Here is a 69,599-nt window from a genome sequence, read left to right on the forward strand (position 1 = left end):
AAATCTAGTTTAAGTAATTTGAAGTCCTTAATATATCACTATCAATTTTAATTTATTTTTATTGAATTTTATTAAACTTTTAAATTTTATTCTATTAAATTTATTAATTGTATATATTAAAATATCACAAATTGATATTAAAAGATACTATTATTAGTATAATTTTTTTTATTAATATTGCTATTAATTTGTTATATTATAAGATTAAACTTGAATAAAAAATATAATTTTCACAATGATTTTTTTTAAATTTGGTTAACCATTTTATTGGCGCCCTAGTTTCACCTCAAATTGAAAAAGGATAAGGTGTAAAAACACTCCTAACTCTTATAGTCAAGACCAATTTCATCTCTAATGTTTAAAATATTACAATTTTACCCTTAACGTTAGCAGCTAAGAACAATTTTACTCATAACGTTGTTAACTTAAGTCAATTTCAGACATTATTATAAAACACATGTCTTTTGTTCCTTATTCTGCACCCATTGTATTTCAGTTGGTTTTAAAAAAGATTTCATATTTTTTTATAATTTAATATTAGAATTGGAGATACAAATATTTGATTTTTTTCCCAACTCATATAAAAGACTATATTTTTTAATTTTTTTATAAAAAAATTCACGTCTAATCATATATTTGTGATCTGTTACAACGCACGTGTGAAGTGTAGATGAGAAAATTAATAATCGAGAAAATGTTTTGATGGATTATTTCTCAAATGGTATTGCTATATACCGCACCCAAAATTGCTATCACCGCCCCCATTGGACAATTTTGCCCTTGCCATAAAAATTTTGTCAAAATTGAGAAAAAAAAATTTGAGAGAAAATTTAAAATTTAGCCTAAACGGATGCGGCATACCACCCGACCCATGGTCGGAACGGATGCGGCATCCATTCCCGCCATGGGTTGGGCGGTATGCCGCATCCGTTCCCGCCATGGGTCGGACGGTATGTGGCATCCGTTCCCGCCATGGTGGGAACGGATGCGACATCCGTTCCGCCATGGGTCGGGTGGTACGCCGCATCCGTTCCCGCCATGGGTCGGTTGGTATGACGCATCCGTTTAGGCCAAATTTTGAAATATACAAAATCGTAAAATTTTTAGTGACGAAAAATACTAAATCATTCAATTTTTTGTGACGAAAAATTAAAAATTCTCCTAATTTTTGTGACGAAAAATGCAAAATCGTCATGAAAAATATGTATTATTTTCATGAGTTCTTTGATAAAAAAATATAAATCTTAATGTTTCCGACTCGTAATCATCCATTTTCAAGGTTCGGATTGTCACATATCAATTATGTTCATAATTTTAATTATTGTTGTTCTGGTTTATGATTTTGGAGAGAAAACCCAAAGAAGGTAGAGAGGATTTGAGAAAATTCCATTTTCTTGTTTCAAAAAGTGAGGAGGGCAAATATGTCACAAATGGGCGGTGGACCGGAATTTGGGTGCGGTATATAGCAGCTCACTTTATCAAATTGATCAAACTTGTCAATGTTAGAAGTAAAATTGCTTTTGACTACGTTAAGGTCAAATTACAGCATCATAAAGTTAGGGTAAAATTACTTACAATTAGACTTAGAAGTATTTTTGCTACAAATCTCTTAAAAAACGGATTAAATGCATCATTGGTCACTGAACTTATATGGTTGTCTCAAAATGGTCACTCAATTTCAATTTGTCTCAATAAAATCACCCAATTTTGAGTTTTGTCTCAATTAGGTCACTCCGCCGATTTTAGTGGTTAAAACGTATCGAAATAATGACATGGGTGACATGTCAACATGAGTTAACTCAAATTCTGACCGAAATGAAATGTGACAGCTACATATCGGATATTTTTATAAAAAAACTAAATTTTATTTATTTTTCATAAAAATAATCGACGCATCATAGCGAGGTAGTGCATATATGATTTAAAAAAAAAGTAGTGCATATATGGATGTCATGTGTCATTTCCGTTAGAAATATGAGTTGTCCCATATTAACGTATCACTTATGTCATCGTTCCGATGTTTTTTAATCACTGAAATCGTCAGAGTGACCTAATTGAAACAAAACTCAAAGTTGAATGATTTTATCGAGACAAATTGAAATTAAGTGACCATGTTGAGACAACTATATAAGTTCAATGACCAATGGTGCATTTAACCCCTTAAAAAAAACAGACGACATCGGAGGCGCCAATTATCTTCTTGTCCTTTTCCTCACTTTTCAATTTCACCGTTCAACCACCAAACTGTACCTTCTGCCTCTCCGGCCAAACTCTAGCCGGAATCTTACTCATGGGCGCCGGAGTTAAGTCTGCTAGGTCTAGACCCGACAAACCCCACACGCAGCTTACTGAAAAGGCATTTCCCAACTCACACGCGAAGATTGTCGCGAATATCTCAATGAAAAAGGTCTCTGTCTTTTCTTTTTCCTTTTCTTTTCCAAATTTCTTCTTTTCTTAGATTTTTTCATTTGCTTTTCCGTTTTTTCCCTTTGTGTTCGCCATATTTAGTGGAGCAAAAAAGGAGATATTTATGTGTTGATGAAGAAAAAAACAAAAAGGAAGTAGCAATCCGACTACGTTTGGTAATCTTCTAAATGCTAATTTTTTTTTATTGGTTTTAGACATTTTTATATGTTGATTTGAAGTTCAGGAGCTATAACAAGCAGCATTAGATACTTATAGCGACGAAAAAATGATCACAACAGCGACAACTAAAATGCGGAATTAAAACTTGGATAAATAATTTACCATTACCTACATTTTTATTTCTTATTTTAATAATAACCTTTTAGAACTTCACTTTGATTCAATTGAACAATTTGGTCCTTACAGACATACTAAACTGTTTAATAGTTCAAGTATATGAGGACTAAACTGTTAAATAGAATAACAAATTAAGGACTAAAGGACTATATTACACGGAAACTCTTCTTGGTTAGCATTTAGTTTTAGTTTCTATTGTTGTTTCCTAGCTATATTTTTCTGGAAATAATGTTTCTCGTTGTCCGTTTCTGTTTCCATTTCAGATCAACAATGAGTTATTAAAATACGAGGACTAAAGAGTGTTAAAAGAGCTCAACTGGTAACGTAGACCGAATTTGTGAGAAAAGAGCTTTTGGGTTCGATTACTAACTTAATTGTGATTATGCTTAGAACAAGATTATAGATACATGTGTTACATAAAGTCTCTATCCACTTCTCCATCCGTTTAAATAATAGACCCTAAATAACAGAAGCAATCCGAGCCCTGGACAACCCTTCCATCCAGGGTGGTTGTCCCGGCCTCCCTACAATAGCAACAACTAAAATGCAGAATCAAAACTTAATTGTGATTATGCTTAGAACAAGATTATAGATACATGTGTTACATAACCCTAAAAAAGCTAGATTGGGAAAAATGTTGGGCCCACTGATTGATTCTTTTTTCCTGAAGAATAGTTGCATGTTTCTCCTGCTATAACTACATGTTCATATGTTCATGTATGGGCTGAACTCAATTCAGAGCAGTATGCCACTCCTAAATCATTCAAAAGTTTAACTTGAAAAGCAGTGTTGCTAAAGTTTTTCGTTCTGCTTTTAGAACTAGAAAATCTTTTCTCTTTTTCATAAAATTTCTCACAGAAAGGAAGAAAGAAGACTACTCTAGCTGCCTCTCAGTAAGTTTCTGATCCTAAACTCAATTCTATTTCTGTTTTTGTTGTTCTTATCATCTTATGCATAAAGTGAAATTATGCCATTTCAATTCTTATCCAACACTAAATTGTTTAATCTGCTTGATGTATTGAAATAGAACTCTGATATCTGTTGCAGAATTTTCTAATTCCAGCAAGAATACAAGCAAATTTTCTCATTCCATTTTTCTGATGTCCCACATTACAAATTGACACAGCCAAGGAATCCAATTGCGCAATTGTTTGGATTAGAAATAATCCAAAGAATTGTCAAATACAGGCGGACTGATATTGGTCGCCTTCCTGACTGGCCGAGCGAACCAAAATCACCACAAACATAGAAATAGTTTGAAATCCACCCTAAATGAAGAAATTGTTTGAGAATTAATCACAAATGTGTCAATTTCCCTTTCTAACAAAATTTTGAATTTGCAGATTTATTAAGGCATAAGTAATCAACATGAAGGAGAGCTTTTGGAGCATGTTCTGTGATGATTCTGAATGTTCTACTGATTCTGTCAACAAATGTTGCAGCTCAGGATTTTCTTCCTTAATTGGTCCATATTCGACTAGCAATATGATTGTGATAGTTTCTGCTGATATTCTGCTTTTACTGATTATATTTTCTATCTCCATACATAAATCAGTATCAAGGAATCCTATAGAAGCACCATCTCGTTATCTCTCACCATTGTTATGTATTTCATCCATTTTCAATGTCATTTTAGGGTTGTCTTACCTAGGGTTGGGGGGATGGATTCTTGCCGAGAAATTCAAGAGAGATCATGCTGTCTTGCCAATTTACAGATGGGCGGTAAATTTATTGCAAGGATTCACATGGTTGGCTGTGAATTTTATACTATGCTTGCCAAAACTATTCCTTCCATACATTTCAGCAATGAAAGTTTGTTCAGTTTTCACCTTCTTGCTTGCTGGATTCCTCTGCATTTCATCTGTTATGGTAGCTTTTTTCGATACGGTTGTGTCGTTTCAGATGATTTTGAATGCTTTAACCTTTCCTGGAGCTGTTCTTCTTCTCTCCTGCTGTTTCAAGAGGCACATCTCAATTGAAAATCATGGTTTGTATGTACCACTGGCAAGTGAGAAAGAAAATGCTACACCTTTCGCAAGAGCTGGGTTTTTTAGTAAAATGTCGTTTTGGTGGTTGAATCCATTAATGAAGAAGGGTAAGGATAAAATACTTGAGGATGAAGATATACCACTACTAAGACAGGAAGATCGAGCGCAGACTTGTTACTTAGCTTACATGGAGAAAGTAAGAAAACTGAAACAGGAACAGAAAGGATCATCTGATTCACCCTCTATGATATCAGTGATCATTTCTTTGCATTGGAAACAAATTTTAATCTCTGGCCTTTACGCGTTGATTAAGGTACTCACTACATCTTCTGGCCCTCTATTTTTAAAAGCTTTCATTGACGTTGCTGAAGGTAAAGAAGCTTTCAAATATGAAGGTTATGCATTGACAGTTGGACTTCTTCTTGCAAAATGCTTGGAGTCTCTATCAGAAAGGCAATGGTTTTTTCGAACACGACTGGTTGGACTTCAAGTGAGATCTATGTTATCTGCTGCAATCTTCCAAAAGCAACTAAAACTCTCAAATGCTGCTAAGACAGCACATTCTCCTGGTGAGATAGTTAACTATGTGGCTTCTGATGCTTATAGAATCGGAGAGTTCCCATACTGGTTTCATCAGATATGGACAACAAGCACTCAACTAGGTCTTGCCTTAGCTATCGTTTATTATACGGTTGGGCTGGCAGCTATTGCAGCTTTTATTGCCATTGTTCTGACTGTGCTTGCAAGTTCTCCGCTGGTTAAAACACAGCTTAAATATCAAAGAAAGCTGTTGGAAAAACAAGATGAGAGGCTTAAGGCCATTACGGAGGCACTTTCTAATATGAAGGTCTTGAAGTTGTATGCTTGGGAGACACATTTCAAGAAACTTATCGACAAGATAAGAGAAGAAGAAATTTATTTCATATCAAAAGTACTACTACAAAAAGCATACAATCTGGTTTTGTTTTGGTCATGTCCTATTGTGATACCAACAGTTACGTTTTGGACATGCTATCTCCTCAGAATTCCGCTTTCTGCGAGTAGTGTATTCACATTCCTTGCCACTTTGCACCTTGCCCAAGACCCAGTTAGCTATATCCCAGAAGTTTTGGCCATATTCATTGAAGCAAAGGTTTCACTAGATCGGATTCAAAGGTTCCTTGAAGAGCCAGAATTACAGAAAAGAAATTTTCTGCAGGACAGCAGCAACAAAGAGATCGACAAATCCATTCTCATCAGGGCAAGTGAAATTTTTTGGGATGCTAATTCCTCAACAAGAGCTACATTAAGGAACATAAACTTGGCAATTGAAGAAGGAGAGATGGTGGCTGTCTGCGGAGAAGTTGGTTCCGGAAAATCAACCCTCTTAGCTGCTTTGCTTGGAGAAGTTCCTAAAATTAATGGAACGGTAAGTTATGATAAAAGCTTTCACTTGCGTTTTCTCTATATTCGAGGTTTTTTATAAGGCAATTTCTGCTAATAAAGTATACACTTTGTTGTCCAGGTTCATGTTGATGGAAATATAGCATATGTTCCTCAAGTTGCATGGATCCAAACCGGGACAATACAAGAAAATATTCTATTTGGGTCTAAACTGGATGAAGTTAGATATCAGGAGGTGATTGAGAGATGTTCCCTGGTGAAAGATCTTGAAATGTTTCAATTTGGGGACCTTACACAGATTGGGGAAAAAGGAGTCAATTTGAGCGGTGGACAGAAACAACGCATCCAACTCGCGCGTGCATTGTATCACGATGCTGATGTATATCTCTTGGATGATCCGTTCAGTGCAGTGGATGCACATACAGCAACTTTCCTATTCAATGTATAGTACAATACATCCTTTTGTGAGTAATCTGATTTACTGGAAATGTGTTCTTATGTAAGAAAGCTTGGATTGTTGCAGGAATATGTCCTCAGAGCTTTGTCAGGGAAGACAGTGCTACTTGTCACACACCAAGTCGACTTTCTTCCAGCTTTCTATTCTATTTTGGTTAGCTTCCCCCATTTTCAAGCTATAGGCTGACATTTCCATTTGAATGTTACTTTAAACAATATATAGCAAATGTCATATAAATCTGATTTTCTAACAGTTGATGTCTGGTGGAGAAATAATAAGACAAGCCACTTATGAAGAGTTGATGGCTTCCAGTCAGGAATTTCAAGACCTTGTAAATGCACACAAGAACACAGCTGGTTCCAGTGAAGGGCAAAATTATATTCCTTCTGGAGAAAGAACTGAAACTTACAAAGATGAAATCCAGAAAGCTTATATTCAAGAACAATTAAGAGAGCCTATGGCGGATCAATTGATCAAAGAAGAAGAAAGAGAAGTGGGAGACACCGGTTTCAAGCCTTATATGCAGTACTTGAGGCATGGCAAAGGCTTTTTATACTTCTCCGTGGGAAACATATTCCATGTCATGTTTTTAATTGGCCAACTGATTCAGAACTATTGGTTGGCTGCGAACATCGAGAATTTTCACGTGAGCCGAATTTTCTTGTTCACAATTTACACTACAACAGGTCTTACTGTGGCATTCTTTATGCTCCTGAGATCCTTAAGTATAGTTCCACTTGGATGTGGCGCGTCGAGATCTATATTTTCTACTTTGTCAGCATCTCTTTTTCGTGCACCAATGTCCTTTTATGACTCCACACCTATTGGAAGAATACTCAGCAGGGTAAGAAAATATAATTTTTCATTCCTATGTTTTGAAGCCAAAACTTCATATTATTTTGATTTTTTTTTTCTGCAGGTGTCATTTGATTTGAGCATCATTGACATTGAAGTTGCTTACAGAATGATAACTATAGGCATAATCCTCACCTCGTACTCAAATTTTGCAGTACTTGCTTTTCTTACTTGGCCAGTCTTGTTTGTAATTATTCCCATGGTTTACATAAGCTCACAATTGCAGGTATCAGAATCATCTATTTGTGGCCATTCCTTTATTTGATCACTTTGTTTGTGCTTCTGATTCAATGCTTTTCATGACTTGCTTTCATACATGTAGACATACTACTATGCGTCTACGAAAGAGTTGATGCGAAACAATGGCACAAGCAAGTCTTCAGCTGCAAGCCAGTTTGCTGAATCAATTGCAGGAGCCATGGTAATTAGAGCTTTTAAGCAGGAAGACCAATTCTTTTCAAAGAATCTAGATCTCATTGACAGAAATGCAAGTTCATACTTCCACTATTTCACTGCGAACGAGTGGTTGATTCAACGTCTTGAAATACTGTGTGCAATTGTTCTCTCTTCCACAACACTTGCCATGGTATTGCTCAAGCTTGGAGATTATTCCCCTGGTCAGTTATAGTTGGTTGTCAAGTTTTCCAGCACCATTTTCTGGGGTTAAAAGCACCCACTGTCACTAAGAGGTTATTTTTTGCACCGGTCGTCACTATAGTCGTTTTGAGACAAAAAAAAAAAAAGTCATTAAAGTAGCACAATTGTGCCAATAAAGTCACTGTGGCCGGATCCAATGACTTGCTCCACTGGAATGACACATGGCTGCCATTTGGATGTCCCCTTCAAGTTAGTTTCTTACATTTTGATGAGGTGTCACTGACACCTGCATTCTGGTGGAGCAAGTTATTGGATCTGGCCATAGTGACTTTATTGACATACATGTGCTAGTTTAGTGACTTTATTGTCTCAAAAACGACTTTAGTGACTATGGATGCAAATATCCTCTACTTAAATGACCGTGGATGCTTTTGATCCCATTTTTCTGCATATAACTTGTTAAAAGAACTATTTTGGATACAATTTGATGTCAGGATTCATTGGAATGGAGCTATCTTATGGCCTTTCATTGAACACGTTTCTCGTTGGTTCGATCCAGTTCCAGTGCTTGCTATCAAGTTCAATCATATCTGTAGAAAGACTAGAACAATACCTGCTTATTCCTAGTGAAGCTCCAGAAGTGATAGAGGGTAATAGACCTGACCCCAATTGGCCTGCTGTAGGTAAAGTGGAAATATGTAATCTGAAGGTAAAGTGCAAAATATGTATATCTTGTTCTGTCTATTCACAACATCAATAACTATATATATATAGGCCTAATACATAGGCGACGCTTCCAAGTTGGCTGTAAAAGCCGATTGTCGGTCTGACCTTTGAAAATTTCAGATATTAATATCAATTGGTTCCATGACATAGTATCAGAACCTCTTAGATCAAGGGTTCGATTCTTGGAAACCCTTTTTATTGATTTAATTTCAATACATGGTAAGATGTGTCTTAGTTGTACACGCTTCAAGCGTAGTTGCATTTCTGTGCGGCGGTGTATTGGAGCTTTTAGTTCAATTGGTTCTGTTGCAGAAAACAATCGCTTAACTCTTTAAACTTGCTTAAAATGACCTATTGAACATTTAAACTTGCTTAAAATGACCTATTGGTGCCGTGGACATGTTTGAAGTGACATGTACTTCAACTTGTTCAAATCCCCACTTCCTTTGCCAAGTAGGACTTAGGGGGTTAATCATGTCAAAGCAAGTTTAGGGAGAAATTTTATTATACGTCGCACCATGTCATCTAGGTGTATTGTGGATAATGTGATGTCAAATATTTTAGAATCTAGGGTCTATAATTTGACCTATCGGTTCTGTGAACTTGCCTGAAGTGACATGCGCTTCAACTTGTTCAAATATCAACTTGCTCTACCAAGTAGGACTTAGGGGGTTAATCATGTTACTTTAAGGAAGTTTAGGGATAATTTTTATTATATGCCTGACGCACCATGTCATTTGTATGTATTGAATAATTTGATGCCACATATTTTAGAATCTAGGATCTATAATTTTGGGATTTACTTGAGTCTAGAATTTTATATAAATAATTAATTGAAAAATATCTAATTAATTAATTACAGTGTATCATGACATCAAATTATTGGTCGGCTCACGGATGACGTGATGTGCCATGGATGACATGGTGCTCTAAGCGTCTAATAAAATTTCTCAAGTTCAGGGGTTCAGTTCATCGTTTTCAAAGTTTTAGGGGTCATTAGACTTTTTTGAACACGTTTGTGCGCTAGGGACGGATGTCTTAGGCAATATTTATATGTATGGCTGCTACATTATTAACATTACATCTCATAATATCAAACAGGTACGATATAGACCCAATGCTCCACTTGTTCTCGATGGAATAAGTTGCAACTTTGAAGGAGGACATAAAATTGGGATAGTTGGAAGAACTCGAAGTGGAAAAACAACTCTCATTAGTGCCTTGTTTCGTCTGGTTGAGCCTGCAGAAGGAAAAATAGTTATAGATGGCATTGACATTTCCACAATTGGGCTTCATGATCTAAGATCACATTTGGCAATCATCCCACAGGAACCAACTCTTTTTGTTGGCTCTGTCCGGTACAACCTGGACCCCTTTTCGAACCATACAGACGAAGAAATATGGCAGGTGAAAATTCTAATTTGACTAGGGCTGTAAATGAGCTGAGCCGCTCATGAGTGGCTCGACTTTCGACTTGGTAAAAGCTCGAGTGGGTTCGGCTTGATTTATAAATGAGCCGAGCTTGAGCATGGCGAAACTCGATTCTCGTGAGTAGGCTTGGTTTTAGGTTCATGAATAAGTTCATAAACAAGCTCGATTATAATGCCCACGAACATGCTCGTGAGCAGGTTTGGTTCGATTATTTTTTTAATAATAGTATTTCTATAAAGGGGAAAATGTAAAACAACATAGTTTTGTAATGTTCAAAACTATGTAGTTTTGTGCTAAAGAAATTTCAAATAAGCTGAGCCTCTCGGCATTCGGCTCGATAAAAGCTCGACCGGGTTTGGCTCGATTTATAAATGAGCTGAGCTTAAGCACTGCAAAACTTGAATAAACATAATTAATGAGTTTTTCGCGAGTGAAGTTCATGAACATAATTTTAATGAGCTGCTCGGGAGAAAATCTCGTAAACAAGCTTGCAAGCAGTTCACAAACAAGATGTTGAGCTTGTAACAAATTGTATTTCTGCGTAATTGCAATTGATGACAAACTGTCTATTTATACAAAGTACAGTTGTTGTTGTATTGAATGACTAGTCTAGAGATTGACCTAGATATCAGGAACTAACAGTAAGATACATGGTTATCTACTACTAACTAATATATTCTCTAATACACCCCCGTAGTTGAAAGGTTCGGAGGCCGAACATTGAGACTAGTCCGGAAATCTTCGAAGAGTGGTGATGGTAAGCCTTTGGTGAAGATGTCGGCTATCTGATAACGAGATGGGACGTGTAGGACACGTACTTCACCTTTAGCTACTCTTTCACGAACAAAGTGAATGTCCATCTCAACATGTTTGGTGCGATGGTGTTGAACTGGATTGCCACTGAGATATACGGCACTGACATTGTCACAATAGACTAGAGTAGATTTGGCAATTGGGCAGCCAAGTTCAAGAAGAAGGTTGCGGATCCAGCAAGTTTCAGACACTACATTTGCAACGCCGTGGTACTCAGCTTCAGCACTGGACCTGGACAGTGTGGGCTGTCGTTTGGCTGACCAAGAGATGAGACTGTCTCCGAGGAAGACACAGTAACCGGAGGTGGATCTGCGGGTATCGGGGCAGCCTGCCCAATCAGCATCGGTGTACGAGGTGAGTTGAGTGGGAGATGATGCCAGCAATGTAAGACCAAGATCAAGAGTACCATGAACGTATCGTAAAATACGCCTAAGAGCAGCCATGTGTGATGTTTTGGGATCGTGCATGAACAAGCAAATCTGTTGTACTGCATAAGAAATGTTTGGTCTGGTAAGAGTCAAATACTGAAGAGCTCCTGCTAGTTTTCTGTATTCAGTAGGATCGTGGTAAGCGGAGCCCGAGGAGATGCTGAGCTTTTGTTTGGTATCCACTGGGGTATTGGCTGCGTTGCAGGATGCAAGACCGGCTTTCTCAATTATTTCTGATGCATATTTCTTTTGAGATAAGAATAGTGAGTCATGAGATCTAGTGACTGAAATTCCCAAGAAATAATGTAACGGACCCAAGTCTTTCATTGCAAATTCAGAATTCAACTGAGATAGAATAGATGACTGAACCACATCCGAAGAGGTAACCAGAACAATATCGTCTACATACAGAAGGATATAAGCAGTATCGGTACCTTGTCTGTATATGAACAATGAGTTATCTGAGATGCTATTGACAAATCCCACTTTGATGACAAAATTGGCGAATCGCTGATACCAGGCCCGAGGAGCCTGCTTAAGACCATATAGAGATTTGCGAAGTAAACAAACATGGTCAGGATAGAGAGAGTCCCGGAGGCCCAATGGCTGATGCATGTACACAGTTTCATTAAGATCGCCATGTAGAAAAGCATTCTTGACATCCAATTGCCGAATGTTCCAATTTTTGGATAATGCTATACTGAGAACTGCTCTAATTGTTGCCGGTTTGACCACAGGACTAAATGTTTCACCACAATCAACTCCAACCAACTGTCCGGATCCATTTCCAACCAGTCTAGCTTTGTATCGCTCAAAGGAGCAATCTGCATGTGTTTTGTGCCTGAAAATCCACCAACTACGAATAATATTAGCATTTTTGGGACGGGGTACGAGTACCCACGTCTTATTTTGAATTAAAGCCTCAAATTCATCAGTCATGGCCTGTGACCAATTTGGATCACTTAATGCAAGGGATGGCGTTTTAGGGACTGGGGATATGGCTGTCTGTTTGGAGGCGGAGAGGTTGAGCATACGACGTGGTTTTCGGATGCCGTTTTGAGCTCGTGTGGTCATGGTGTGGCTGGTTGGATTTATTTGAGGATTGATTGCAGTACCAGGGCGAGTATGGGATGGAAGAGGGGTTGTCGCAGGTTGAGAATTGAGGGAGGATTGTTGTATTGACGGGGAAGGGACGGATGCGAGCCGTGAGGATGTCACTGGGACTGGGGACTCGTAGGGAGACACTAGGGGAGAAAATGACGCAGTAGATGAAGACAACAAAGGGGACGAATCTGTTTTGGAGGGCGACGGAGACAACGACTCGGAATTGGAGGATGACGGAGAGGCACATGACGGACGCAGTGGGGTGGACGCAGACGAAGGATTTTGACTCGAATGGACAGACGACGGATTAGAGATAGGGGACAGCGGGATTGGCGAGAGACCTGGAGTGAGGCACTCGTCGACCACGCAAGGCGCCGAGACGGGAGATGTGTATGTGTTTGATTGGGAACGGAAAGGAAACTTTGATTCGTCAAAGACGACGTGACGGGAAATGATGAATCTGTTTTTAGAAATGTCAAAGCACTTATATCCTCGATGATTTGGAGGATAACCGAGAAAGACACACGGGAAAGAGCGAGCTTCTAGTTTGTGACGTGACACGGAAGGGATTAGGGGAAAGCATAGACATCCAAAAATACGTAAGTGAGAGTAATTTGGATCCCGTTGATATAGAATTTTAGTGGGAGATTCGTATCCTAATATTTTGTGGGGATATATATTGAGAAGGTATGTTGCTAATTCAAGGGCGTGATGCCAAAATTTAAATGGGACAGAAGCATGGTTCATGACGGTTCGAATGAGATTATTGATTGTGCGAATTGTACGTTCAGATTTCCCATTTTGGGGAGAGGTGTAAGGGCATGAGAACCGAAATTGCATGCCGTGTGTGTGACAAAATTGACGAAAGGAGTTGTTATTAAATTCTCCCCCGTTGTCGCACTGAAAAACTTTAATTTCACGTTCAAATTGTGTGCGAATAAAGGAGCGGAAGGTAAGAAAGACATTATAAACTTGTGATTTATGTGCTAATGGGAATGTCCAAAGAAAATTAGTGTAATTATCAAGGAACAACACATAGTAACGGTGACCACTTGAACTCATGACTGGAGATGTCCATATATCACTGTGAATTAAATCAAAAGGCATACACGCATAATTGTTTGAGGACTGAAACGGTAATTTTACTTGTTTTCCATTAATACATGAAGAACAGACAGAATTATCCGTAACTTTATTACACGAAATGAAATTTTTATTGAGCAAGGCATTCAAAACAGGAAGCCCGGGATGTCCTAATCGACTATGCCAAACATTAGAAGACAAAATAGTAAAGACGGAAGGAGAAGACGGTGACAGATGGTTGCTAGACGCGACTGGATATAGGTCCTCGGTACTGTTACATCTCATGATATGACGATCCGTCTGTAAATCCTTCACAGAAAAACCGAAAGGGTCAAATTCGACAGAAACTTGGTTATCTTTTGTGAATTGACGAACAGAGATAAGATTTTTGATAAGTTTAGGAGCATGCAAGACATTATTTAGATGTAATGGCTGAGTTTTAGTTGCTAAGATTGCATTACCAGATCCACAAATAGGTACACAGTGACCATTACCAACAATAATGTTTTCATTGAGGCTAGAATTAAAATAAGAAGTGAGTGTACCTTGTTGTGCTGTCATATGAGATGTAGCTCCGGTGTCCATATGCCACTGATCCGAAGGTGGTGCAATGGACATGGTGTGCATGGCTTCTGCGATATCAGTAAGAGTGTATGACGGATTGATCATACTTAGATGTGCTTGTTGTGTATTCGGGCGGGGACCCAAGATGCCAGATTGATGTTGTGGTCTACCTGAATGAGGCTGAGTTGGCCAATTATTTGTCGGATAGGGGCAAGGAGGTGCCGCCCATGGCTGTTGTGGAGCCCAAGGGAGTGAATAACCCCATGGAAGATTGTACGGTGTCCGATAGGAGGGAGAGCCAGAGTAGCGCGGACCTGGTTGAATTTGTCGACATTTTGGTGTGGAGGTAGGTGGAGCCGAACGGAATCGGAGATTTAGGTGGGTGGGGATGAAAGAAGCGATTGACCAGTGATGGTGATCGTGGAGAAGCGGCGGTGGCCGGAGATAGAAAAGGGTAAGCGGCGGCGATAGCCGAGAGGTGGGGAAGAAATTAGGGTTTAGGTATTCAGCTTTGATACCATGTAACAAATTGTATTTCTGCGTAATTGCAATTGATGACAAACTGTCTATTTATACAAAGTACAGTTGTTGTTGTATTGAATGACTAGTCTAGAGATTGACCTAGATATCAGGAACTAACAGTAAGATACATGGTTATCTACTACTAACTAATATATTCTCTAATAGAGCTTGTCAATTTTCTAACGATCCGAGCATGAGCAGGCCAATGCTCGACTCGGCTCGATTACATCCCTAAATTTGACAACTCTTCATGTTCACTTTTCTGATAGTGATATCATGTGGAGCTGTCAATTTCTGGCACGACAACATGTTTTATGGAAACAATCCGAATGACATGACCTATTATCATTTTTGTTGCATTTTATATCATATATAATTATCTAGAATATTTAGATCACATAACACAAATGATACAATAATTTATTTTTGACACTTCTAATATCATGTATGTTGTAAAATGTCTTGAATTCCTTCATTTCAATGTGAGAATCATAGGTTGTAGAGAAATGTCATCTTCAAGCAGCCATCCAAGAAAAGGAAGGCGGTCTAGATTCTCCAGGTGAGAAATTTTATTATGAACAAAATGAGGTAAAATACACCTATAGCTCCTGAATTATAGTGCTATTAAGAGCGTAGTTCTACAACCTCATTTCTTGATATTAAAGTCCCCGAACTTTGCATTATTGTAAGGATAAATGAAAATCCGTTAGAAATTTAACTGAACGCTATCTTGAAAAACTTTGACCACTTCGTTGATTTTTATTTATCTATGTCACCATAAATATAGTTAAATATCTAAGAGAACTCAGGTGTACAAACTGAATTACATGAGGGTAAAATAGGTATTTAGTCAAAATTGGCCTAATACACAAATAACCCCTGAACTTGTCTAAATGTTGCAACTGCCCCCTCCAACTTTCAATTGTAACAACTTACCCCTCAAACTTGTCCAATTGTAACAACTTACCCCTTAAACTTGTCCAATTGTAAAACACAATTGAAGAAACATGTGAAATACAAAATTTTCTTCGTCGTATTGTACTTTAACGTTACAATAATGTAAAGATGTTTATGGTATTATGGATCAATTTGGCCAAATTGATACTTTAACTTGCACAATTTAGTCTAAAATTTGAGTTAGGGTTTTAAATTGCCCTTTATTTTGGCATTTGAGATCAAACTAGTCCAAAATGATGCGAGTGAGCATGAGAAAATGACATGTCATTTTGGTCTGATTTCATCTTAGATGCCAAGTTAAAGGGTCAAATTGATACTCAATTTTGAACTAAATTGATCTTACTAGCCAATTTCAGGAGCCAAATTGATACTTAATTAGATTGTAGAGACCACGTTATTAACAACACGAGCCATGGATGTATTTTACTCTTTCAAAATGCAATTCATGCAAGACCTTTTATTTGTGGCTAAATAGTTTATTAGTCCTTACATTTTTACTTAACGCACTCTTTAGTACATTGTTTAGTATTTAACTTTTGTTCTATTCAACGGTTTAGTTCCTCAAAGTATTTGAATTTTTAAACAGTCTAGTCCCTAAACTGTTGAGTAGAGCAAAAGTTAATGACTAAACAATGCGTTATTAAAATACACGGACCATCCCTAAACTGTTTAGTCTTCGTATTTTAATAATACACTGTTTAGTTCTTAATTTTTTTTCGATTCAACAGTTTAGTCCATTGAATATTTGAATTATTAAACAGTTTAATCCAAACTGTTGAGTAGAACAAAAGTTAAAAGACTAAACAGTGTTTTTTAAAATATGCGGACTGAACAGTGTGTTAGCTAAAAATACAGAAACTAATAAATTATTTACCCTTTATTTTTCACACTAACTTTTACAAATACAGTCACACAAGATGGATTAAACTGGAGCATGGGACAGCGACAACTGTTTTGTCTAGGACGAGCATTACTAAAGAGAAGCAAGATATTAGTACTGGATGAAGCTACTGCTTCAATAGACAATGCTACAGATTCCGTGATTCAGAAAACCATAAGAACAGAGTTTGCAGACTGCACCGTAATAACCGTGGCTCACAGAATCCCAACTGTGGTGAATTGCACTATGGTTCTTGCCATTAGTGATGGTAAGTTGTTGCTATCATTCTGACTCAATACTCCATAATTTATTCTTTTTATCTCCTGTTAGTGTTTTGTGAATTGATCAATAGTTTAAAAGTTAAACGTGGTTCAGCCAATTCATAACTACGTCTAGGGGAGTTAACGAGTTGAAAATGGGTAAGGTCGAGCGCGAAAATTTCGGCTTGGCTTGAGCTCGAGAGAACCAAACACATGCTTGGGCTCGAGAATGGCTCGGTTTGAGTACGGAAATGGGATTTCCAATAGCTAATGATATTTCGAATAGTCGGAGACAGGAGATTCATATGAGAAAACATAAGTAAACGAGACTGTCTAGTAGCAGAGCCAAAGAAGAGGGTGTGGGTAGGGGTGTTTACGAGTTGAAAATGGGTAAGGTCGAGCTCGGGTCGAGCACGAAAATTTGAGTTTGGCTTGAGCTCGAGAGAACCAAACACATGCTTGGGCTCGAGAATGAATCGATTCTAGTACGGAAACGGGATCTCTAATAGCTGGAGATATGAGATTCATATGAAAAAACATAAGTAAACAAGAAATGTCCTAGCTTTAAGTGCGGTTTGAACTATTGATTTACGTAATTGGAAGTAACCAATTAGGTTTATGGTGAAACCTAGATCCAATTTGAGTACCTCTACAGGATAGGCCTCTATAGAATTTGTAGACTGCACTATAATAACTGTGGCCACAGAATCCTAACTGTGGTGGATTGCATTATGGTTCTTGCCATTTGTGATGGTAAGTTGTAGCTATGATTCTGACTCAATGCTTGACGATTTATTCTTTTTATGTCATGTTAGTGTTTTGTGAATTGATCAACAATTTGAAAGTTAAACGTGGTTCGGCCAATTCATAACTACGTCTAATAACAGAGCCAGAGAAGAGGGTGTGGGTGTTAACGAGTTGAAAATGGGTAAGATCGAGCTCAGGCCGAGCACGAAAATTTGGGCTTGGCTTGAGCCCGAGAGAACCAATAACAGGCTTGGCTCAAGAATGGCTTGGTTCGAGTATGGAAATGGGATTTCCAATAGCTGGAGATAGGAGATTCATATGAGAAAACATAAGTAAATGAGACTATGTCTAGTCGCAGAGCCATAGAAGAGGGTCTGGGTAGGAGTGTTAATGAGTTGAAAATGGGTAAGGTCGAGCTCGGGACGAGCACGAAAATTTGAGCTCGAGAGAACCAAACACAGGCTTGGGCTCGAGAATGCCTAGGTTCGAGTATGGAAATCATTTCCAATAGCTGGAGGGAGGAGATTCATATGAGAAAACATAAGTAAACGTGACTACGTCTAGTAGCAGAGCTAGAGAAGAGGGTGTGGGTAGGGGTGTTAGCAAGTTGAAAATGGGTAAGGTCGAGCTCGGGCTGAGCACGAAAAATTGAGCTTGGCTCGAGCTCGAGAAACACGTGTTTGGGCTCGAGAATGGCTCGGTTCGAGTTCCGAAATGGGATCTCCAATAGCTGGAGACAGGAGATTCATATGAGAGAAGATAAGTAAACGAGAAATACCTTAACTTTGTGTGTGGTTTGAACTATTTATTTACGTAATTGGAAACCAAACCAATTACGGGCAAACCTAGATCCAATTTGAGTACCTCTATACCTCAATAGAATTTGTAGACTGCATCGTAATAACTGTGTCCACAGAATCCTAACTGTGGTGAATTGCACTATGGGTCTTGCCATTTGTGATGGTAAGTTGTAGCTATGATTTTGACTTAATACTTGACGATTTATTCTTTTTATGTTATGTTAGTGTCATGTAAATTGATCAAACAATTTAAAAGTTAAATGTGGTTCGGCCAATTCATAACTACGTCTATTAGAAGTAGGGATGTAAACAGGGCGGGGAATCTCCGAAATAAATTTCTGTGGGGCGGGGATGGAGAAAAATCTATCTCCGATGGTCGGGGACGAGGCAGAATTAGGGATAGGTATCCCCGCCCCACGGGGATCCTCGTCCTCGATGTGCCTCCACAAGGATGGGGAGAAATTTATACCCATTTTAGTTATGGGGACGGACGTAGAATCCTCGTTAGACCGCGGAATGGGGATGGGGGATGTAATCCCCGCCCCACACCGTTTACATCTCTAATTAGAAGGTGTGGGTAGGGGTGTTAATGAGTTGAACTGAGGTCGAGCCTGGGTAGGGTCGGGTTGGCTAGAAAATGGGTAAGGTCGAGGTCTGACCGAGCATTGAAATTCGGGCTTGGCTCTCTAGACATAGGTTTGGGCTCAAGAATGGCTCGGTTTGTGAACGGATGTTTTTATATTTTGTTATTTTATTTCAGCCTTCTAAGGAAGCAAAAACCAACTTTAAACTTAAAAAAAAAACAAATTTAGCATATAGTCTACAACAAATTTATTTGGCCTAATACATTTGTTGACCCTAGTACTTGGCCTAAAAGTTCAACTGCCCTATGAAGTTTCAAATGACTCTCTAATCTCTTATTTCTCAATAAAATTTGTTGGATGGTGACAATAGGAGAAATGTCTGGCACGTGTCAAAGTGCTTGCTGCATGTCAAAAAGAAAACGAAATAGATAAATAGTTAGGAACTTTTGAAAGTTCACGGGGCAGTTAGAGTTTTGGGGTTATTGCATGCAATTGGACAAGAACATGAGTTATTGAATGTAATTGAACAAGAACATGAGGTTATTGAATGCTTGAACAAGAATAAAGAGTCATTTGTAACTTTTGAAAGTTCAAGAGCAGTTGAAGATTTGGGCCAAGTATAGGAGCAACAAATATATTAAGCCATATTTTGAATTAAAAACTAATTAAATATATAGTAATTAAAAAATAATCGCTCCTGTTTCTGAGTTTTCGACGAGCTTAAGTAAGCTTAGACTCGACTTGTTAATATCTGGAGTCAGAGTCCTCTCGAGTCGAGCTTTGACCCAGTCGATCTCGAATTTTTGAGAGCTACCCCGCTCATTAACACTCCTAAGTGTGGGATGCAATTGCAACACCTATAAACTCTCTTCTTCGTCTGAAACCACCCCTTCCAAAGTGTATTTTAGTGATCGGAGGTACAATGGACCCTTGTTCCTCCACCACTGTCTATGATAGAGATTGGTAATAACAATAAGTATTTAAGTAATGGATTCTGAATATTAGCAATAAAACAGTAAGGATGAGAGAAGAAGAACTATGTTATTTAGTTTAATGGAGAAGGAACATTGATAAAGAAGACTCAACAAGGAATCAATCTCACAGGACTGAACCCCTCCCCAGGACACTACTATATTGCAGTTGGTCCCCCAAAAGTTATATTACAAATCTCGATACCCTTACAATAGCACTCTCCTATTTAATACCTGCACTACAAGATACACATTCATATGCATTCTATACCAATCCTATCCTTCCACCTGTCCACCTTTCTTTCTTCTTTGATAAATTTTCCACGTCCTAGGCCCCATTGTAGTATTGTTAACATTTCCCTCCGCTTGATTAGCAGTCTTGTCCTCAAGACTGAACGTCAAAAATTGGGATCCGATATTGAGTTCGTCCTCCCAAGTGCCTTCTTCGACACTGTGTTGCCCCCACTGAATTAGTACATGTAAGACCTCCTCACTGTCCCTTCTGAGTTTTCTCCTCACCAGCACTCGTTCTGGTGAAATTGAGTCGGCCAAGAAAACTTCGAAGCCATCTGGTAGAGCAGGTTCGACGACACAAGGTTTATTAGCTGGTTTGAGCATGGAGACATGGAACACGAGATGGACTTTGGCGTGGGCAGGCAGGATGAGTTCGTAGGCCAATTGTCTGATTCGTCGCTTGATTTGAAATGGTTCGTAAAAACGAGGCGTCAGCTTCTGATTGACACGGCGGACGATGGATTGCTGCTTGTGTGTTCTGAGTTTTAAAAAGACCTAGTTGCCCTCGACAAAGTATACATCGCGCCTGTGTTTGTCCGCATTGCGTTTCATGGCCTCTTAATGCTTCCTTCCGACCGTAAAGCTCTCGAGCGACCCATTCGGCCTTGATTTCTCCTGGAATGAACTGAAACGGGCTCGGCAGTGGGCACCCATAGACTGCCTCAAATGGTATCATGCCTGTGGATATACGAAAGGTGGTCTTAAACCAATACTCCGCCCAAGGGAGCCATACAGACCAAGTGCGAGGTTGTTCTACTACGAAGCACCGTAAATAGGTCTCTAGGCAACGATTAGTAACTTCGGTCTATCCATCAGTCTCGGGATGGTATGCAGAAGACATTTTCAAGGCGGTACCCTGCAGTTTGAATAACTCAGATCAATAATTGCTCATGAAAATGGGGTCACGGTCGCTGATTACGGCTTCAGGAATTCCGTGAAGTCTCACTATTTCCTTGACAAAGATAGCAGCCAGGTACTGGGCAGAGTAAGGTTGTTTGAGAAGTATGAAATGACTATACTTACTCAATCTATCCATTATGACCAAAATGGCATCGAAGCCCTTCGATTTAGGAAGCCCGGTGATGACGTCCATTGACAGCTCCTGCCATACTACATTAGGTATCTCGAGAGGTTGTAACAAACCCGCCGGTGCAATGTCGAAGCTCTGAAACGTTGACAGATATCGCAGCCTTCTACATATGCCTGTGTTGAGCGATTTCCGCAAGTGCACGGTATACGCTTGTAGTAATAAAAGATATCGATCCCACATGGAACGTTTTTTTTTTAACAAAAACTTATTTTGAATTGGTTAAATTTACTTTCAAGGCTTATAATATGGAAAATCGTTAAATCGGATTTGGTTTTGAAATTGCTAGAATAAGAATTATATTAGAGTATAACAAATGTTAGAAATCACTTCTGATTTAGGGATAAATTTACAAAACAGAAACGTTTAGTTCTTTAGAAAAGTAAACAAATGTATTCGTTTGCATTAAGCAAAGAAAACAACTTTAAACTTTGCATAAATTATAACAATGAAATAAACGTCGATTCCTCTAATTTTAAAGCTTTGAACTGCAGTCAATCCTCCTACGGTCGGGTTATATCGCTACCTTAACCAAATTGATATTCTACTGATGATATCAATTTGCCTAAGTGTTCAACAAAGTTTCCTTGTAAAGATTTTGAATTTAACTACGTTTTAATGAAAACACAATAACTCACTTCGGATCATTTACCAAAGTGCTACATAAAAATCTATCGAATAGAATGGACTTTATTAGATGAAATATGAATTTGATACAAGTTTACAGAGAACAAGAAGCATGGAAACTTTCGACGACTTGCAAGTGAACGGGTTGTCAATCCTTTCCTTGGGTTTCGTTAGAGTTTGTCAGACTCCGGGGCGGATCCTCTACTGAATCTTCTCGTTGTAACTTCGTAATAGAGATACGGTCGGCTACTACCAAAATGTAAACTAATATGAATAAATCTAAACGCTACTGTGTTTGTAATTATTTGATAAACAATGTGTGTACATCATATTGCTTTTTACATAATCTAACTCTAAACTCTGAATCGCTTGACTCAGAATTCCTGCATTAATTCTATACTAATCTTCTCTTTTTTCTATATCTCCAACTCTCCATCAACTCTTTATTTATAGATGTTGAAGAGTCGTGATTGAAGTGTCGTGTCCGTTGTGAAGAGTCGTATCCTCTGTGAAGAGATGTTTCTATCCACCCGAACGAACGCGTTTCGTCGAAAACGAATGTGTGCGAATGGCTCTCCAGGAATTTCTGAACTTGCCGAGAATGCAAATTCTCGACCGAGAATGGGGGAGCAAATATTTGGTCTTCGAAATCGTCAAGGGAAGAAGATGGTGACACGTGTCGTGACCGAGAATGGAGGATTCTCGGTCGCGACACGGAGTATTTTCCGTTTCTTTGACTTTGTCCTCGTCATCGTTTTGGTGTGTTTGATTTTCGTCGTCTTTGACTCCTTTTGTAGGGTTTTTCTTCTGTTTTTAACTTCTTTTCGTTCCTATTTGGATTTTACCAAATATTTAGGTGCCTTACATGAAAGAAACATATTCGAAAGTAAAAGTATTCTAAACATGTATAAATAGTATGAATTCGAAGCAAAATTGATGTAAATATTAATGATAATTTAGGTATATTTTGGGCTTAACAAATCTCCACACTTAATCTTTTGCTAGTCCCGAGCAAAATTTCACTGAATTTATTCTTTAACTAATCTCTTTATATAAAAATAAAACATATATCTCTGTATTACTTTTTAAATTAGTTAAGCCGAAAAGATTAACTTCGCATGGCAAATTTATACGCAAAATATCAAACTAACTAGTACAAAGGCGATATATCATTCGTCTTGTATCTTTATTTTAAAACTAAAGTATTCGGGACGAAATAAGCACACATGTTTTTGAGTCTTTCGTCTCAAGGCATTTCAAAGCACAAAATTTCCTTTCCCAAACCTAAACTAATATATGAAATATATTAAATGAATAAGTACTTGGGTTAATCTTATTTGCTTAGTTACGCCCGAGATAAGGGTGGTCTTGATCGTAACCTTATACGTATTTTATTGCTTAGTGTTCGCTTAAGAGGTACCGACCATGCAATGGGTGGACGCAATCGTTACTTTAAACTTAAACACGCTTAATAAATTTTTTTTTTGTTTAAACGTTCCTTCCATACCTCGATTGTGATAAGGGTGGTCGCAACTGTGGCCAAAAGTAAACGGTACTTAATTTTCTTCCCTTTCATACCTCGATTGTGATAAGGTTGGTCTCAATCGTGGCCAAAAGTTAAGAATTTCAACTAATTGATTAATTAATATGAATTATAAAATTTAAATTGTAACTTTGGGAAAAAGAAAGATAGCACATTCATCCTATATTGATTTAAAATTCAACATGTATTATGGCTAAAGTTTCCTTAAAAACTTCAATTGGTGTTAATGTAAGATGAAATCAAACCGAGCTAAAATTGTTAGTTCAATTTAATGCCTATAAACCTAATTGAAAAATTAAAATAAGATTTATTGTATCATGAATTGCATGATATAAAATAGAGATTGAAAATAAAGAATTTATTACTTAAATATATTCACTCGAGACAATTTTACTTAAAATCGTGTCGAAGTTTTGTGATTAATTTGAAAAATATTGCCCGTATAGAAATATTATTTCTATCGATAATGATAACCTAAAGATAATCATAAGTTAAATATATTTTAAACATATATATAAAAAAATAATGTTAAATAAATTATGTTGCAATATATGTTGCATTTGTATAAAACAAGTGTTGCATTTATAAATTATTCTTATTCATTGCATAAAAATTATTCGTTGCATTTATTCGTACTAAAAATAAAATGATATATGTATATCTCCTCCCACACTTAAATTGGACCATGTCCTCATTGGTGCAAAAATAAGGATATAACATGAAAAATTAGCACGAAATGAAGCGTACGAAAGAATAGAGAAATTTAGCAAATGAAAAGCATCCAACATAAAATTAAAATTGTACGAAACATAATAAATAGAAATATTGTACCAAACTGAAATTGAAAAACAACATAATAAGATAAGTGAATAAAAGAAAAGATAAAACCTAAGCATTAGGCGGGGAATCCGGAGGGGTTGGTGAAGTTTCCACATTTTGGCGACGGAAGAATGAAAGCATCCTATGCCGGGTGGACTTGTGCTCGCTCCTCAAGGTATTGAGGTTGTCATTCATCACCATATTATTCTCCACCAAATCATCAATTCTTAAATTCATTTGGCGATTATGTGAATTGATTTGGTCCAAAATCCGCCTTAAATCCACCGGATCATCATCTTGAGGTGCTTGGGGTTGTGGTTGTGCTTGCGGTATATCTTCCTCCTCCTCCGCCGTGCCTCCTTCGTCGGTACCTACAAATTGGGAACTTGAAGCTCCTCCACCCATAGAGCCACGAAGATTGGCAATACGGGAAGCATATGAAATAAAAACGGGAGGAACCGAAGTAAGCAATAAGTGAGCCCGCTCAAGTGCCGAAATGTCCAAAATCGGAACATATCCATGGTAGGTGGACATGTCATAATCGGCTAATTCACCTCGTGCTCCCAAAACAAGTGCAGTGATAAAATTACCGAGAGGGACTTGAATGGTATGAGCCCTCGAAGCACGAAATAAATTGTCAAATAGCATACCGATGCTATCAACCCTCAAACCCTTAAACAAACAATCCAAAACGAACAAATCCCGAACTTGAATTTTTGAGCTCTCAACACGACCAAATAATGAAAAACTCAAAAATTTGTGAAAGAAGAACACACAATTGTCCTTAATTAACTTGCTTCAAGTATTTTTGGAGTTAAAATATTTTTGATCCGAAAGAGTTTGCCAAATAGAGTCGTTATCAAAATCCTTAGGCTTGTCATAGAAATCACTAGTAGGGAAACCAAACATATTCCCCATAGCCTCATAATCGATAGTATAGGTCACACCATTATTTCTAAAGGAGATTGATGTCTTCTTCTTATTCATGGTCAAAGTGACCAAAAATTCTATGACATATTCCGTGATACGGGGAAAACGCATAGAAACAAAAGCTTGCCAACCCAAAGTTTCAATGAAAGCATAAATTTGAGTAGAGAAATTCAATGCTCTTACCTAATCGAAGTCAAGGAAGTGCATATCCACAAACTCCCTGTTGGAATTGGAAAAGTGAATGAATCGAGCGGCTTCCTCCTCCGTTTCAATGTCAAAATAGGCTCCGCAACGTATACGAAGGCGATTAGCTTCCGTAACTTGTGGTTTGTGATCAACACGCTTTGTTCTAGGCATGTTAATGGTGTTTAGGGTTTGCAAAGAAAAATAAGAAGAGATGAAAAGAGAGAAATCCAAAGGTTGAAGATGAGTTGGGAGTTGTAATGTCTAATGGAATAAATTGAAAAGTGATTTGAAAGGGTAATGAATAAATTGGGAAGAGTAAAAGTAATGTATGGGGAAGAGTTTAGAGTAGGGGATTGGGTAAAAAGTGAGGTGATGTGAGATTTGTGTAAGGAGTAGGGTTATATAGGGTGAAATAGGGAGATGTATAGGTAGAGTAGAAATAGGAATAGGCTCAAAAATAGTGTCAAAATCCGGATTAATTCGTCCTACAGGTCGCGTGTCGCGACCGAGAATGCAGATCCGCGGTCGCGGCACGCGAATTTCAGAGAGCAGTTCGCTCTGAAATCGGCCAGTTTCTGCTGGACTTACCGAGAATACATAATTCTCGGCCGAGAATCGGTACATTGTGGCTGTTCTATGTGTATTTTGACTTGGTTTGTGCAATTTTTGATTAATTGTATCCTGAATTGAATTAAAACTGTACATGCACTTAAAAACTTAAATGAAAAACATTAAATACAAGGAAAACCAAAGGTTTATCTTTATTAATTGTAAAAATAAAGAGAAATAAATGTCTTAATAATATTTAATGAAACATTAATGTATATTTATGCATATAAGTTAAATGAATCATGTTAAGTGAAATAAATACAAGTTCATGTATTAATTAATTAATTTAAACCTTAAGTTAAAATGGATTAAATGTATAATGTGAGGAAAGTATGAACATAATTGTTATTTAATAAAAGCCATATTAGTGGATTATAACCATTTTTATTTCCATTTGAGCAAGAATGATTAGAACTTGTCAACTTGAAGTGATTTAGTATAGATTGATCCATGAGTACAGAGGAAATGGAGCAAATATATATTAACTATAGTCAAATCAAGAAATGAACGAAAATAAATAGAAATTTTTATTGAATCAACATATATGTACAAAAATTGAAACAAAACATTAAAACAAAGAATGAAATGAAATAACACAAAATACATAAATATTTACAAAATATTAAAAAAAACTTATAAACTTGAACTATTCTATATACTCATCCCTATCAATCGGGATTTCTCTAGCCCTATAGCGTTTAATTTTCAATTGCACGAAAGCTTGACGTTCCGGTGCAGATAGAAAATGCGGGCCTGCTCGAAAAACACGTTTCACAAGACCTTCATATTCTAAAAACTCATAGTCTAGTGTCGGAAAAGATTCATCCGCACTCCAAGGAACAGCAATAGTACCCTTGGTACCGAGAATTATTCCGCAAATTATATTCCCGAATCCAATCTTTTTATCCTTGGATCGAGAAGCGGCAACAAGACCCTCCATCAGAATTTTTGAAGAATCAACTGTATTCCCTTGGAATATATCTCCAAGGACATATAAGTCGGTGTCGCGGACCACACTGCTAAATGTGCGACCGAACAGACTGTGACACAGAAATTTGTGTAGATACAGCATTGAATTGGAGTGAAAGGATTGATTGTAGGCGAGTCGAGGATTGAAACGCCAAAATCCAGTGAGCATTCTCCATATATCTGTGGATGTCATATCTTTGCCAGGATGACGTTTGATTGTATCCCTCGGGAGAAAACCAAACCAGGCATGCAACTCGGGATATCCGAAAGTAAATATTTCGCCATCTCGACGAAAACTGAGACGCACCCTTCGTTTGTTAACAAAACGAACGGTACAGAAAAATTCGAGAATGCAGTCACCAATTATAGGAAACCGCATGTTGGCAAATTTTGTCCATCCCAATCGTTCCAAATAGCGACTCATGTCATCGCTTATGCCGAGTTGTTTATTCAAAAACTCGTCCATATATAACATTCCAACGAAGAACTTATAACGAAGCCTCCAGTAGCGCCTACCTTCATCATGATTGAAGATAGGAAATGGCGCACCATATTATTTGGATAAGTCGGGACGTTTATTGCTTGAAGCAACAATTTTCTTAAGGGATTTGTGTTTGGTAGTCATGGTTTTGTAAAGAGGAAGAATGGTTCTGTAACTTTTCTTGTAAATGGGTGTTTTGAGAAAAATCAGAATTTTGTTCTGATAAAGATGGAGTAAATTACATATAAGATACATGGATTATACCTCAGTTCACACTTTGGTACCTGAATTACATTTTGTTACAAAAATATACCTTAAGTATGGATGATCGGACAATTTAGTACATTTTACAGGTCAATAACTGGTCAACACGAATTTGACCAATTTTAATTAAAAATTGGGACCCACAATACAATCAACTAACATAAAATTACAATAATGTCCTTAAATATTTTTCAATTTCTAATTCTTTATCACTCTCTCCTTCCTTGTTTTTGTTATTTTCTCTCACTAATCAACAATATCAGTTTTTATTACTTTCTCTCACTTATTAACAATGGCATCCAACATCTTCAGTTCAATATTTTCTCTCACTGATCAACAATATCAGTTTTTATTACTTTCCCTAACCAGCTCTTCTTCATCGTCTTCGTCATCTTCCCCTAATTTCAGTAATTCATATGCTTTGGTTGCCTCCATTGCTAATCATTGTTCAATCCCTCCAATCATCGATTCATTCCCCAATATTTTTTACCTTTACTTCAAATGAAATTCTTCTTAGAATCGGTGGTTCAGCTTCTCTCTCCATTGCCGCTCCGTCTCGTGGTTCAGCACCGTATCGGTAGCAGCTACAAATGGACAATCAGAATCTAAATGCTCCGAATCGATATATGATTTCCTAGCTTCAGGCGGCATTGATTTTTAAAAACAGTAGTTGTACCAGCTTTAATGGAGGAAGAACTCTTGATCTACATTATACATTGAAGCAACAAAATAATTGGAGAATACCCATTTGTAAAGATTTGATTTTTAGAACACCCATTTGTCCAAAAAAACAAAAAGATAAAAGAGGTGATGTGTGTACCTGCGGGAGATGAAAGGAGCAGGAAGAAGAACAAATATGATCTGCAGGGAACAAACATGGAGCTGTGAAATTGTCAAAGAAAGAGAGAGAAAGAAAAAGAGATAGACACTAAATGGTGGTTCTTTTATCTTTAATTAAAAATTAATCAAATAGTCAAACTTTTCAAAATGGTGGAATAAATGGTCAAAATTCGAATTCACTGGCTACTGGCTGTTAAAATTAATAAATTGTCCGGTCATTCATACTTAAGGTATATTTTTGTGACAAAATGTAATTCAGGTACCAAAGTATGAACTGTGGTATAATCCAGGTACCTTTGATGTAATTTACCCGATAAAGATGAAAAGAAAATAATGTAACAGAACTTTGACCCTCTAAGATTTATTTATAGGATTTTAGGACGAAAAGAGGTGTTGTTTTGATGCGAAAAGGCATAAAATCATACCTCAAAATGTTGAAGAAACTCAATTTTTCGATTTTGAAAGGCTATGTCTGCAGGATAAAGAAGAAACAGGTCTGATGGTGCAGAAATCACCCGTGTCGCGATCGAGAATCCCAATTCTCGGTCGCGACACGCTGATTTCCTTGCGGAAATCAGGCGTCGAAACCTATATTTCTGATTCTCGGCCGAGATCTAAATTCTCGGTAAGTTCAGAAATTTCGTACCTGTTTGGACAATTCTGAAAATGTGAATTCTCAACTGAGAATTCCAAATTCTCGGCAGAGAATCACCCAGTTCCTTCTAATTCGAACTAATGACCTAAAATTAAACTAAAATCATGACTTAAACACATATTTATGCATCTAAATCTTAATATAAAGTCTACTAATAATTAAAAAAAATCATAAAAATGGCATGTGTAAAAATTTAAACTAAATTAAAACTAACAAAACAAAATAAAATAAAATAAAAATAAAAATAAAGTACATTAAATTTAAATGAATTAATCTTCAGAAAAATGCGTTATGAACGCAATTTCGTTGTTTGAAACATTTTCGTAATAGATTTTGCTTCTATTACCGTTAACTTTGAAACGAACTCCGTCAGGTCCTTCAAGTTCTAAAGAGCCATAATCAAATACTTTAATGACTAGATATGGTCTTGTCCATCTGGACTTAAGTTTACCTGGAAATAAACGGAGTCGTGAATTAAATAACAACACCTTGTCCCCAATGTTAAAGCTTTTGACTTTAATTTTGGCGTCGTGCCATTTTTTCACTTTTTCTTTATATATTTTCGCATTTTCGTAAGATAGATGACGTAACTCGTCTAACTCATTTAAGTTGAGCAAACGTTTCTTACCTGCTTGTTGCAAATTAAAGTTAAGTTCCCTAATAGCCCAATAGGCTTTGTGTTCTAATTCGACTGGCAAATGACATGCCTTCCCATAAACTAATCGGTATGGAGTCATTCCTATTGATGTTTTAAATGCAGTACGGTATGCCCATAACACATTGTTGAGTTTACAAGACCAGTCTTTTCTTGAAGATGAAACTGTTTTCTCTAGAATCCATTTGAGTTCTCTATTTGATATCTCTGCCTGACCATTCGATTGAGGATGGTATGACGTTGACACGCGGTGATGTACTTCATATTTTTTCATAAGTATATCAAAACTTCGGTTTATAAAATGGGTACCGCCATCACTTACAATGACTCTAGGACAACCAAATCTACAAAATATATCTTCAAGAAAACCAACAACAACTTTAGAATCGTTCGTCGGGGTCGCAATTGCTTCAACCCACTTCGAAACATAATCTACGGCGACTAATATGTAAGTTTTACCAAAAGAAGGGGGAAAATGTTCCATGAAATCTATTCCCCATATGTCGAAGACTTCAACTTCTAACATGTTTGTGAGGGGCATCTCATCTTTCCTGCCTAAATTCCCTGTTCTTTGGCACTTGTCACAACGAATAATAAATGAACGGACGTCTTTAAACAATGTAGGCCAAAAGAATCCACATTCTAATATCCTGGCTACTGTCTTACTAACGTCGTTATGTCCCCCGTAAGAGCTAGAATGGCATTCCGACATTATAGACTCGTATTCATTTTCACTAACGCATCTCCTAATTATCCCGTCACCACAAGTTCTGAACAAGAAAGGATCTTTCCAAAAATACTGTTTAATGTCAAAAAAGAATTTCTTCTTTTGGTGGAAATTTAATCCTTCCGGAACAATGTTGGCTGCGAGATAATTTGCAATATCCCCGGCAATGGCGCCAAAAACTTGTTGAGCGATTTCCGCAAGTGCACGGTATACGCTTGTAGTAATAAAAGATATCGATCCCACATGGAACGTTTTTTTTTTAACAAAAACTTATTTTGAATTGGTTAAATTTACTTTCAAGGCTTATAATATGGAAAATCGTTAAATCGGATTTGGTTTTGAAATTGCTAGAATAAGAATTAGATTAGAGTATAACAAATGTTAGAAATCACTTCTGATTTAGGGATAAATTTACAAAACAGAAACGTTTAGTTCTTTAGAAAAGTAAACAAATGTATTCGTTTGCATTAAGCAAAGAAAACAACTTTAAACTTTGCATAAATTATAACAATGAAATAAACGTCGATTCCTCTAATTTTAAAGCTTTGAACTGCAGTCAATCCTCCTACGGTCGGGTTATATCGCTACCTTAACCAAATTGATATTCTACTGATGATATCAATTTGCCTAAGTGTTCAACAAAGTTTCCTTGTAAAGATTTTGAATTTAACTACGTTTTAATGAAAACACAATAACTCACTTCGGATCATTTACCAAAGTGCTACATAAAAATCTATCGAATAGAATGGACTTTATTAGATGAAATATGAATTTGATACAAGTTTACAGAGAACAAGAAGCATGGAAACTTTCGACGACTTGCAAGTGAACGGGTTGTCAATCCTTTCCTTGGGTTTCGTTAGAGTTTGTCAGACTCCGGGGCGGATCCTCTACTGAATCTTCTCGCTGTAACTTCGTAATAGAGATACGGTCGGCTACTACCAAAATGTAAACTAATATGAACAAATCTAAACGCTACTGTGTTTGTAATTATTTGATAAACAATGTGTGTACATCATATTGCTTTTTACAGAATCTAACTCTAAACTCTGAATCGCTTGACTCAGAATTCCTGCATTAATTCTATACTAATCTTCTCTTTTTTCTATATCTCCAACTCTCCATCAACTCTTTATTTATAGATGTTGAAGAGTCGTGATTGAAGTGTCGTGTCCGTTGTGAAGAGTCGTATCCTCTGTGAAGAGATGTTTCTATCCACCCGAACGAACGCGTTTCGTCGAAAACGAATGTGTGCGAATGGCTCTCCAGGAATTTCTGAACTTGCAGAGAATGCAAATTCTCGGCCGAGAATGGGGGAGCAAATATTTGGTCTTCGAAATCGTCAAGGGAAGAAGCTGGTGACGCGTGTCGTGACCGAGAATGGAGGATTCTCGGTCGCGACACGGAGTATTTTCCGTTTCTTTGACTTTGTCCTCGTCCTCGTTTTGGCGTGTTTGATCTTCGTCGTCTTGACTCCTTTTGTAGGGTTTTTCTTCTGTTTTTAACTTCTTTTCGTTCCTATTTGGATTTTACCAAATATTTAGGTACCTTACAAGAAAGAAACATATTCGAAAGTAAAAGTATTTTAAACAGGTATAAATAGTATGAATTCGAAGCAAAACTGATGTAAATATTAATGATAATTTAGGTATATTTTGGGCTTAACAGCCTGCACGGCCTTACTCATTCCCACCCAATAGATGTTAGCTGCCAAATGGCGATAGGTTCGGTAGAATCCTGAATGCCCTCCTATAGGTGAAGAGCGAAATTCATGCAAGAGTGACGGAATCAAGGAAGATTGGGCGGATATAACCAACCTATTCTTATACAACAACACCCCTCCCCTGAGATGAAATTCGGATCGAGCCTTGGGATCGAGCTGCAACTCATTTGCGGATTAGTCCCTGCTTCGGTGAGCAACTAGGCTCCGTCTTCTCACTGGGGAAACGAAGCTATTAGTGAACTACACTCTCCGCCATCTCCCCTTCTTAACAAGGCGTCTATCGCCATGTTGAGCTTACCTGGCTTGTAGAAAATTTCGAACTGATATCTCGAGAGCTTGGCCATCCAGTTTAGTTAAGGGTTGCGCGATTTTGCCGTAGTTGGCAATAAACTTGCGATAATAACCGGTGAGACCGAGAAATCCCCGTACCCCTTTAACTGATTTTGGAACCCACCATGACAGTACTGCTGCTATCTTGGCAAGGTCCATGGCAACTCCATCCCTCGAGATGACATGGCCGAGGTATTGCACAAATTTACCCCCGAACTGACTTCTCTTCCAATTTGCAACGAATTGGTGATCCCTCAAGATGCCCAATGATGTCTCTATGTGGCTAAGATGAGATTCCAATGTGCGGCTAAAAATCAGGATGTCGTCGAAGAACACAAGAATGAACTTGCACAAATGTCGGCGAAAAATCTCGTTCATGGTGGCTTGAAAAGTAGCCGGAGCGTTTGTCAATCAAAAAGGCATTACTAAGAACTCGTAATGACCATTGTGCGTTCGGAAGGATGTTTTCTCGATATCTGCTGCCTCCATCAGAATTTGATGCAAACCTGACTTCAAATCCATCTTGGAAAAATATCTTGCCCCGTGGAGTTCATCAAGCAACACTTCCACAACCGGAATGGGATATCGGTCCGTACTGTTACTCGATTCAAGGCTCGATAGTCAACACAAAGCCGCCACGACTCGTCCTTTTTTTTACAAGTAAGACTGAGCTAGAATAAGCGTTGACACTGTTACGGATAACATCTCAGTTACCTGTTTTTGGATTTCATCCTTTTGGTGGTGCGGGTAACGGTATGGACGGACGCTCACAGGACCGCTGCCCTCCGTCAGTGTAATAGCATGACTTGCATTCCTGGGTGGCGGTAGCCCTCTGGGTTCTTGAAAGACCTCTTCATAGGTTTCCAAACATTGATTCAGTTGTTTCTATTGCCACTCATCAAGCTGCTGGCCTGACTTCTGATTAGTTTGGCATCCCACTTGCACTTTCCCTTTTGCCTCATCCAACAGACAGTGTAGAGACTACAGATTCGCTCTTCCTCTTCTTGCATCCCCAACCAGCTCAATTAATTGTCTATGCTGCCAGAATTTCATGCTCCTTTGGCCCCAATTGTGGCGAACTTCGGCCAAGGTGCGAAGCCATTCGATCCCTAAGATAATATCAAGCCCTCCTAAGTCGAATAGTAATGCTTTAATCCGACATTGGAAATGACCCATGGTAAGATTGATCTCCGGGCACTGTTATGCAATTTTAATAGTGTAACCGTCCCATTCTGATGTTAATCTCTTTCTCGGCTTCTGTTCGCAATCCCAGCGATCGGACTAAGGTTTTTGAGACGAAGTTATGGGTCGCTCCGCTGTCAATAAGGATCGAAACTGGAATTCCATAAATTTCTCCCATAATTCTGAATGTTCTGAACTCCTCTTCCTTTTGCTCTATCATCCCATTCCATTCTAGAATATGACATTCTCTCTCGACCCTTGTGATTTCTTCATCTTCTTCAAGAGACGGTATTACTTCGGCGATTATGATTTCGCCTTCCTGGCTTACTTCTTCATCCTCGGCCAGCAAAAGTATGCGCAAGCCACCCTCGGTGCGTCGATGTTGAGACGAGTAAGGTTGCCCACAGTGGAAGCACAATCCTTTTTTCTTTTGGTCGTCCCATTCCTTCTGGGTTATATGTCTAGTCCCACGATTTCGAATGTGATTCGTAGTGTTGGAAGAACTTGCACTTGAAGAGGTTGGAGATTTAGGAAATTCAATTCTAGGGCTTGAGGAGCTTCTCTGGGAAAATTCAAGTTTTGGGCTGAAGATAGGCCTGTTGATGACCCGGCTTATTTTGAATCTCAGCCCATAGAATTGTTTGCCCTATTAATTCCACTTCCTGAATAAGTGGTCACGTGCGCCGCTTGCTTCCCTTCTTTGGAGTGCCATCCCAGCATCTTGTAATTTCCTGCGCCGCTACGATACCAGAGCTCAGCCATCTCTGCCGTCTTCGCAAGTCTCATTGCTTCCAGGCGAGACATGGGGTTATGCATCCTTACCTTTTCATGGAGATCATCTCGTAACCCATTAACAAAATAACCGACGTATTGAAGTTCAGGTTGTCGTGGAACTAAGGATGCGACCAATTCGAAGACTTCAATATATTCTGCAACAGTACCATTTTGACGCATCACTGCTAGTTCCTCATATGGGTTTTGTATATCCTAGTGGCTGAAACGCTGGAGCAGTTCCTCTTTGAACACTTCCCACGTAAGTTGAGGATTGCACTCTTGGAGAATCGTAAACCAGTTAATGGCGGGGCCTTCCATACAAATCTCTGCATTGGCGACTCTCAATTCCGGTGGTGTGTGATTAATTCTGAAATAAATTTTTGCACGAGTTACCCATCCACGAGGATCTATTCCTTCAAAAAGTGGCAGCTTGACTTTCCGGCCGGCCAAAAAGGAATCGTTAGTTCGTACGACCAGGGGGTTGTTAGGAGTATCACCATCCAGTAAAAGATGGCGTCTTGTTCACGGAGTTGTATTCTGGCCGATAACTCTGCCTTCGCCTGAATCCCTATCGGCTGTTTCTTCTGGCCTTGCTCCTTTGTGGAAGGAATATTCTGCCTCCGGTACGGTGCTCTTGTCAAGCTTTCTCAGAATGGAAGACATCTGGACTCTCATCTCTTCCATGGATATCTGCATCGTAGACATGTTCTGAGACAGTGTAGTGACCTGTCTTCCCATTCCGGTGAGTTGTCTTTCAACCCCAACTATCTTAGCGTCCACTGTGTCGAAGTTGCTCTGAACCCTTGAGTCCGTTTCTTCGGTAGCGTTTGTCATCCGACACGTCGGACCAAATTGATAGAGATTGGTAATAACAATAAGTATTTAAGTAATGGTTTCTGAATATTACCAATGAAACAGTACGAATGAGAGAAGAAGAACTATGTTATTTAGTTTAATGGAGAAGGAACATTGATAAAGAAGACTCAACAAGGAATCAATCTCACAGGGTTGAGCCCCTCCCCAGGACACTGCTATATTGCAGTTGATCCTGCAAAAGTTATCTTACAAATCCCGATACCCTTACAATAACACTCCTCTCCTATTTAATACCTACACTACAAGACACACAAATTCATATGCATTCTATACCAATCGTATCCTTCCACCTGTCCACCTTTTGTTCTTCTTTGATAAACTTTCCACGTCCTAGGCCCCATTGTAGTATTGTTAACAGTCTACGTCCACATGAGTCACAAACCCAAAAAAATTACTTAAGAATTCTATGCCCGGTGTTTCACAATCTCTATTGTTACTCTTAAGCTATGTTGTAGGGACATTCCTTTGTAGTAGCGTTTATGTGTTTCGTGTCTGTGTCCTTTTTCATTTATAGGCTATTTTATGAAGATTATAGGCTTAATACATCCTGCACCTCCTGAACTTGTCTCAAAACGCCAGCTGACTCCCTAAACTTTTAAAATATTTTATTGACCCTTATACTTGCTTAAAGTGACTAATTGACTCTCTAAAAGGTACTTATTATCTCCTTGAACTTTCTTAAAGTGATCTATTAACACCATGAACTTGCTTAAAGCGTACACATTTCAACCTTTTCAAGATCTCTCCGTATTCCGCTACGTGGATTTTAGAGGCTAACTGTACACTTTAAACAAGTATAAGAAGTCAATAGAACATTTTTAAAGTGCAAGGATCAGTTTGCGTTTTGGCATAAGTTTAGGGGGCGCAAGATTAGGGTTGTAGAGCCGAGATTTGACCTGCCTGGCTTGGCTCTTCAGAAAATTGACGAGCTCGAGCTCAACATTCTGTTCGTGAGCTGCTGACGAGCTTGTAAACGAGCTTTGCTCGCGAGCAACTCGTGAATTCATTTCATGAACTTCGCTCCCAAACAACTCATTACTTATTTTCAATAATTATATTGATTTGAAACTTTTTTAACACAAAATTTCATAGTTTTGAAATGTACAAAATTAAGGTTTACATAAAACTACATTGTTTTTAGGCTTAATACACACCCAACCCCCTAAACTTGTAACTTTTTTTCACTTGGCCCCCTCAACTTAGGGGACAACCTCTCAACCCCCTCAACTTTCCAAAAACATCACATACAGCCCCTTACACCCCTATGTTCGGTCAAAATATGATCCGTATAGAAAACGCGCTTGACTGTTGACCACACCAATGCCACGTGTCACTTTTTTTTTATTAAATTTTTCCAAGTGATTATTGTATGCGAGGTGTTGTCGCTATTTGTCGTCGCAGCCTTATCGAGGTGCTGAGATTGGCGGTAGTGGTCGTCGAGGTGAAATCACTTGGAAAAATTTAATAAAAAAGTGACACGTGGCATTGGTGTGGTCAACAATCAAGCGCGTTTTCTACACGGGTCAATATTTTGACCGAACATAGGGGTGTAAAGGGTTGTATGTGATGTTTTTGGAGAGTTGAGGGGGTTGAGAGGTTGTCCCTTAAGTTGAGGGGGCCAGGTGAAAAAAGGTAACAAGTTTAGGGGGTTGGGTGCATATTAAGCCTTTTAGGCTTAATACACACCCAACCCCCTAAACTTGTAACTTGTTTTTACATTCCCTTTTATAGAAATATTAATATTAAAAAAATAATCGAAAAACCTTGTTCATAATCGTGTTCATGACCATTATAATTGAGCTTGTTCATTACCATTATAATCGAGCTTGTTCAAGAACCTATAATCAAGCATGCTCGTGAGCTTTGCCGTGCTCAAGCTCGGTTCATTTATAAATCGAGCTGAACACGATCGAGCTTTTATTGAGCCGAGCGACTCAGTTCATTTACAGCCCTACACAAGATGTATTACGCTAAGATTATATTTAATAACTAAGGTTTCCCGTGTCAGTTTTTGTATACGTGCAACATAGCTCTTAAGGAATGTTTCTAATAACAGTATCTGGTTGCATTATCAGGTAAACTAGCAGAGTATGATGAGCCATTGAAGCTGATGAGCACAGAAGGGTCTATTTTTGGGCAGCTTGTCAAAGAATACTGGTCTCATACTAATAGCAGCAGCACCAGCAGCAGTTTTTCTTCTGAAAATTGGCAAGGGTAAATAATTTATTAGTTTCATTTTTTTTTACGTAACACACTGTTTAGTTTTCTATTTTGAAAAACACATCATAAGGCCTCTATTTTCTTTTTTTTGTCAATATTAACCTTTTAATCTTTTTGTCTATTTCTTTTAGATTTTTAACTGTTTTCAGGACAGCCACAGTACAATATAAAATGACCATCTTACTTTATTATTTTCTGTCTGTCTGTTTATGCTAAATACAACTGTTAGAGATCTAAAAAATAGACAGAAGATCAAAGGATCAACTTAGACAAAAGCTAGGACCTTATAATGTGTTTTTCAAAATAGGGGGAGTAAATACTATGTTAGGTAAAAAGCGAGGACTAATAAATTATTTAACCAATTGGCAATGTTGAAATTCTTACAATTAATATAGTTTAGGGACTTGGAATTCATAATTACAGAGCAATACTTTTTGGCGCAAGTTTTTTTTTTTTTTGGTTGTGATTTCTGATATTTGGTGGCAGAGTTCTCATTTCTTGAACTTCTTGATTCTCAATTTTGTTGTATGTGTTAATGGTTAGGGTCCATAAGCTGAAACCTTTGATCTTTTTGTATATTCTCATGTTTTTTTTGGGTGTTGTTATACCTAGCCTCAAATTCCCACCCCTAACTCCGTGAAATGACGAAAATGCCCTTTCACGAGTTAAGGGTGGGAAAAAGCTATTTTTTTTGCTCTCTCGACACTCGGGCGTGTGGTTATCACGCCTCACCGTGTGGTCGGGCATGATAGCTCCACGCCTCACCGTGTGGTCGGGCATGATAGCTACACGCCCGACCACAAGGTGAGGTGTGGGGCTATCACGCCCGACCACACGGTGAGGCGTGATAGCCACATGCCCGACCTCACGGTGGGGCGTGATAGGCACACGCCCGCGTGTCGGGAGGAAAAAAAAAGCTAGTCCGCTATTGAATTAAACCCGTAAATGCCTGTTACGTAAAAAAAATTAGTCCGCTGTTGAATTAAACCCGTAAAAAAATTAGTCCGCTATTGAATTCAACCCGTAAATACTTGAATTAACAAAGTAAAAATTTAACTAAAATTAACAAAATAAAGATTTAGTTAAACTAAATTAAACAAATTAAAATTTACAACAACTAAAATTTACAACATAAAAATTTAGTTAAACTAAATTAAACAAACTAAAAATTACAAAAATTTAATTAAATTTAACTAAATTAAAAAAAGTAAATAAATAATTGTCCATAAACTCATCGTCATCCTTACCCTCGCCATCACGATGAGCTGCAGACTGACGAGCTGCAGACTCTCGCAGTACTCGGGCTACCACCTCCAAATAGTCCTCATCAGAATCGCTATCACGATCTCGGTCATCATAATTCGTCGCAGCCTCTACTCCACATATATCAGGCTGATCCACAATCGGACCCCTCCGCACCTGTTCCGCCGCAGCCCCTCTCCGCCTACGACCCGATATATCAATATCACGCATTCTCGTATGTCGTGGTGTAACCTCCTCCTCGTCCATACGAGTAGATGACGGGACAGATTTCCCCCCGATAGTAGGTCGTCCCGTCTATAAAATTACACAAAATTAATCTAAAAATTTACATATAAATTATAATCAAATTAATATCAAAATTTCACATATAAATTAAACCCCAAATTAATCTAAACATTTAACAATTTAATTAAAATGTAAATATAATTTTAAAAAAAAATTCAAAAACCCCTCAGGCGTATGAACATCACGCCCGAACCATAGGTTGGGCGTATGAACATCACGCCCGCACCATTAGGGATGGCAACGGGTAGGGTACCCGCGGGTAGTGTCAATCCCAAACCCTTACCCGTTTATTTTTTAATTACCCGTACCCTTTCCATTACCCTAACGGGTATATGTTTTGCATCTCATACCCGTCCCATTTAATTCACGGATACCCGCGGGTACCCTTACCCGTTAAGAATCAATAAATAAAATAAAAAATATTCAAATTTAACAAACTATAAATTTAATAAATCGTCCATCTAAAAATTGAACAAATTGAACCTTAATCAATAAAAATAAAATAGCTTAGTGGTATCACTTAATGATTGAAAAACAAAATGTTGGTGCTCAAATCTCACATCTTACATCTAAAACACAATAATATTTTTTAATATTTTAAAAAATTATGACGGGTAACGGGTACCCTAGGGGGTCTTCCCATACCCGTCCCATTACCCTAACGGGTAATGATTTTGATCCCATACCTATCCCATACCCTTTTATACAGGGTACGGGTAGTCCCATTAGGGTCGGGTAGTGCCGGGTACCCGCGGGTAGAGTACCCGTTGCCATCCCTACGCACCATAGGTCGGGCGTATGAATATCACGCCCGACCTATGGTGCGGGCATGAGGCTATCACGCCCGAACCACAGGTCAGGCGTGATGTTCATACGCCCGACTGCGATTCCGGCGTTTTTGAAAAATCGCCCACAGATTCCACTTTTAAGCTTAAAGCAAAAAACAAAAACGGTAAATCTTACCATTTTCGCTTTCCCTTTACGGTTGTTGTTACGCTCCATGTTTTGGTTCACAAATTAGTCCGGATTTGATCAAAGAGTGTGTAGGGTGTTTGAGAGGTTTTGTGTTTTTTCAAATTTTGGGTAAAGGGTAGTTCGGTCTTTTCACGGGGCTAGGGGTGGGAATTCATGGCTGGGTATAGTAATTCAATTTTTTTACAGTAAATGATTTATTAGTCCCTACATTTTTACTTAACATAAAACTGATTGGTTTTTATATTTTAATAATATACTGTTTAGTCTTTAACTGTTTAGGTCACATTCTTTGTCACTTAATTTCAGTATTAGTAATTTCAGATCAGTAATTTTCAAATTGACCCAATTTATCAATGTTTGGTGTAAAATTACTCTTGGCTACAAACGTTAGGGGTAAAATTGCTCCTGACCCAAAATGATTTTGCACTTTTCAAAATTTGGCCTAAACGGGTGTTGCATCCATTCGATCCATGGTGGGAACGGATGCCGCATCCGTTCGGCCCATGGCGAGAACGGATCCGTTCCCGCCATGGGCCGAACGGATGCGGTATCCGTTCCCACCATGGATCGAACGGATGCGGCACCCGCTTAGACCAAATTTTGGCCGATTCTCTCAATTTTTTTTTTCAGTTTTGAAACAAAATTATGCAAAGGGCAAAATTGTCCAAATAGAGACGGTGATAAGTAATTTGGGGCGATAAATAGCAAAACTCATGATTTATTAGTCCCTATATTTTTACTTAACATAAAACTGATCGGTTTTTATATTTTAATAATATATTGTTTAGTCTTTAACTGTTTAGGTCATATTCTTTATCACTTAATTTTAGTATTAGTAATTATAATTCAGTAATTTATCATTATTTATTATAATTATAGTTATTTATTATTATTATTATTATTATTATTATTATTATTATTATTAGAATCATTGTTTTACCATTGAGGAAATACGAATTTCATTTTTACCATATTATTATAATAATTATTTATTATTATTATTATTATTATTATTATTATTATTATTAGAACCATTGTTTTACAATTGAGCAAATACGAATTTCATTTTTAATATGTTTTGAATTATGTAATACTCCAGCTATTTCATAGGTTAATGCATCAAGAAATGTAATTAATTTTAACTAAAAGATTTTGTTAACCTTATATTAATTGCATCCACTAATTAATTTTTATCCATTCTCAAAGTAAGAAGATAACTTAAATAGGAGTATATTGGGTAAAAGTCAATTAATGTGTATGGATTGAATCAAAATGTCATGTATTATGGAAAAAATATAATATTTAAAGTGTGTGCAACACAACTTACGTGCATGTATCTTACTTTTTTTTTTTTTTTGCAACCGAGTGATTAATTGACAACATTTTAAGCAAGTTGAATGAATTATCGGAATCTTTTAAGTAAATTGAGGGAGTATCAAAATACTTTGAAAGTTTAGGAGCTAATTAAGCTTTTTGGAAAAGTTTAAGGGAAAATAATATATTTTTAGCTTTTTATATATTTTGATGTTTTTTTATAATATATCGTCATGTTTGGTAGGGATTTTATTTTTGGCGGAGTCAACCTTTAGACTACGTTTGGTACGTTATAATGGAAATACGTACCTATTACAATAGAGGTTCATTATTATGTTTGGTTAGTCCTATTATTTTTATCGTAATGGAATCATAAATACATTATTAAATTTTTATATTCGAATTTATGTAATTAGTATTACGATAAAAACAAGCATGAATCCATATTACGACTTACTTTTAAGGGTTAAGGTGCAAAAATACCTCTAACATTTTGGATCAGGAGCAATTTTACCCCTAACGTTTCTAGCCAAGAGTAATTTTACCCCTAACGTAGATAATTTGGATCAATTTCAGACATTATTATAAAACATAGATATTTTTGTTCCTTATTTTACATCAATTGCATATCAATTCGTTCTAAAAAAAAGGATCTCATGTTTTTTGTAATTTAATAATAGAATTGGAGATAATATTTATAAATTCGGTGAATTTTTAGAATTTTTTTTGTCTAATTCGTACAAAAGACAATAATTTTTTTTATTATTTTTTTCACATCCCAATATATATTTTTTAATTGAAGAGGTTGGAAGCTGTTACCAACGATCCCGTGGCATCCAAACGAGGTCAGCACCCCCAAAATCGAGAACAACGGGCCCAAATATTATTAAAAAGAAAATAATGTCACGAAATGTAATACAAATGAATAGAAAAATAGAAAGAAAGAAATGAATATAAAGTAAAGAATAAAACTCCTAGCAGAACCGATGTTGCGGGAAACCCGCAAAATCTGTAGAAATGAAAGATGAGATAAAAGGAGGAGATTGCGGCCAGATCATTGGATCGGCAGCTAGTCGGCCATAATTTGCCAAAGCATCGGCTGCTATGTTGCCTTCACGAAAGATATGCGATGCGAATAGCTGTTTGGGAGAAAAGAAATGTAGATGACAAGATTCATGACCGAGAAAACAGTTTGATGAATTATTTCTCAAATTGACCCAATTTATCAACGTTTGGGGTGAAATTACTCTTGGCTACAAACGTTAGGGGTAAAATTGCTCCTGACCCAAAACGTTAGGAGTATTTTTTGCACCTTAACCCTACTTTTAATTTGTTGTATTGTACCAAAATCTAGCACTAGGACATTTTCGAAGGATTTAATTTGTTAAATATGAGGATTTCAAGACAATATTGTTACTTAATGCATAATTTAGGGACAACAAATGAAAATTACCTCTATAGTGGCTTGTGACAACAAGCATACAGAGTTCGCAGTCTTGATCACATACATCTTAATGAACATGTAGAATTTGCTCATTAAGGTGCATGTAAAAATTCGTGACAGAGCTCATTACTAATTATTCCAAATACGAAACGGAAACTGATTGTTCTAAATACGAAACGCCAGCTGACTCCCTAAACTTTTAAAATATTCTATTGACCCTTATACTTGCTTAATTAAAGCGTACACATTTCAACTTTTTCAAGATCTCTCCGTATTCCGCCACGTGGATTTTAGAGGCTAACTGTACACTTTAAACAAGTATAAGAAGTCAATAGAACATTTTTAAAGTGCAGGGATCAGTTTGCGTTTTGGCATAAGTTTAGGGGGCGCAAGATTAGGGTTGTAGAGCCGAGATTTGGCCTGCTCTCGCTTGGCTCTTCAGAAAATCGACGAGCTCAAGCTCAACATTCTGTTCGTGAGCTGCTCACGAGCTTGTAAACGAGCTTTGTTCGCGAGCAGCTCGTGAATTCATTTCATGAACTTCGCTCCCAAACAACTCATTACTTATTTTCAATAATTATACTGATTTGAAACTTTGTTAACACAAAATTTCATAGTTTTGAAATGTACAAAATTAAAGTTTACATAAAACTATATTGTTTTTACATTCCCTTTTATAGAAATATTAATATTAAAAAAATAATCGAAAAACCTTGTTCATAATCGTGTTCATAACCATTATAATTGACCTTGTTCATTACCATTATAATCGAGCTTGTTCAAGAACCTATAATCAAGCGTGCTCGTGAGCTTTGCCGTGCTCAAGCTCGGTTCATTTATAAATCGAGCTGAACACGATCGAGCTGAGCGACTTGGTTCATTTACAGCCCTACGCAAGATGTATTACGCTAAGATTATATTTAAGAACTAAGGTTTCCCGTGTCAGTTTCTATGTACGCAACATAGCTCTTTAAGGAATGTTTCTTATTTTGTAGAGGCAATAATTAAGATATCCTAATAAGGCTCTGTTCTTTGTCATTTAATTTCAGTATCAGTAACTTCAGTTCAGTAGTATTCAGTTCAGTTCAATAATTTATCATTATTTATTATAGTTATTATTATTTATTATTATTATTATTAGAACCATTATTATTATTATAAGATTTTTATTGTATTATTGCTATTTTTAAAGTCTAATAATATAATTTCAGTTCAGTAGCATTCAGTTCAGTTTACTTAATTTCAGTAAAAAACAAAAAACAGGCCTAACAGTATTTGGTTGCATTATCAGGGAAACTAGCAGAGCATTGAAGCTGATGAGTACAGAAGGGTCTATTTTTGGGCAGCTTGTAAAAGAATACTGGTCTCATACTAATAGCAGCAGCACCAGCAGCAGTTTTTCTTCTGAAAATTGGGAAGGGTAAATAATTTATTAGTTTCCACTTTTTTAACGGTAACACACAGTTTAGTTACTATTTTGAAATGCATATTATAAAGTCCATATCTTTTTTTCAATATTAACCTTTGATCTTTTTGTCTATTTCTTTTAGATTTTAATTGTTTTCAGAACATCCATAGTACAATACAAAATGACCATGTTACTCTATTATTTTCTGTCTGTCTGTTTATGCTAAATATAACGGTTAGAGATCTAAAAAAAATAGACAGAAGATTAAAGGGTCAACTTTGACAAAAGATAGAACCTTATAATGTGTTTTTCAAAATAGGAGAATAAACAGTATGTTACATAAAATGTGAAGACTAATAAATTATTTAACCAATTGGCAATGTTGAAATTCTTACAATTAATATAGTTTAGGGACTTGAAATTCATAATTATAGAGCAATAAGATTTGGCGCAATTTTTGTTTTTTTTGTTGTGATTTCTGATATTTGGTGGCAGAGTTCTCATTTCTTGAACTTCTTGATTCTCAATTTTGTTGTATGTGTTAATGGTTAGGGTCCATAAGCTGAAATCTTTGATCTTTTTGTATATTGCTATGTTTTTTTGAGAGTAAATGATTTATTAGTCCCTACATTTTTACTTAACATAAAACCGATCGGTTTTTATATTTTAATAATATACTGTTTAGTCTTTAACTGCTTCATATTCTTTGTCACTTAATTTCAGTATTAGTAATTTCAGTTCAGTAATTTTCAGTCCAGTTCAGTAATTTATCATTATTTATTATAATTATTTTTTTTTATTATTATTATTATTATTATTATTATTATTATTAGAACCATTGTTTTACCATTAAGCAAATACGAATCTCATTTTTACCATATAATTATAATTATTTATTATTATTATTATTATTAGAACCATTGTTTTGCCATTGAGCAAATACGAATTTCATTTTTAATATGTTTTGAATTATGTAATACTCCAGCTGTTTCATAGGTTAATTCATAAAGAAATGTAATTAATTTTAATCGTAGGATCTTGATAAAATTAATCGTAGGTTCCTGTGGGGAGAAGTTGAGGAGGGGAGGAAGATCCACCTCGTTCCTTGGAATGAGATTTGTCAACCTAAGGATATGGGAGGTATGGGCATTAGGAAAACCAGAGATAATAATAAACTCTTGTTAATGAAACTCATGTGGCGTATGTGGCAGCTTCCTTCTGCTCTGTGGGTTCAACTTTTATGCGGGAAATATCGGAAGGATAAGGTGTTTGGGGGTCCTAAGGAAAGAGTGGTTAATTGTTCCTTTCTTTGGAAAGGCATTAGTGCGGTTTTTGCTGAGTTTTGTTCAGGGATTGGGTGGAATGTGGGAAATGGTAGGTCCATCAGCTTCTGGAAAGATATATGGATAGGGAAAATGCCTTTATTGGAAGTTTGTACTTCTTTGCCGCCTTTGGATATTCAGGACTGGAAGATTGCAGATGTGGTGGATTCTGAGGGTGAGTGGATTTGGTCTAAGTTTGATTCCTACCTCAGTCTGGAATCGCTCTTTACAATTAGAGGTGTTCAGATTAGTAGTAAAATTGAAGACAAGGATAGTTACTGTTGGTCTTTGACGAACAACGGGGCCTATTCTTGTAAATCAGCTTTTCAGGGTTTCTATCAGGAGTTGGATACCTCATCCCCAGGGGTGTGGAAGACGATTTGGGCCTTAAAAGTGACGTACCGTATTAGAAGTTTCCTGTGGCTAGGGGTTAAGAATAGGTTGCTTACTAATTCAGATAGGAAAAGGAGGCATCTGGTGGAGTCTGGAGCTTGTGGCAGATGCAGAGATAATGAATAGACTTTATGCCATGCTCTCAGGGACTGTGAGAAAAGTAAAGAGGTTTGGAGGAGAATTCTCCCTAGGAATATGCTCTCTTCTTTTTTAGCCCACTCTGAGAATGATTGGTTTGTGGATGAGATTAATGGGAAACTTCTGGCTGAGTTGAATCAGGGTGTTCTTTTATTTGTGGTGGTTTGCCATTAGATTTGGAGATGGAGGAATGAGGAGATTTTTGGAGGTAAAACGGAGTCTCTGCCGAATGTCTTAGATTTCTTTTCCGAAAAGATTAGCACCTTGGTTGAGAGCTTTGTTGAGGATCCCTTGGCTAGGGCTGTTCAGAGGAAGGAGGTACATCTGTTAGGCTGGAGTAGGCCGAGAGAAGGTGTGGTTAAGCTTAACACTGATGGTTCTTGTCTAAGGGACGGAAGAATTGCCGCAGGAGGGGTTATTAGAGATGATGGTGGCAGGTGGATTTCTGGTTTCTCTCAAAATTTGGGTATTGGTTCGTCCTTTTCTGCAGAGCTTTGGGGAATTTTTTCTGGCCTGAAGCTAGCTAAAAATCTGGGGGTGAAGAAGCTTCTGGTAGAGTCTGATAACCTGGAAGCGGTTAAAATGATTTCTGAGAACAATGCTATTTGCCTAAATAGCCTAAACTTAATCAAAGGCATTAGAAGGATTGGCTCCTCCTTTGATTCTCTTAGCTTTGCTCATATTTATAGGGAGCAAAATCGCGTTGCGGACCGTCTTGCGGTGGAAGGACATTCTAGAATGTTGGGTCTCTCTACCTTTTCTTCTCCTCCGGTCTTCATCTCTTGTTTGATCTTGGAGGATGTGGTGGGGGTCAGTTTTCCTAGGCTGATCCCGGGTTGAGCGGCCTTTGTTGTTTGTTTTTATTTTCCTTTCCTACCAAAAAAAAAATTGCATCCACTAATTAATTTTTATCTATTCTCAAAGTAAGAAGATAACTTAAATAGGAGTATATTGGATAAAAGTCAATTAATGTGTATGGATTGAATCAAAATGTCGTGTATTATGGAAAAAATATAACATTTAAAGTGTGTGCAACAAACCTTACATGCATGTATCTTACTTTTTTTTTTGCAACCGAGTGATTAATTGACTACATTTCAAGCAAGTCGAATGAATTATCGGAATTTTTTAAGCAAATTGAGGGAGTATCAAAATACTTTAAAAGTTTAGGAGCTAATTAAGCTTTTTGGAAAAGTTCAAGGGCAAATAATTATTTAGCTTTTTATATATTCCGATGTTTTTTTTATAATATATAGTCATGTTTGGTAGGGATTTTTTTTTTGCGGAGTCAACCTTTAGACTACGTTTGGTACGTAACCCATTACAATAGAGGTTCATTATTATGTTTGGTAGTCCTATTATTTTTATCGTAATGGAATCATAAATACATTACTAAATTTTTATATTCGAATTTATATAATTAGTATTACGATAAAAACAAGCATGAATCCATATTACGACTTACTTTTAAGGGTTAAGGTGCAAAAATACCTCTAACATTTTGGATCAGGAGCAATTTTACCCCTAACGTCTAAAATGGTGAATTTTACCCCTAACGTTTCTAGCCAAGAGTAATTTTACCCCTAACATAGATAATTTGGGTCAATTTCAGACACTATTATAAAACACATATATTTTTGTTCCTTATTTTACATCAATTGCATATCAATTCGTTCTAAAAAAAGGATCTCATGTTTTTTATAATTTAATAATAGAATTGGAGATTAATATTTATAAATTCGGTGAATTTTTAGAATTTTTTTGTCTAATTCGTACAAAAGACAGTAATTTTTTTTTCACATCCCAATATATATTTTTTAATTGAAGAGGTTGGAAGCCGTTACCAATGATCATGGGACATCCAAACGAGGTCCGCACCCCCAAAATCGAGAACAACGGGCCCAAATATTATTAAAAAGAAAATAATGTCACGAAATGTAATAAAAATGAATAGAAGTGAAGCATGCTTCTCTATTCTCCGAGCTAATAGGCTTCCACCAATGCTTAACGACACTCTGATCGTGCTCATTCCAAAAATTAACGAGCCTGAATTTGTCTCTGATCTACGCCTCATTGCACTTTGCAATGTATTATTTAAGATTCTGTCAAAAATGCTGGCTAACCGTCTCAAGGTAATCCTCCCATCTATAATTTCTACAACTCAAAGTGCATTTATTGCAGGAAGATCTATATCCGACAACATTATAGTGGCATATGAAACAATCCATAAGTTAAGAGGGCTAAGACAAGGGAAACACGGGACCGCTGCTATGAAGTTAGACATGAGTAAAGCATATGATCGGATTGAATGGGGATTTCTGGAGAATATGCTTATCAAGATGGGGTTTAACGGAAGATGGATACAATGGATTATGATGATGGTAACTACTGTCTCATATAAAATCGTGCAGGAAGGCAGGGAGATTGGACCTATTATCCCTAAACGGGGACTGAGGCAAGGAGACCCTTTATCTCCTTTCTTATTCTTAATTTGTGCTGAAGGATTATCTGCATTATTATCAGCTAAGGAACAGGCTGGTTTAATTCATGGTGCTCAGGTAGCTAGAAATGCCCCAAAAATCTCTCACTTATTCTTTGCAGATGACAGCTATCTGTTTTTTCGAGCCAATAAGAGAGAGGCAAGGGTGGTTCAAGACTGTTTAAGGTGCTATGAACAAGCTTCGGGTCAGTGCGTGAATTTCCAAAAGTCTTCGGTATTTTTTAGCGGCAATTCGTCAATAGAAGATCGGCCAGATGTATGCAACGAACTTGGGGTTGCTGAAGTTGAGGATATGGGATTCTATTTGGGGGCACCGATTGTTGTTGGAAGAAGTAAGATGTAAGCATTCAGTTTCTTAAAAGATAGAATTTGGAAGCGGATCAATAATTGGAAGGAGAAATATTTATCCCGTGCGGGGAAGGAAATCCTCATCAAAGCTGTGTTGCAATCTATTTCAACTTATGTCATGAGCATATTCCTCATGCCTATGGAGTTCTGTAATGATATTAACAATATGCTAAATAGGTTCTGGTGGAATTCATCCTCCTCAACATCAAATGGAATCCACTGGAAGGCATGGGATAAACTTTGTTGGCCGAAAGCTAACGGAGGATTGGGCTTCCGGGACATCCATAAATTTAATCTCGCTCTTCTAGCAAAACAAAGTTGGAGCCTTGTTACGAATCCGGATTCTCTGATAGCAAGAACTCTAAAAGCAAGGTATTTTTCTAATGTTGATTTTTTACAGGCTACCCTAGGGCATAACCCTTCCTTCGTGTGGCGTAGCATCATTGCAGGTCGAGGGATCTTGATCAATGGATTAAGGAGGAAAATAGGCAATGGAGAATCCAGTTCCATTTGGAACAGTCCTTAGATGCCGGACGATCAGAACCCTTTCCCAATAAGCTTGGCTGTAACGACTTTGCCCTCAGGACTTGTCAAAGATCTTATGGATGATCAAGAAAATTGGAAGCAGGAGGTTATTAACATCTCGTTTTGCCCACGGGATGCCAAACTCATTTATTCCATACCGGTCAGGCGTACGCGTGTTGAAGATGGTTGGTTCTAGCCATCTGATAAATCTGGTGCTTATACAGTTAGGAGCAGATATTTTCGTGCAAGGGGACTCACACCGTCGAATCAAATAAATCCGAACGGAATAAATTGGAAGCTGATATGGAATTTGAAGGTTGCCCCGAAAGTCAAGAACTGTTTATGGCGAATTTTTACCAACTGTCTGCCAACTTTGAATAATCTTGCAATTCGTCATAGCTCGCTACCTAACTGCTGTCCGGTGTGCGGAGCTTTTGGGGAAAACGAGTTTCACGTGTTCATAGGGTGTCCTCGAGCTGCTCAGGTATGTAAATTATTGTTCAAAGACATTCGGTTGGATCTAATCACGAATTTTATCCATTGGTTTACAAATATCCTTGGTGATGTGACGATGGATTGTAACCTTATTGCGATAATCTGTTGGCAACTATGGAGGGCACGAAAAGAAAAAGTTTGGAATGATAAAATTCTAACGCCTGAGGAAATATTTCAAACCGCCACTGCTGAACTGACGGCTTGGGAGGCAGCGCAAAGACATCACCCTGATCAACAAAATCAATACACGAGTGCTTTGTGTAAATGGAAGAAACCGGTTGCAGGCTGCTACATCTGTAACGTCGATGCAGGGGTAAATGGGTTAAATAATTTCTGCTCTTTTGGTTTCCTTTTACGCGACTATCAGGGGCGATGCTTTGCGGCAAGCATGTGTTACCTTGCTGAGATAACGGATCTACCTTTGGCTGAGGCAATGGTAATCCGCGAAGCGCTATCATGGATCAAGAATTATAACTTAAGCCATGTTGAAGTTCAGTCCGACTGCCTGATGGTGGTACGGACTATTCAGCTCCAAAAAAGTCAATTATCTTATTTATCTGATGTGATACGTGAGTGTTGTGATTTGTTGCGAGATTTGAACTCCTGTTCGATCTCTTTTATTAAACGATCAGCGAATTTAGCAGCCCACAGCCTAGCTAAAGCTGTTACTTCTAGTTCTGTTCATGGTGAGTGTGCCTGTCCACCACCATTTATTATTGATGTGTTATCTTCTGATTTAAGTTAATAAAAGTTGTTGTTTGTTTCAAAAAAAAAATGAATAGAAAAATAGAAAGAAAGAAATGAATATAAAGTAAAGAATAAAACTCCTAGCAGAACCGATGTTGCGGGAAACCCGCAAAATCTGTAGAAATGAAAGATGAGATAAAAGGAGGAGATTGCCGCCAAATCGTTGGATCGGTAGCTAGTCGGCCATAATTTGCCAAAGCATTGGATGTTATGTTGCCTTCACGAAAGATATGCGATGCGAATAGCTCTTTGGGGAAAAAGAAATGTAGATGACAAGATTCATGATCAAGAAGACAGTTTGATGAATTATTTCTCAAATTGATCCAATTTGTCAACGTTTGGGGTAAAATTACTCTTGGCTACAAACGTTAGGGGTAAAATTGCATCATTTTAGACGTTATGGGTAAAATTGCTCCTGACCCAAAATGTTAGGGATATTTTTGCACCTTAACCCTATTTTTAATTTGTTGTATTGTACCAAAATTTAGCACTAGAACATTTTCGAAGGATTTAATTTGTTAAATATGAAGATTTCAAGACAATATTGTTACTTAATGCATAATTTAGGGACAACAAATGAAAATTACATCTATAGCCTATAGGGCTTGTGACAACAAGCATACAGAGTTCATTACTAATTATTCCAAATACGAAACCGAAACTGATTGTTCTAAATACGAAATGGAAACAAAAATTGGACATGTATGATCTAATGTTAGCATGTACAGTGGCGAATACAGGATAGTTCATCTACAGGGAAAATTCATTTAAAAAAAATTCAGAAATTTCATTTTCAGTTGTTTTCGGATCGATTTTTTTACCTCGTCTTTAAAATTGTCCATTTTCGGAGTTATGGGGTCTATTTTTGTAAAAATTTCAGTTTTGCTCAGGAGAGAGAGAATTTTCAGTTTTTGTTCAAAAATATGAGAAGGGCGGAATTGTAAAAAAGGGGACGGTGATAAGTAAAATGGGGACGGTATTTAACAATACCTATAATTTATTAATCAAGTTCAAATTTCAATCAATCACATTAATATCTCGGTTTTTATTAATTTGTCGTAAATTGCATTTAGAAACGACTATAATCTAAATTGTGGATTATGATATAATATCATATATTAAAGTTAATTTAATTTTGATTGAGATTTATATTATAATTAATATTTAGAATATACTTGATTTCTAAACGATACTTTATAACAAATAAATTAGAAATTGGAAAATGAACGAATGAATGACAATTGAGCGCTTAAAAATTAAGTTTTATTAATAAATGACAACATTACATTTACAAATATTACATCTCTTTGAATTGCAGAAAATAAACATATTGGTTGTGTCCGGAGGATAAGTCGTTTACAATCGGAGCTTTTGAAATCCCTCACTAAAGAACCCAAAGGTAGGCGATAAGCAAGGTTGTAAAAGACGCTAGGCGCTAGTCGGATGGTCAGAGCCCTTACTGATTAATCGGGATTAATCGGATTTGTATTTTTTGTATTTATTTATTTTTTATTAAATAAAGTATTATATAAATACAATTATTATATGAATTATACTGTGTAAAAATAATAATATAAAATATTTAGAATAGAAAAACATACATATTTTAATATTATTTACATTAATGTCATAACAAATAGATCAATAAAATAACATTTATAACAAAATGTGTCAAAATAAAATAAAATAAATATTTTTAAAAATAAATTTAATAGTTTAAGGTTTTTATTTTTATTTTTTTTGTTATTTAATATTTTTTTTAAAATTAAAAAAAATTGACATAAAATTTAAGGACCAATTTTTTCAAAAAGACCGCCTAGGACCGTCTGGGGCCGCCTAGACCCGCCTAGAACCGTCTGAGACCGCCTAGGAGGCCAAAAATCGGTTAACCGATTTATGCCGCCCAATTAGTGAAAATCGGAATGGTGTTCTAAAAATCTAGGCGTCTGTCTTGACCGATTTTTAGGATTTTTAGAACACTGATGATAAGACAACCAAAGATCAGTGTTAAAGCGGCCTAACCGATGCATACCGCTTCTGAAAGGCTGGGTCAGAAATTTTAGCAGCCAACCATTTCAGCTGGTCCAGTTAAAATTAGGACCATTAACCTAAGCAAAACAAAATTAATCATGGACCAAAATCATTTTAATTTGGGTCAAAGTCCACTCTAGTGTTCAAGTCGATCCACATCAGAAACGGGTCAAGGTCCACATCAAATTTGTTGTTACAGTGAGAATAGATGTAAATAGTCAATAGTCCATAGTTATTAGTCAATAGTTAATAATCAATACTCAATATTCAATAGTCAATGGTCAACCGTTAATCGTTGTAAATTTATTAGTTTTTATTAGCTTTCCTATTTTAGTTTTTTACCTTTTGTATAAATACCTATAGCTAATCAGTAGTAATAGAGGTAAGAATATTTTCCAATCTCTATATTGTTCTTTACATGTAAGCTAAAGCTAAATCTACACTTCCTCTAAAACGTAAGTGTCAAATTTCGCTCTTATCTCTATAAAATATATATAAAGATCATCTCATTCTTAATTTCCTTCCTTCCTTTCCCGCTAATTACAATTGGTGACATTGTTCACTCCACAGTCCACTCTGTCATTTCACTTAGAGGGTATTTGTTTTAACTTTTCGGATGAGCGTTTAACGTTTCACTCCAAACCATAAGAAATGCAACGTTTGATTAGGTTTATACAACAACATTTTACTTTTTTTTATGGAAACAACAACGTTTTGAATCTTTCGTGAACAGTTGTTTACATTTATTTGATATTGACAAGTTTTGTTTTCCACAAAACACATTTCTTCTTTAATATTTATTTCTATTTCTATAATATTGTTACCGAAACAATAAAGTTGTACTTTGTTAAAATAAATAATTATTTAGATTATTTTTATTAATTTATGTATTATAATTTTTATTTTTATAATTTATCTGTTGATTAATTTAAAACATGTCCATATTAAATATTTGGATAAATAATTTATTAGTCCATATATTTTTACCTAAAACACTATTTAGTTTTTGTATTTTAATAATATAATGTTTAATCCTTAATTTTATTCTATTCAACAGTTTAGGACTTCACATATTTAAATTATTAAACAATTTAGTTCCTCTTGAGGGACTAAACTATTAAATAGAACAAAAGTTAAGGACTAAACAATGCATTATTAATATACGAGGACTAAATAATATGTTAGGTAAAAATGTAGGGCCTAATAAATTATCTACCCTAGACATTTTACACACTAAGAGTATCTCCAATGGGGTATAATGAAGCACTCATTATACTCCTTTATTAAACTCTCTTTTCTTGGAGTGCGTTTAATATATTGAGCACTTATCAACCATGTAATAAACATTGAGTAACAATTTTTTGGTCTGCTTACTTGGGTTAACGTGTCATACAAGGTATGAAAAGATACCAAGTTAAAGTTATCATTTTTGTTTCTGTTGTGCGATTTAGGGTTTTCTTACTGTTCATGGGTCATTCCTATACGTTGTTGGTGTACCCTTCGTTACAAATTTAGGATTTTTTTTTGTCTCTCTTATTGTTTGCATGTCATGTATGCATGTTGTGATTTTGTGATTCGATGATTGGTATTTATACTTAATGTATGCATTTTTCATTTGCATCAGACTATGACTGGTTGGATAACGTTGGTGCTTCATTTTGGGGGGAATTGGTCATCCTATGATGATTCCATGCAGTATATTAGGGGGAATGTAGCAGAGGTGGATGTGGATAAGGACTTGTTGTCTTATTTTCAACTGTTAGGGTATTATAAGGACCTAAGGTTTAGACATGGATGTCGCATGTGGTATCATGTGATTGGTTTGATAGGTGAGGTCTCTTATGAAGAGATAGAGGATGATAACAACGTAGCCTTTATGTGTGTAGCTAACAAAGATCATCCAGAATGGGATATTTACTTTGAAGCTCTTAGACCACCAGTGAATATGGACATGACTCATGCAGTACATAATATGAGGCCTGTTGTAAGTGATGAAAGTGTATATGAGGCAGGGCATAATGTAGGGGATGATATGTATATGGACAAAGAGCTACCGAGACAATTTAATGAGACTGCTCCTGATCTGGAGGATGAATTAGAAAGTCTACAGGGTTCAGATAATGAGAGGCCTGAGCCAAATGCGCAGTATAGGGGTGACAAAAATATTGAGTTGAGTCTAGGTATGAGATTTATTTCTGTGAATCAATTCAGGAAAGCTTTAAGATGTTGGGCCGTTAGTAGAGGGTACTCTTATTACTTTAAGAAGAACTGCAAGGACGCTGTAGATGTTGGCTGCAAGTTTGCGGATTGTGAATTCCATATTAGGCCATCTAAAGTGTGTGACAACCTTACTTTTAGGATAAAGTCATTTAAACCCGATCATAATTGCCCAAGACAATATGATAATCATTTGATCACAAGCCAATTCATAGCTGAGAAATTTCTGGAGGATTTTAGAGATGATGATGAATGGAAAATTCATGTACTCCAGAAGAAAATTAAAAGAGATTTGGGTTTCAATGTGTCTATGGCCAAGTGTTACAGAGCTAAGAAGGCAGCAAGGGAAATCATCGAGGGTGAGGTCAAAGAACAATACCGTCGTCTATATGATTATGCACAGACTATCAGAGTAACCAACCCAAATAGTAAAGTGATCCTTAGGATAGAGTTGACCCTAGTCCAAGATGAAAGACGGGGCACTGATGAGAATATAGATGATGTTGCTGACATCAGTAGTATTCCAAGAGAGATAGTTGTGTTCAAGTACATCTACTCCAGACTAACTGCACAAAAACAAGGCTACTTTGCCGGGCTTAGACCATTGATCTGTTTGGATGGATGTCACTTAAAAAGTTGCATGGGAGGCTATATATTGTCTGCAATTGCAATGGATGGGAATGATAACATGTTCCCTCTTGCAATTTTTGTGGTGGACTTAGAGTGTAAGGAATCGTGGTCCTGGTTTTTGCAAGTATTACAGGATGATTTTGGGAGTGTGCAAGAAACTGGTTGGGTGTTTATGTCTAATCAACAAAAGGTTATTGTCATGTTATTGTTATGAATTTGAAGAAATGTTACTGTTATGTATGCTATTGTTATGAATTTGACCAAATGTTATTATTATGTAGGGACTTGTTGAGTCTTTCAAAGAGCTTATGCCTGATGTGGAGCATAGATTCTGCCTTAAACACATGCACGAGAATATGAAATTGCGCTTCAAAGGAATAAAGTATAAGGATCTACTGTGGGAAGCTGCTGGGGCTGGCACAATTAAGCTGTGGGAATACCATATGGAGAAGATAAAGAAATTTGATAAAAATGCATATGATTGGGTGATGGCACATGATCCGAAGACGTGGGCTAGATGCCATTTCAGCACAAGAACCAAATCCGATGTCTTACAAAACAACATGCGTGAGTCCTTCAATACATTTATCAAAGCGGCTAGGTGTTTACCTATAGTATCATGTTTAGAATCTATTAGGAAGGCATGTATGAGTAGACATTACATCAAGTTAAATGGTATGCTTAGATATAGAGGGGACATTTGTCCAAAATACCAAGAACTGTTGGAGAGGCTGAAAGTGGCAAGTAGAAACTGCTTTTGCACTCCTGCTGGTGATAGACTTTATGAAGTGACTTCATTTGATAGAACAGTTGCTGTAGATTTGAATGCTCGTACATGTACTTGTAGAATGTGGGAATTGTCTGGTATTCCATGTCGGCATGCAATTGCTGCTATTTATATGCACAAGGAGCAACCAGAGCAATATGTGCACAACTACTTCTTAAAGTCAACATATCTAGCAGTGTACAATCATCCATTTAAGCTTGTGCCTTCACATGAAGAATGGGAGAGGACCAATTACCCTGATATCCATCCCTGGATAGTGCAAAAGCCCCCTGACAGGCCTAGAAAGAGAAGACTTAGACGAGTTGATGAGCCTAGAAATCCATATAAGGTTTCTAGAGCTGGAGGTATTGTTAAATGTGGCAAATGCAGCCAAGTTGGCCATAATGCTAGAGGTTGTAAGGCGGGGATAACAAGTGAAAGTCCATGGCAAAGAAGGATGCGCAGAGCAACCGCTAGAAGAACTGGAGCATAGGTAAATGTGACTTGGCTTTGTTGTGTTTTGTTGGATTTTATTAGCCATATTATTGTGTTTACTTATTTAGAGTGTTTGTTACAGTTGAGTCCAGAGAGAAGGGGTGGCAGACCAAGAAAGAATAATCATGAAGCATGCAGTACTAGTCAACCCACCCCACCTTCAAACGATTCATAAATTATTTGGGATATGTGACGTTATCTCGGAAATGATTTTTTTAGGACAATTGAGCCGTTAAAACTGGTTTATCATATTTTGATGAATATCAATATGAAATATCAAATTATATTCAAAATAAAAATTTACTAGAATTAAAGTATAATTTTAATTTAACATGGATTTTACGCAAATTTTAGTTATAATATGTCAATCAAGTTCAAATTTAGATTAATCAAATTAAATTTGAGTTATAATTTGAGTTATATATTTCTATTATTCTAAATAAAATTAGATTCGATTAAATTTGAGTTATATATTATATTAATCAAGTTCAAATTTCAATTAATCAAATTGATATTCGTTTTTTTATTAATTTGTCGTAAATTGTATTTAGAAACGACTATAATCTAAATTGTGGATTATGAAGTAATATCATATATTAAAGTTAATGTTAACTTGAGATTTAAATTATAATTAACGTTTAGAATATACTTGATTTCTAAACGATAGTTTATAACAAATAAATTAAAAATCAGAAAATAAACGAATGAATGTCATTTAAATGCTTAAAACTAAAGTTTTATTAATATATAACAACATTACATTTACAAATATTACATATCTTTGAATTGCAGAAAATAAAAATATTGGTTGTGTCCGGAGGACATGCCGTTTACAGTCAGAACTTTTGAAATCCCTCACCGAAGAAATCAAAGGTAGGCGATAAAGCAACCAAAAAAGGACCAAAGATAATAACTGATTCATATCGCTTATGAAAAGTGGGTCAAAGCCTACATTCCATTCAGAAATTTCAGCAGATAAGCAACCATTTCAACTGGTCTAGTTACCATTAGATCCATTAACACAAAAAAAACAAAGAAAAGGGCGGCCCGGTGTACTGGGGGCTAGCCTTCCCCTGCCAATTTATTTGGCAAGAGGCCGCTCCTAAGACTCGAACCCGTGACCTCTTGGTCACACGACAACAACGTTTACCATTGCGCCAAGGCTCGCCCTCAAAAATTAATTATGGAACAAAACCATTTTAATTCGCGTCAAGGTCCATTCCAGTGTTAAAGTCAAGATCCACAATGTCCACATCATTATCATTTTAATGTACCGTGTGAATAGATGTAAATAGTCAATAGTCATAGTAATTAATCAAAGGTAAGAACATTTTCCACTTTCTTTACGTGTAAGTTAAAACTAAATCTACGTGTAAGTTAAAACTAAATCTACGTTTTCCCTAAACAGTAATATATATATATATATATATATATATATATATATATATATATATATATATATATATGATCTTCCCATTCTTAATTTCCTTCTTTCCTTTCCTGCTACATTGTTCACTCCATAATCCACTCAACCATTTCACTTAGGTGATATTTGTTTTAACTTTCCGTATTTCCCAAAATTTCCCATATCGCACTTTCCAATCACCACTTAGAGTTTCGCTAGAGACAGAGGCGGACACAGCCTAGAGCCGGAGGGAGGGGGGGGGGGGTTCGGCCTCCCCGCTCTCCGGCACCGTCCTTGAGGAATAGTGATTTTGTTTTCGATAGTCCCCCTAAGAAAGTATATGTTATATATTAAGCAAGACGTAAACATTTAACAAAAGAATGAGGTAGTACAGTTGGTATAAGGAGGAGTGAAGAGTTCAAATCACAAGTATTGCATTTTTGCAACTAATCTAACAATTGTTTTCCCATTATTATCTAATTTTATTATTTTTTCCCATCATTTTATTACCTAATTTCTCTTTTTTTTTCATCATTATCTATTTTTTATTTTTTTTCTTAAATCAAAATGTTAATCTTATTTTCTAATTTTATTGTTTTTTTTAGAAATTTTCCATATGTGAACTTGAAACTTCAATTTCTAAAGTTGAACTACAAGTATTGCATTTTGCTACTCTCTAATAATTGTTTTTTTTTGTAGAAACATGAAAGAAAACAAACCAACACCGAGACAAAAGCTAACCTGGGATCAGCCTAGGAAAACTAACCCCAACTCTGTCCTCTAAAAGGAGAGAAGAAAGATAGATAGGAGGATCAGAATGGGTGGAAACACCTAACATCCCCTCGTGCCCAGCCGCCGCCAAGCGATCCGTAATTCGATTTTGTTCTCTGTAGATGTGGCTGAACTCTAAGGACTCAAATGAGGAGCCAAGACTTCTTATTGCTTTGATAAGGTTCTGACTACTAAGACAAAAAGCATGATTATTAGAGATCATACTAATAGCCTCCATATTATCAGACTCCACAGCAAGCCTTTTAATACCCAGATTTCTAGCAAGCTTGACTCCAGAAAGAATACCCCAAAGTTCCGCTGAAAAGGATGAGCCCAAACCCAGGTTATGGGTGAATCCAGACAACCAGGCACCTCCCGCGTCCCTGAGCACGCCTCCAGCCGTGATCTTTCCATTGTTGAGACAGGAGCCATCCGTGTTCAACTTAACCACCCCATCCTTCGGCCTACACCACCCAACGAGTTGAACCTCTTTATTCTGGGTAGAATTGGCAAGGGGGTCCCCTTTGAAGCTCCCCGTAATGGTAAGGAGATTTTTAGAGAAGAACTCGGGTAAGTTCTGAATAAAAACAGTCTTCTCACCAAAGATCTCCTCGTTTCTCCACTTCCAAAGGTGGTGGCAGATAATAGCAAATAAAATGTCTCCCTGCTCCATGCTAGCCATTAACCTACTGATGCTCGTAAAGTATATAGCATTTAATAGGACAAGTGTATCCTATCGCAACAAGTAATATTGTGCTAAGCACGAGATCGAACCACAAAGACTATTCGTTATAACTAGTAAATCTACCTAGAATGATCTAATTGTTTAGAGGGTTGGATAAATGTTTGGGTTTTTAATGACTAATTAATCTAATTGAAAGCAAAAAAGATAACAAAATAAAGGGAACAATTGACAGGGTAGAAGGTGAATTAATGGATGGCACAACCTAGGCTGAGGAATCCTTTGATTAAATCCTATGTATGGTTTTAGAGAGTTCAGATTTATGTTTTACCAATGATTGAAGGTATTTGTCCTAAGTGAAAGACTAATTTGATCAGAATTGTCCTTCCTATTCACATGCATTCGGGTGACGGCTTGATTAGGCATATACCCTAGGTCATGCAAAGCATTAGGTTTATTGACAACTAAGGCTAAAGCCGTAGCCCAGCCACAAAGCCTCATTCCTAGTGGTCTCTAGCGAAGTCAGGTTAATACAAATTCGGGATAGACGATTCCGTGGTCAGGTTCTCATCTATCTATAATCCTATTTAATGTCAGGGTCACAAGCATTAGGCACATTATATACATAAACAGGCTAGTTGATCATTATCAATGTTCATTCTAGCATAAATCCTGTTTCTAACAATATCTAGGCATTAAGCATGCATAAACTGATCAATCAAAGGTCCTAGATCCCTAATCATACATATTCATACAACCAATTTCATCCCCATCCCAAATTGGATGGAGATCAGTTCATAGACAAACCAATCATAGCAAAAAGGATAATAGTAATAATGGAAAAAGCTTCAATTAAATATAATCGCAAAAGATAAAAGGGAAAGAGATAGAAATCCAAAACCCGCTTGTCGATTCCGATTACAAAAATAGAAGATGAAGAACTTCTCCCATCAATTGTTCTTGAAAGAAAAGACAAAACAGAAAATAAACCTAATCTAGAAAGCTGGAAATCTAATCTAAAAAAAATATAAATCTACATTATGGAGGAGAGAAAGCCCTAGCGGCTCTCCAATTTATTCGTTGGCTAATCCCCCCTCAAGGATTAGGTTTAGCTCCCTATTTATAAAGTTAGGGAGGAAACCCTAATGCCTTAGGGGTAAAAATGGCATTTACAAAGTGTTAAATGGGCTTTTAGGGCCTTGATCCGCGAATCGTCGAGACAAGGCCTGTCTCGACGAGACGAGGGCCTGTCTCGACGAGACAGGTGATGTCTCGCCGAGACAGGTCCTGTTTGAGGAACTGTGGCTCCGGCTTTTATCTGTTTAGGTCCCTGGGCTTCCAAAAAGTGCTCTAATGGTCCCTGGCGAATCCCAAAAGTGCTCTGATGGTCCCTGGATGATCCGAAAATTCTCCAATAGGCTTGGGTCTGGTTCGAAAATGCACGAAAGGTCCCTGAAAATCCCTGAAAACACCAAAAATACCATAAATAAAGGAAATTACTAATTTAAACTAAAAAGTAATAAAACGATACTGAAATTAAATAGAAACAAAGGGAAAACAAACTAAATTAATCCTAAAAACCCTATATAAATGGGAGCTATCAACCTCCCCACACTTGAATCTTGCTTGTCCCCAAGCAAGACAGAATTCAAAACAGAGAAAAATCAACAAATAGCTCCCTTACAAAAACAAGAATCTTCTACACTTTATTATTCACAACAGTTCAGACTACTCATTTTGCAATTAAAAACATAATGAACCTCAGGCGAGTCTCCAAAACTGATTAATTGGTTTTATCAATCAACACTTCATGAAAACGAAAGAAGAGAACTAAAATTGATAGCTCACAAGTGGTCACTCTAACGCTCAAGTGTTTGGGTGAAATTTTTTTTGTAAACGCTCTACATTTAATTGCACAAAGTAGTCACATTGGGATTGCATCATCCATCCGGTCAAAATTAATGCATTAAAATTAAACAAAATCATAGGTCTTTAAGGGTTGTAACATTGGCTAAAGGTTGGGGTAGGAAAAAGGGAATTTATAGGCAAAAAGTTAAATGACTCAAATAGTTAAAATTTTTGCAAAAAGGACACATTTTTCGTATTAGGGAGCTATAAACCACCTCCCCATACTTAAAATCTTGCTTGTCCTCAAGCAAGTCAGAATCCAAAAGGGACACATTATCCGCTATGTAAAAGAAGGTTTAAGCTCAAGGTTGTTTTTGTGATTTCGGAAAGCAACTAAAATATAAACACATCTTTTATCCTTTCCTCTATTTTATTTATATATTTTTTTCTTTTTTTTTTGATTTGGTTTTTAACCTTTTTTTTTAATAGAGGGGATAAAGAGTGAAAATCAAATGGGTAATGGTTGCTTCTTCTATTAAAATTACAACCTTTTAATGATTGCTAGCGAGAATTTGAAGGAGATGTGTGTCTAAGGATTTATCAAAACCAAATTGAGTCAATTAACTTGGGTGAGAAAGGATATTTAAGAAGGCTAAGGTTTGTAACAGGGTTGATCAAAGAAAAGGGTAAAAGGCTCAAAGGGGCTTATCTAGTGGAATTGTTAAGGGATTTTGGCTAAACAAAGAAATAGGCTAAATTTCACAAAGGGCTATACCTAGGTTGCCTAATCATTTCAAGTTTAATAGAAACACAAAATTCAACCAGTATTGGATGCAATTCCTATGAGCACAAAGACAATAAATGTAATCCCACACCTAAGAGATCAATTGTTCCTAATCATGAGTCTAAAATATTGATCTTTATGGCTCTAACTCACAATTGAAGGGTTATTGGTATCAATCCTAGCCTCAACTAACGTTCCGTTCCATGTCAATTTTAGGCAAATAATACTCTTTGGAGACTCAAACGTTGTTCAAGATTTTTCGCATGCATCAATTTCATTTAGAATGTGCAAATATTTAAGCGCATTGTCAACTGTATTGCGGGATAGCTAAATGTATCAAATTCAACTGTCTAGGATTCTTTTATTCCTAGAATTAAAAAGCAAACAAAAACAAAAAGCATGAAATCCTAAAATTAAAACAAAAACATGCAACCTAATATAGAAAAACAAAAAGAAATTAAAAACATGCAAATGGCAGAATCAAAAATCATCATATCCTAGTATCTCCTCCCCACACTTACAACATGCATTTACTTCCATCATTACATAAAAGTAAAACATAAAGTGCAGAAAAGAAATCGGATAGAAAAACTCCCTCAGGGGTGTCTTGTCAATCCAACCCCGAATTTCCGATGCTAAATTTTCAATTCCAAGCCGCAGTCCTGAAATTTAATCTGGCGTCGGTGAGTATTCCGATTAGAGGGTTCTGCCAATAGAAAAAAAAAGAAAACAAACATAAGAATAGAAAAAACAAAAGAATAAGAGTAGAAAAAGCAAAAGAAAAGAAAAAGAAAAAAAACGTTAATTCAATTTTTTTTTAAATAGAAAATAAAAAATAAAAAAAATAAATTTTTTTTTGGTGTGTCTCGCCGAGATGAACAGTGTCTCGGCGAGACGACACGAGAATTTTTTTTTTTTTTTTTTTTTGAAAAACCCGAAATTTTTTATTATTTTTTTTTATATATATACATATCTAAACAATTATCTCAACCTATTCAATTTACATAGATTATAATCGAAATAGTCCCGACAACATTTAATCAAAAACTTGATGGTGTTGTTGTCGGGTATTTCGAAATATAATCTAATTATAAATAAAATAGTTCCAAGCAAATTTAATCTAATTATAATCAAAATAGTCCCCGGCAACGGCGCCAAAAACTTGATGGTGTTGTTGTCGGGAATTTCGAAAATTAAATCTAGTTATAAACAAAATAATCCCCGGCAACGGCGCCAAAAACTTGATGCTCGTAAAGTATATAGTATTTAATAGGACAAGTGTATCCTATCGCAACAAGTAATATTGTGCTAAGCACGAGATCGAACCACAAAGACTATTCGTTATAACTAGTAAATCTACCTAGAATGATCTAATTGTTTAGAGTGTTGGATAAATGTTTGGGTTTTTAATGACTAATTAATCTAATTGAAAGCAAAAAAGATAACAAAATAAAGGGAACAATTGACAGGGTAGAAGGTGAATTAATGGATGGCACAACCTAGGCTGAGGACTCTTTTGATTAAATCCTATGTATGGTTTTAGAGAGTTCAGATTTATGTTTTACCAATGATTGAAGGTAATTGTCCTAAGTGAAAGACTAATTTGATCAGAATTGTCCTTCCTATTCACATGCATTCGGGTGACGGCTTGATTAGGCATATACCCTAGGTCATGCAAAGCATTAAGTTTATTGACAACTAAGGCTAAAGCCGTAGCCCAGCCACAAAGCCTCATTCCTAGTGGTCTCTAGTGAAGTCAGGTTAATACAAATTCGGGATAGACGATTCCGTGATCAGGTTCTCATCTATCTATAATCCTATTTAATGTCAGGGTCACAAGAATTAGGCACATTATATACATAAACAGACTAGTTGATCATTATCAATGTTCATTCTAGCATAAATCCTGTTTCTAACAATATCTAGGCATTAAATAGAAGATGAAGAACTTCTCCCATCAATTGTTCTTGAAAGAAAAGACAAAACAGAAAATAAACCTAATCTAGAAAGCTGGAAATCTAATCTAAAAAAAATATAAATCTACATTATGGAGGAGAGAAAGCCCTAACGGCTCTCCAATTTATTCGTTGGCTAATCCCCCCTCAAGGATTAGGTTTAGCTCCCTATTTATAGAGTTAGGGAGGAAACCCTAATGCCTTAGGGGTAAAAATGGCATTTACAAAGTGTTAAATGGGCTTTTAGGGCCTTGATCTACATTATGGAGGAGAGAAAGCCCTAACGGCTCTCCAATTTATTCGTTGGCTAATCCCCCCTCAAGGATTAGGTTTAGCTCCCTATTTATAGAGTTAGGGAGGAAACCCTAATGCCTTAGGGGTAAAAATGGCATTTACAAAGTGTTAAATGGGCTTTTAGGGCCTTGATCCGCGAATTTCAGCAAAGGGGAAGGCGCAGGCGCGCCTTCCCCCGCCTCGTCTCGTCGAGACAAGGCCTGTCTCGACGAGACGAGGGCCTGTCTCGACGAGACAGGTGATGTCTCGCCGAGACAGGTCCTGTTTGAGGAACTGTGGCTCCGGCTTTTATCTGTTTAGGTCCCTGGGCTTCCAAAAAATGCTCTAATGGTCCCTGACGAATCCCAAAAGTGCTCTGATGGTCCCTGGATGATCCGAAAATGCTCCAATAGGCTTGGGTATGGTTCGGAAATGCACGAAAGGTCCCTGAAAATCTCTGAAAACACCAAAAATACCATAAATAAAGGAAATTACTAATTTAAACTAAAAAGTAATAAAACGATACTGAAATTAAATAGAAACAAAGGGAAAACAAACTAAATTAATCCTAAAAACCCTATATAAATGGGAGCTATCACCTACCTTTAACCCCATTGGAGAACCAGTCATTCTCAGGGTAGGCAAAGAAGGAGGGGAGAATGTGGTGCGGAAGAACTTTCTGCCAAACCTCCTTACTCTTAGGGCAGTCCCTAAGGGCATGGCACAAAGATTCAACTTGGCCTCTGCATCTACTGCAAGCACCTGAATCCGCCAAGTGACATCTATGTCTATCCGAATTAGTCAGCAACCTGTCCTTGACTCCAAGCCACAGGAAGCTCCTCATTCGGTAAGGGATTTTCAGAGCCCAAATGGATTTCCAAGTGTCCGAAAGAGGGTCGGATCTGTCAAGAGTAAAAGCTTCAAAGGCAGACTTGCAAGAGTAAGCTCCATTTTTTGTCAGGGCCCAGCAATGCCTATCCTTGTCCTCCTCAAGGGTACTAATCTTCACTCCCCAGATTCTGAGGAGAGAATCAAGGCTCAAGAAGGAATCAAACATAGACCAAATCCAGTCCCCATCAGAGTCCACCACATCGGCAATCCTCCAGTTGCGGAAATTGCTAGGCGGGGGAGAGCAGCAAACCTCTATAAGAGGTTTATCTCCGATCCAGGTGTCATACCAGAAGCTTATGGACTTACCATTACCCACCTCCAGGCCAACCCCCGTGCAGAACTCAGCAAACACAGCACTGAGCCCTTTCCAAAGGAAAGAACAATTGCCAATCCTCTCTTTAGGGCCCCCAAAGATTTTGTCCTTTCGATACTTTCCACAAAGCAATCGAACACAAAGAGAAGAAGGGTTCTGCCACATTCTCCAGAGGAGCTTCATCAACAAGACCTTATTGTTATCTTTAGTTTGTCTGATGCCAAGACCCCCCCTGCTTTTAGGCTGGCAGACCTCCTTCCAAGGGACTAGGTGAATCTTCCTACCCTCTCCAGACTCACCCCAAAGAAAACGCCGGTTGATTTTATCAAGCTCATTGAGAACCGGCTCAGGCAACTTACATGCTTGCATGATATGATTGGGAGCTGCGCAGTTGACAGACTGAATTAAGGTTAGACGGCCAACCAAGGAAAGAGAATTGGCCTTCCAACTAGCACACAACCCATTAGTTTTGTCCAGAGTCTCCTTAAAGGAGGCTTTGGAAACTCTGTCACTATGAAGGGGGATCCCAAGATACTTTCCCAAGGATTGGGTAAGAGGGATACCCGAAAGATCGCTAAGCTTATTACAGAGGCTTCTATCCATGTTCTTAGAGCAAAGCATCCGGGACTTGTGGACATTGATCTTCTGGCCAGAAGCAACGCAAAAGCACTCCAAGATATTCATGACCACACCAATTTGCTCCTCATTCCCTTCCACAAAGATCATCACATCGTCAGCGAAGAACAAGTGGGAAATAGGAGGGCAAAATCTGTTAATGGACACAGGATGGAGACTCCCCTTATTCACAGCTTCTTGAATTAGGTGAGCCAACCTTTCCATTGCTATCACAAAAAGGAAAGGGCTCATAGGATCTCCTTGACGGATACCCCTAGAAGGAGAAAACTCATCAGACATATCCCCATTGATCAGAACCTGGAAAATAGGAGAAGACACACAACCTTCAATCAAACTCCTCCAGTTCTCAGGAATACCAGCTTTACTTAAGCTATCCAAAAGAAAGCTCCAGTTTAAACGATCATAAGCTTTCTCCAGATCAAGCTTGAGAGCCACGATCCCTTTCTTACCCTTCCTCATTTTCATGGAATGGACCATCTCCTGGGCAATTACCACATTGTCCATCATTTGCCTACCAGGAACAAAGCTACCTTGATTTTGGCTAATAATCTCAGGAAGGATCCGCCGGATCCTATTCGCCACAATCTTAGTGATAGCTTTGTATAAAACATTACATAGGCTGATCAGCCTCATTTGTAAAAAGGAGGAGGGCTTTTCAACCTTAGGGATTAGAACCAGGAGGGTTTTATTCACCAGGCTAATCTCGTTGGAACCGCGGAAGATTCCAAAGATAAAATTATAGACACCTTCCTTCACCGAGTCCCAGTGTTTATGATAGAAACTAGCAGGGATACCATCAATCCCTGGAGCTTTAGTAGCTCCAATACTGGTGAAGGCAAGATCAATTTCTTTCCGGTCGATAGGATGAAAGGCATCAACAATAACCTCCTCCTCCAGCCTAGGAAAGGTGACCCAGAGTGGGCTTTGTCCAGATCCACAACTTCCTCTTTAAAGAGGTTTTTATAGAACTCAAGAGCAAGGCGACGAATATCTTCTTCCTCATAAATCCATTCACCATTAGAATCTTTAATAGCATCGATCTGGTTCCTTTGCCTTCTAATAATAGTAGAAAGGTGGAAGAATCTGGTGTTCCGGTCACCATCCTTAATCCAAGCCTTCCTAGATTTCTGGAACCAAAGGAGCTCTTCATGTCTAAGGACCGCTTCCAGCTCGTTCTAGAGAGATCTAAGATGACAATTCATACTGTGGTCAAAACGGATCTCCAAACAGCGTTGAATGCCTTCCATCCTCCTTAAGAGTTTATTTTTCCTTCGGATAATATGGCCAAAGATGTTTTTATTCCATCCCACCACATTTCTTCTAAACTCATCAGCAGTAAGGAGAACATTAGAATGGGGTTGCCAATTATCCTTAACAAAGTTCCTGAACTCAGGATGGGTGTCCCAAGCAACAAGGTACCTAAACGGTCTATTCCCTTTGGGCCGATGACCTTTAACCAGCTTAACGAGGATAGGACTATGGTCCGAGTGGCGAAAAGGGAGGTTCAGCACATTTACCTCAAGAAAACTATAGATCGCCGCTACATTCACATACACTTTATCCAACCGAACAAACACGTTGTTCCTTTTCCAGGTGAACTTGTGGCCAGCTGCACTAAGGTCCGATAGCCCGCAAAGATCCATATTCTGCTTATGGTTAAGGCACCGGTTGATATAATGATTGCCCCCCCCCCTTTCTGATCACTCATCCAGGCAATATCATTAAAGTCACCAGCGACCAACCAAGGATCCATCATATTCGTACTAATAGAGAACAGGATCTCCCAAAGCCTCTTCCGGTTAGTCAGGATCAGATCGGCATAGACAAAGGACACAAAGAAAGGTTTGTTGCCAGGATAACACACCTTGCTATGAATGAATTGGTTATCAATAGTAATAATATCAATACTTACACGACCTGGCTTCCAAAAAAGCCAGATCCCCCCTGCTCGACCAGTCGCCTCCGACCTGACACACTTCCAATTCTTAAACTTTTTAACCACCTCATCTGCTTTAGAACCACTAACCTTGGTTTCAAGAAGAGCAAAACAAGAAGGGTTAAATTGCTTAATAAGATCATTAACATGGATGTGGGTTGCCTTGCTAGCTGCACCTCTAACATTCCAAACAAAGAAGTCCATCAGAAGGAAGACAACTGATCACAGGCACACACCCTAGAGCATGTATTTATTCGGGGCTCCTGAGAGCCTAGAAGAGGTGCCAGCCGGCCCTCTTTTATCCCAAGAATCCAAAGAACCAAGGTTCTTTTTAAGGTTAGCCTTAGGTTTCTTCAAAAGAGACTTATTAACTCCTATAGACTTCCCAATTAGGGGGTCTACAAGGGGATTCAGGACACTAACCTCATTAAGCTTTGCTTTCCCTGTCGAGCCAGTGATCTGGGATTTCCCCTTGGCATAAGCTTTGGGATCGAAGAGAGGATTAATAGAGTCACCAAGGATGGTAGCTGGCTCAACAGATTCCAGGCTTGGCATACTTAACTCCATGTGTTCAGCTGGTAACTCCGAATCCTGACCATCCACAATAGACAGGGCTCCGAATCTAGATCCTGAACCGGAAGCTGAGTCCCTACCAACACCACTCTTAGTATCAGGAGGCCTAGCCTTGATCTCAGGAGCAATTTGGAGAGAGGTCATCTCCTTGCTGATGTCTGGAACTTGATTCCGAGAAGCATAAGCACGTGGCTTCCTTCGGGCTGACCTTTTGGCCAACATCCATGGCCCAAAATTCTTCTCCTCACATTTGCTACCTTCATCTCTGCCTATGATAGGCACCACCACCTCCTCGACCACTTTCCTTCTTCTGGGGCAGCCATCATAGGTATGGCCAAACATACCGCATTCATAGCAGATATTGTGAATACCTTCGTATTCAATATAAAAGACCTTATTCTGAACGGAGAATTTAGACAGAAGAGGCTTAGCAAGATCAATATCAATACAAACCCTGGCAAACTTGCCTCTTTCTGCCCCCACGGTAGTCTTGTCAACGTGGTGAACTTTCCCAACCAGGCCACCAATCTTA

General features: G+C 37.3%; 1 protein-coding gene across 3 annotated transcripts; it reads left to right on the top strand.

Moving 5' to 3' along the window:
• The first annotated feature begins 2,184 nt into the window (after positions 1–2,184).
• On the top strand, positions 2,185–37,993 carry LOC136211095 (ABC transporter C family member 10-like). 3 transcript variants are annotated; one of them, XM_066002622.1, is made up of 13 exons: positions 2,185–2,407; positions 2,509–2,582; positions 3,027–6,159; positions 6,256–6,576; positions 6,658–6,744; positions 6,845–7,435; positions 7,511–7,672; positions 7,769–8,063; positions 8,538–8,752; positions 9,871–10,176; positions 15,210–15,273; positions 16,580–16,819; positions 37,560–37,993. In XM_066002622.1, exons 3-13 carry the CDS (start codon positions 4,132–4,134, stop codon positions 37,700–37,702), a joined length of 4,452 nt encoding a protein of 1,483 aa, XP_065858694.1. In that variant the 5' UTR covers positions 2,185–2,407; positions 2,509–2,582; positions 3,027–4,131; the 3' UTR covers positions 37,703–37,993. The 3 variants fall into 3 exon arrangements, with proteins under 3 accessions (XP_065858694.1, XP_065858695.1, XP_065858696.1); XM_066002623.1 differs by lacking the exons at positions 2,185–2,407; positions 2,509–2,582 and having other exon boundaries at positions 4,937–5,064; positions 5,147–6,159; positions 37,560–37,990; XM_066002624.1 differs by lacking the exons at positions 2,185–2,407; positions 2,509–2,582 and having other exon boundaries at positions 4,971–5,064; positions 5,162–6,159; positions 37,560–37,991.
• The last annotated feature ends 31,606 nt before the right edge of the window (positions 37,994–69,599 follow it).

This window comes from Euphorbia lathyris, chromosome 1 (genome assembly GCF_963576675.1).
Source record: "Euphorbia lathyris chromosome 1, ddEupLath1.1, whole genome shotgun sequence".
Classification (NCBI taxonomy): domain Eukaryota; kingdom Viridiplantae; phylum Streptophyta; class Magnoliopsida; order Malpighiales; family Euphorbiaceae; genus Euphorbia; species Euphorbia lathyris.

Bases quoted from the DNA above. Each gene is read 5' to 3' on its own strand.
- LOC136211095 (XM_066002622.1), top strand. From the start codon at position 4,132: ATGAAGGAGAGCTTTTGGAGCATGTTCTGTGATGATTCTGAATGTTCT. The intron at 6,160-6,255 runs GTAAGTTATGAT...TTTGTTGTCCAG, and splicing joins TTCCTAAAATTAATGGAACG to GTTCATGTTGATGGAAATAT. The intron at 16,820-37,559 runs GTAAGTTGTTGC...TTGCATTATCAG, and splicing joins GGTTCTTGCCATTAGTGATG to GTAAACTAGCAGAGTATGAT.